The sequence below is a fragment of the Aedes aegypti genome, chromosome 1 (genome assembly GCF_002204515.2).
Source record: "Aedes aegypti strain LVP_AGWG chromosome 1, AaegL5.0 Primary Assembly, whole genome shotgun sequence".
NCBI lineage: Eukaryota > Metazoa > Arthropoda > Insecta > Diptera > Culicidae > Aedes > Aedes aegypti.
This window is the reverse complement of record NC_035107.1, coordinates 88,461,815-88,533,903: the sequence shown is the minus strand read 5'-3', so window position 1 is coordinate 88,533,903 and position 72,089 is coordinate 88,461,815. Positions and strand designations below refer to the sequence as shown.

The window sequence follows — 72,089 nt, the reverse complement described above, 5'->3', positions numbered from 1 at the left end:
AGAAGGCATGCAGTAATACAACTCAAAATCCTCAACATTTTACTGAAAATTCTCCAAATTGCATTTAACCAACCAACAAATCTGCTAGGATTCTTCCAAGTTCACTTAGATCCTCTTGGAAGTTTGGAAGTTTGGAATTTGGAAATGGTTAGGAATACACAGTATTTAACTCATAATTATTAGAGATTCGTAGAAAACATTTAGGATCTCGATAGGAATCATATATGAACGCTTTTATCATCGCTAGATTTCTCTGTGAACCCTCTACGAATGCTCAAAAGCAGCGTTGCGTAAATCTGAAATTCTTATTTCTCATTTGTTAAGCTTGAGTTGTAGCTCACAAAACTCAACAGCCAAACAATCATTAATGAGTTTTTGCTAGTATCAGTCAAAACACTTGTTTAAAGCTTCCACGAATATTATAATATTTTGTCGAAATAAAAACCACTTAGAGTTCAGCAGGATTCCCGAGGTATTTTCATATTATTCCTACAGGACTCATGAAGCATTCCCACAGAATTCCAATAGAAATCCAAAAGGATGCCCACAGGTATTCCCACAGTATTTCTTCACAATTCCCATAGAATGCTGAAGGGCTTCGCAAAAAGATCTCAGAGAATTCTGACATGGACATGACTCTTATAAGGTTCTCACATGATTCCCGAAATATTTCCTCGAGATTCTCTCTGGAGAAAGATCCTGAATTGTTCCCAGTGTGTTTTCGAACTATTTGCTCACTATGTCTACAACATTTGCAAAGTATTTCAAAATAACTTTTACAAGATTCCGACAGTGAATGCCCAAGATTCACAAGAATCCTATGAATCCCACTTGACCATTCTCACAGAAATTCCAGTATCCACACAGGAATACCACCATCCACACTGGAATACCAGAATTCTCACTGAAATTCCAGGATCCACACTTGAATCCCACAATTCCCACTGACATCCCAATATCTACACTGAAATCCTGGAATCCACACCGGAAATTCTAGGATCCACACAAGAATCCCAGGATTCTCCCACTCATTATTTTGGGTTTTGTGCAACGTAAGAACTATATCACAATCACACGACGCGACGCGAGACAGGACACAACACTTATGGTTGTTACAAACGTTAAAAGGACATATAAATTACCTTTTTTAACGACCGGTTTCGGGCTTGATGCTGCCCATCATCAGGACGATGTCCAACGCTATTGGTTGGACATCGTCCTGATGATGGGCAGCATCAAGCCCGAAACCGGTCGTTAAAAAAGGTAATTTATATGTCCTTTTAACGTTTGTAAGAACCATATGTGTTGTGTCCTGTCTCGCGTCGCGTCGTGTGATTGTTAATCCCAGGATTCATCTTGAAAACCAGAGACTTATTTTCCAATCCCAGGATCCACGCTAAAATCGCAAGATCCACATTGGAATTCCAAAGTCCTTACTTGAATCTCAAGAGTCTGACTGATATCTCAGGTTCCACAATGGAATTCCACGACCCACGTTACAATCCCAGCATCCAAATTGGAATATCAGGATTCACACTGGAATCCCAATATCCACACTGCAATAATAGGGTCCATACTGAAACTCTAGGATCCAGACTGAATCACCTGGATCGCCATTGGACTCCCAGTATTTACACTGGAATCCCAGAATCCGTACTAGATTCCCAGAATCCATACTGAAATCCCAGGCTTCCTAATGGAATTCAAAAATCTACACTAGAATCCCAGAATCCACCCTGTAATTTCAGGATCCATACTGGGATCCCAGGATCCACTCTGGAATCAGAGTATCCACACAGGAATCAGAGTATTCACCCTGTAATTCCAGGATCGGCTCTTAAATACCAGAATTCACACTGGAAACCCAGGATCCCCACAAAAATACTAAAATCCACACTTCAATCTCAGGATTGACACTTACACTCAAGGATTCACATTGGAATCCCAACTGGAATCTCAGGATCTATACTAGAGCCCCAGGATCCACAATGTAATCCCAGTATCAAAGTGCAATGCAAGGACCTACACTGGAAACTTACGATACATACTGGAATCCAAGGATCCACACTGGAAACTCAAAATACCCATTGGTATCCCAACATCCACACTGAAATCCTAGGATCCACGCTGTAATCCCTGGGAATCCAAAAACCTGTGTTCCGATCCCAGGATCCACACTGAAATCGCAAGATCCAGACTGGAATTCCAAGATCTGCTCTGGAATCCCAAGGTCCGCAGTGAAGTCCCAGGATGCACAATAAATTTACAGGATCCGCATAAGAATCCCTGTATCCAAACATCTATCTGAGTGAAATATCTATTTTTGATGAATTGTGTAGTAAAAGCCTACTTCAGTTAAATGTTAAAAAATGTAATTTAATTACTTTTAGCAGAAAGCGAAACACAGAAGAAACAACTGTAGTTTTAGGAAATCAAATCGTTGAAAAATGCGATAGGGTCAGAGATTTAGGCGTAATTTTAGACTCAATTACATTAAGCAACAAATATGCTCGGTTTTATCAAACGCTTTGGTTTTAACTTTAATGATCCATACACTATCAAAACTTTGTACGTCGCTTACGTGAGGTCTATATTAGAGTATTGTAGTATTGTATGGTCTCCTTTTATGAAGACGCATGAAGAACGTTTTGAATCAGTTCAAAAACAATCTCTGTTATGTGCTCTTCGTAAATTGGGCTGGACATCCTTCCCTCTTCCATCTTATGAATCAAGATGCATGCTCATTGATATTCAGACATTGAAAAAGCGCCGCGAATTCGCTATGGTTTCATTCGTGAACGATATTGTTTCGCGTCGAATTGATTCTCCTAACCTATTAAACAGTTTAAATTTTTATACTCCTTCCCGGCAATTGAGGAATCGTAACTTGTTTTTTATTTATCACCGTCGTACTAATTATGCAAAATTTTCTCCTCTAAACCGAATGATGAGTTTAAATAATCAACATTGCAAAACAATAGACTTAACAATGTCGCGTAGTAACCTAAGAATATACTTTAACTCTGTAAGATATAGCAGTATATAGATTTAAGTGTTAACATGTAGTCTACTTTGATTGACGATAATAATAAATAAATAAACTGCAATCCTAGGACCCACACTGGAAACCCAGAATCCATATTGGAATTCAAGAATCCACACTGGAATTCCAGGATTCACATAATAATCTCACGAACGCTATTTCTGAACCAGAAGGTTATAAAATCAAATGTGCCTTCCAAATATGAAAATACAGATCCAATACTGATCTCTAGCGAGGAAATTTCCGATGTACATTCAATTTCTATAACTGTCTGGTTCCTTCCTTAGTCGAGTGATTAGAGTCCGCCGCTACAAAGCAAAGCCATGCTGAAGGTGTCTGGGTTCGATTCCCGGTCAGTCCAGGATCTTTTTGTAATGGAAATTTCCTTGACTTCCCATGGGCATAAAGTATCACCGTACCTGCCACACGATATACGAATGCGAAAATGGCAACATTGGCAAAGAAAGCTATCAGTTAATAACTGTGAAAGTGCTCACAAGAACACTAAGCTGAGAAGCAGGCTCTGTCCCGGTGTGGACGTTAGTGCCAAGAAGAAGAAGAAGAACTGTCTGGTTCAGACATAGCGTGCCATCTTAAAATCCACACTGGAACACCAGGATCCACATTGGAACCCTAGAATTCATACTGGAAACCTAGAATCCACTAAGGTATTTCAGAATCCACATTGGCTTCCATATTGAAATTCTAAGATCCGCACTGCAATCCCAGAATCCACACTGGAATGCCTGGATCTACACTGAAATACCACCATCTAGACAGGGATCCCAGGTTCCACACTGGAATCCCAGCATCCACTATGGAATCCCAACATCTAGACTAATCCCAGGGTCAGTACTGAAATCCCAGGATCCATACTAGAATAAATGGAATTACATTGGAACACGAGAATCTATTCCTGTTTCGCCCAGGATGCGACGGCCAGGACATCCACACGGGAATTTGAGAATCCACACTGGAAATCTCTGAATTCCTGTGATTCACATTACAATCGCAAGATCTATACTGGCATCCCACGATCTACACGCGGATCTTAAGATTCACACTGGAATACCAGGAATGAGTCCCAATATTCGCACTGGAATCCAGGGATCCACACGGGCATACCAAGATTCAAACCCTACGATCCAAATCACAGTATTACCTGAGTTACCTCAGGGATGTCAAAAATCTTTGTTTGCGGATGACTCAGTTCTCACCACCAAAGAAAGAAGCCTGCGTATGATTCTACTACAGATGAAAGATTGCAAAAAGTTTTATAAATTTTTTCTTCATACTTGCATAAATAAAAGATTTCTCCTCATGCTTCCAAACCCAACTTATAATATTCGCACATAAACCAAAAGCTCTTTATGTGAAACTTTCAAGTTGTCGTTTTGAAAAGGATTCCAAAAAATTGAACACATGAAGTTAGGTGTGAACTAGATAAAAAAAATGCCTTTCAAAAATCATGTTCAGAGAATTCTAGCCAAATATATAAAATTCTTGTTTTCAAACTCAAAACAAGACCTAACACAAAAATTGTATAATATATATTATATATTATATAGTTATATGAGAAGAAAATTGGTTTTGTCCAAGCTCTCAAAATAAAGCATAGCATATTAAAAGCTATAAGTAATCAATTAGTATACCATTTGAAAAATCAATCAATGTGTAAAAATGCATGAATTACTTTAATAGTGCAAAAACAACAGATCCATTACTCACAGTTTTTCACTCAACATCCAACTCCACTGGCCTTTGCCGTTATGATGATAAAACAGGTGAAACGCAAAAAGAAAGCTTTTTCTTCTGAACGTTGATGCTGCTGCTGCGGCGATAATGATAAAATTATAAAACCGATAATGTGTCGATAATTTATGAGATAAAATGATTGGAAACTAGTGTCGATATTGATTCACGGCTAAACATTAGCTCGAGGAGGCAAAAATTACAACATGCAGTCAGTTGTGCATCAGCCATCTGTGGATCATTAGCTGGACAACCGGCGCGCAAATGTTATTTTGATAGAGGCGAACTAGACTGCGTTGGAAATTATGTACTTGTAGCTGAGTTTATACTGACATGCTGGGCGATTGTGTAAGAGACTAGTATTTAAATTACAACTGATTTAATTGATGCTGAAGTTATGTTAATGCGAAAATAATTGCCTGTGTTTTTATACCAAATAGCAAAATGATTATTGATGGAAAGAAAGTGAAACTTTTGTGATTCTTCTAATCCGTTCTAAACATTCCTACGTACATCGTGAATGTCTCTTCTTTTCATTCGGAATACTTACTTACTTATTTTGCTTTACATCAATTATCTTGATAAAGCCTCGCCAACAATATTTCGCCAATTCACTCGGTTCATGGCCGCTTCTCTCCATCCTCGACTGTGCACCTGGTCAATCCACCTAGCTCGCTGCGCCCCACGCCTTCTTGTTCCGACCGGATACGTAGCGAACACCATCTTAACAGGGTTGTTGTCCGGCATTCTTGCCACATTCCCTGCCCAGCGTATCCTTCCAGCTTTAGCTACCTCCACGATACTGGGTTCACCGTTGAGTTGAGCGAGCTAGTGGTTCATCCTTCGCCGCCACACGCCGTTTTCCTGTATGCCGTCGAAGATCGTCCATAGCACTCGGCGTTCGAAAACCCCAAGAGCTTGCAAGTCCTCCTCGAGCATAGTCCACGCCTCATGCCCATAGAGGACTACCGGTCTTATGAGCGTTTTGTACATCGTACATTTGGTGCGGGGGTGAATCTTTCTTGACCGCAGTTTCTTCTGTAGCCCATAGTAGGCACGACTTCCGCTGATGATGCGCCTTCGTATTTCCCGACTAACATTGTTGTCAGCCGTCAACAAGGATCCGAGGTAGACGAATTCGTCCACCACCTCGAAGGTATCTCCGTCTTGTCGCGCTCAGTTCCGCCAACCAGCATGAAATTGTTTTCGACGCATCCACCATTAGCCCGACTCTTGTTGCTTCGCGTTTAAGGCGGGTGAAAAAATCTGCCACCGTTTCAAATTTTCTCCCAATAATATCCATGTCGTCCGCGAAGCAAACAAATTGTCCGGATCTCGTGAAAATCGTGCCTCGACTGTTAAGTCCGGCTCTCCGCATGACACCTTCAAGCGCAATATTGAACAACAGGCACTGTAGTGTTCGCCCGAGATCTTCACGCAGTTTTGCACACCGTCCATCGTTGCTCAAATCAATCTTGTGAGCTTCCCGGGAAAGCTGTTCTCGTCCATGATTTTCCATAGCTCTACGCGATCGATACTATCGTAAGCCGCCTTGAAATCGATGAACAAAGGGTGCGTAGGGACATGGTACTCACGGCATTTCTGGAGGATTTTCCGCACGGAAAAGATCTGGTGCGGATGTGGAAAGTAGAACTGGATAATCCGGCTGCCGAAGGCCTTTTGTGACCTGCTCTGTTATTGGACGTGGGGTATGCATCACTTCCGAACAGTTGAAATCGCCGACGAGCTTGTCAAGCAAAATCTTCGCACAAAGTCAAACATTTCCTGGTTCTGCAAAGTCAGGATTAAGTAAGTACATTGATTGTGTCGTGAAACAATGCGAGAACTCACGAGAATTTCACCAAGAATGTCATCGACAGGGTTCCGAAGAATTTAAACTTTTTCAAAACAAAACATTTTTATAATTTCACTAGAAAAGATCACCGATCGCCATGAGACACGTTGACTAAGGTGAATAAAGTGACAGTTAGATTTGTGTAACGCCCTGTGCATACGAACTCTTGCATAATAGTCATGATTTCATGATATCATGAAACATAAAATTTTATGAAATCATTACTTTTTGTTCATGAATTCGGCAATGGATTTTTTCCGTGCACTGTGTAGTGAACACGTAATGACAAGACAGAAAACAAGAGTAAAATCATCGCTTCTATAGGCCTATAGGGGAAGTGGTTCACCTAGAGTGAATTTATGTCAGAGAAAAAGTAGATTTTGTATGAGAATTGACTGAAAAAATGAATGACAAGTTCATCCACTTCTCCTGGCCTATTCTACCTTTCATCTTTAAAAAATGTTGATTTTGTGAGAAAGGGCAGAAGTAAGTACAACTTTTTTTGGGTGGCAACGATAAGAGTTGTTTACTAACCACATTACGGTTTCTCCCAAGAGAAGCTGTACTGTGTACCGTAAAATGGGGTGAAGTTGATCACTTTTGAACGATTCTGTTCTGTAACGTCAAGTAGGATGCATGTATTATCATCCAAAAGTTTTTAAAACCTGTACTAGTTGAATGTGTATCGAATTATACAAACGAAATTTTGACGAAATGTTATCGTGATAAAAAACATTTTTTAGAAATCAAAAAGTGGAGATTTGATTCCGGGGTGAAGTTGATCAATTATTGTGATAGGTTTCCTAAAATAAAGAGATATGCTATTAACTGAATTTGGGGTCACTGAATCTGAATTAATAATCAAAAATCTTACAACTTGTTGATAAATCGGTCAATTTTAGATTTAAAAGTCGTGAATTTCAGAATACACCACAATAAACGCCCGAAGGTATGCAATTTTCTTTGAAATTAGCAACTCACTCGCAAAAAATACATATTTTTCTCGGAAAATGAGACATCGAAGAAATTGTGCAAATTGGAATCGAATTATAGCTTTCTTGCCAGTTTTTACATATTGGTACGTGAATGATCAACTTCTCCCCATTGATCAACTACACCCCGAATTACGGTAACCATATATAACACCCCCCATCGCACATTTGCAAAGTGATAAGCAGCTTGGTAACTTAATTTTAGCCGGCTCGTTCTCTGTTGCACTCACCGCTACAAATGAATGTGTGCGCTTGCATGTAGCTCCGAGTAGCAGTGATTAACTATATTCCCCAATCCACCACATCTCGACAACGGCCGACTTTCTTCGCGAATTTCCACACTTGACCGTGAGTGCAATCGAAAACGATTCTGCCAAGAATTCCACCTAGAGGTAGGAGTTTACTTTTCTTTACATGATGATGTTGTGAAAAGTTATGGGATTAACTTAAAAATGAGTTTGCGATTCTTATCTTTCTTCTCGTTATTTAATCCTGAGTTAAGAATGGTACCAAACATTGGAGTAAAAATGATCAGTAGGGTGTATTTTATCCATGTGGCAAGCGAGTATCCATATAAAAGATTGAAAAATGATGGATTGCATTCAAGATTACGGAAACCCATTTTGAAAACTGAAACTGGACTGCTGTGTCACAAAGCTTGATTGAAACTAGCAAACAAAGCCTCATCACTGCTTGATGGATTAGTCCGACTATTTGTATGCCACCATTCACTGCTCTGTTTGCTAGCTACTGTTTGAGGATTAGCCATAGAGTGCAATTGGTTCCTTGATGTCTTGTTTGATTCCCAATAGAATGCTACTTATTCACTGATAACGCCGAACTTGAGACAACACACCGGTTCATTCATAGTTTAGCCGGATTAGCTAACTAGTTGACGGAAGGGTAAGGCCGAGGTGGTCCCGGTTAAAAATGTATTCAATATAGAACATGACATTTTGTAAAGAAATTACGCTTGAGTTGTTAAAGAGAAAGTTTCATTTTTAAAATCATCAGTAAGATTATGATATGGAAGAAAAATTGAGCAAAGAAAGACGAATGGCAGAACACAATCGTAAATTAAAGTCACAAAAAGGGCGTAACTCAAAATTTTATGGATTTCATTATAAAACTACATGATATATTCCATTTCCATCCATACCAAAAATATGGTAAAAGTTTAGAATCTCATCCCATAAAACTTTTTGCTCGGGATACTCACCCATGTGCTATAGCGCTCTGTTCAAGAACCATCATTTTTGCACCACAAAGACTTGACTACCTACTTACTGTGAGACGTCGTCAACATCGTCGTTTCCCAAATCTTCAATCAACTGCGGGGACGTTCGGAGACACTCGAGTTGGGGGATGGTGAATTGTTTAATCGAGACGCAAGTGCACACATCATCGCGAGAGTAATTATGTGGAGCAGGGTTTCCCAATCGGTGGTCAGTGGACCCCTAAGGTGCCGTGACAACTCCTCAGGCTCAGTTCTAGCCCAGCAAAATAAACATGGGATACAGTGTTGCTAAATGTGTTTATATTAAATTCTAAAACTATTGAACAATCTTTTGTCAAATGAGTAATTTAAGGTGAAGATGAATCGAACCCAAACTTCAAATTTTCAAGAGCACGGATCTGGAGAACCAAACATCCGTTTGAGCTGTAAACCTAATCGATTGATCACCACCAGCTAGTGACTAATCGATTAAGATTTCAGCTTAAACGGAAGTTTGGTTCTCCAGATCCATGCTCTTGAAAATTTGAAGTTTTGCTTCGATTTATCTTCACCTTAAGAATCCGTCGTGATTATCAGACATTTCCCGTCACAAACACTTGTTATATTCTTTTATTAGTATCATTTCAAACATTACATTCATTTCTTATATCTAGATGTTCTGCGTTACGCAACACTGTCATCCTGATTTGGTAAAACTAAATTAAGCATTTATGAACATTTTGTTGACAACACATTACAATTACATTACATTTGCCGAAGCATTTCAGAATTTTTACAGGAGACTTGATTTTACCTGTTTATAAGAGAAACAAAACGCTTCCAATTTATTTTATTTGCCTAAAATGCCCTCAATATGATTTTTGAAACTTAATTTTTATCTAACATGAGCCCTGGGTACTTAAATTTATCTGACTATTTTGTTGGAACTCCTGTAATCGTGACAATATGAGCTTTTGGTTAATGTGGAAATATAATAAGTTGAAGTTTGGAAACATTAGGAGAAGTCTTCAATTTTTGAAAGTATGAAGGAAAAATATTCAAACTTTTTTGCAATCTGGCCTGTGTCATCCACACACTAAGATCTTTGATATTCCTGGGGTAACTCAGATAAGTCAGATGTGAAAATTTTACATTATATTGGTCCCAAAATGCTGCCTAGAAGAACACCAGCTGCTACAGGAAGTCTTTCAGATTTGGAGTTCGGATAATTAACCTGAAGTGTACGATTAGACAGATAACTTTGGATTATTCTAAAATGAGCATGAGCATTTGATAGTAGTTAAAATTTTGCCTATCTCAATCATTTTGCCTATCCCCTGTATATATCAAGTCTTACGATACGAGCTCATGTGGAACAGTTTGAACAACAATAATCACTTGGCCGGAAGTATGCGATTCCGGAGAGCCAATCCAAATCAAATGTGAATTTCCATACTGTGTCAAAATAAAACATATTTATTCGATAAAAGATGACCATCAGAAACTTGTCTGGTCATTTTGAAAACAGGTGACCATTTAAAGTCCAGTTTCGGAACCCCGCTTTTGATTCCAAAAGATCAATTTTCGTCATAAGAAAACAGCTATAATGCGAATTAACAAATAACAATGTTTCAGGAAATGAAAACTTCTAGAGGTAAAGTTGGGACCTTTTTTGGTTTTTTCGGTAGCCCTGATATTCGGGTTTGGAGTTTAAATTCATGTTTTTAACAATATATGAATTGACACATAAATGATGGCTTCAAGAAAGTTTTCATCATGAGAAATATAAAATCCAACTATTTCGTAAAGGTAAAAATATCGGGTGCAAAATATGAGTATTTTGGATTTACTCGGTTATTGTACTGGATCTACTCAAACCTGAGTTGTTTCAACGCAAACCGTAGTTGACTCAATAACCCAAATTTGACTAAATTTCCAAGGTCTTCGTTAGGTACTTTTCCTTCAAAGGCATTAGAAAAATTTACTTAAATTTGGTTTGATTCAACGTAAAATTGAGTTTATTCAACCCAAGCTTGAGAATAATGCATTCACCCTAATTTAGCTTATTGGGCCAAACTACCCCCATTGGGTAGGTGCAGCTCTCTCTATTTTTGACAACATTGGTGGGGAAGAGAGAGAATACCGAGAGATTTTGGGTTGAGAGAATATTCGATATACTTAATTTTGGGTAAAACCAACTCAAAAATTAGGTAAAATGTTTTTTTCCGTGTGGCATTACGTTTGGTAGAATTTGAATTCAACAGCTGTTTTGGTGTTACAAAATAGGGGGGGGGGGGTGTTTTGCCCCACAAGTTGATTGAGGTTTAGGTCCTTCGATGCGTTTTTTAAGGACGAATTTAACATACACGGAGACGGAATTCAACTCAATTTTGGGTTGTTTCAACGCAATTCCGTAGATGAGTCCAATAACTCAATTTTGGCTAAATTTCCAAGGTAGTTTGGCTTTAATTCCATTAGAAAAATATACTCAAGTTCGGGTTGATTTAACGCAAAATTGAGTTCTTTCGACCCAAACATAAGAAAAGTTGCATTTACCCAAATTTGGCTTATTGGGCCAAAGTACCCCCATTGGGTAGATGCAGCTCTCTCTATTTTTGACAACATTCGTGTGGGAGAAAGAGAAAACCGAGAGATTTTGGGTTGAAACTATAATCGATATACTTAGTTTTGGATAAAGTAAACTCAAAAATTAGGTAAAAATATTTCTCCGTGTATGTTTTGCACGTGGGATGATTCAAATATTACGTATCAGGTATCAGAAGGCCGGCTCCAGAGGCACGTTCCCCGCCATTTGGGAGATTTGTGCCATCGCCATATTTGAGCCTATTTCATCATCTACCCGATGGGAGAGGAAAGGGAAGGGAAAGATGGGAGGAAATAGGAGTGGGGTCCCTCCCTGGAAGAGGGAAAATCGCATAAGCGAATTGAGAGCATGTAGCTCCATACCACAATGGGTTCGAACAGCGCCCTAAAAAGGACACTGCAAAACGCATGAGCGTAAAGAGAGCCTATAGCTTATTACCACAGCGGGTTAAGAATAACAGAATGTCCTGAAGATTCAGGTTTCTGAAATCAGTTTCACTTAATAAGTGTTAACCAAGTAATTGGAATCGCAATTACGCGAAGATTGGGTTATATATCAGGTGATAATGCGAGCTAATTCATAAGCCAATTCATTCCCAGCAATGGAAGAATAGCAAGGACCCATATAAGTTTTACAGAGTTCACTGAATTCAGTTCCTCAAATTGAGTTCGACGTGCGATAACAAGCTTAGACCTTGAGTTGGCCGAAGCAAGAGCTTTAAAAGCAGCCTGACTATCTTACATATTCCTTTACAAATAGCCAGACGTCAACTCGTCCCGCGAAGAGAGTTGTGAGGAACAAAGTGATAAGCAATTGTGGGATTCACTTGAAGCAAGGACAAGTGTGTCCTAATTCACCGGAAGTGGAAACATTCAAATCACTAGGATTTCCAATGGACGGAGAGAATTCATAGAATTTGGTCACAACCAATTCCCAGTTTGTGGAGTATAACAAATGCAAAGTCTGCGAATTTACATTCATATGTTCATATAGAGATGTAGCGATGATCAGATAATGATTCATCATCTGATACATGCCAATTCGTCAACTCGTGACTGATTCTGTTCAAGCAGAGCATTATGTCTAACACTTCTTCTCTAGCAGATACCATGAAGGTTGGGCGATTCCCTGAAATAAGTAATCCAAGATTTGAACTACTTAAGCATTCCATCAGACTGGAGCTTCTCAAATTGATATTTGAGCTGCTCCAGATGATGTGATGAGTATCAACATCACTGCCCACAATCAGCAGAAGACCTTTTCATAGGCAGTGAACAACAACTCGTTTGAAATCATCCATTGGGGATGGTTCATCATGTGGTAAATACACCACAAAACGAAAGACGTATTTCCTATTGAGGTCACCAACAGAAATATCAATTTTGACAGCACATACATCTCTGGTTGTTAACTCAGAAATGAGTGTAGCAACGATTGCTTTATTAACGAGCACGCAGACACGAGGCATGGAACGCGAGTTTGCCATTCCATGTTTTTGAAAATAGCAAAAACTGGGTCCAAAAGGTTACCTAGAAAAAAGTTCACGAAAGTAAGTTTTTTGAACTTGCGCCACATGAACTGTACCATTTGCATGAGTCTACAAAGATTGATCGTTGCTGATATTCTATGTTGAAGATTGGTTTAACTAAGCTATCCTAACCGTAGCCACTACCCAAACTAGGCAGGATTAAGCTTTTCGCAATCTCAGAACGAAAAAGACCAGCAGCGAAAAAACCAGATCGGTATCTCTTAAAAGTCGCCAAAGGTGAAAAGCACAGACTACACTGTGTAATACGCATAATGCGAAACCATAGAGGTGAAAATTTAAACTAAATTACAACGTATTAATAATCCCACCCTTATTTAGCCTTAGGCTTGAGACTGAAGAAGGGCAGCCGATTATCTCGGAGAAACACAAGGTCACCTGCACCATTGCTCCGGGTAGCACAGGAAGGGCATAATACTGTAGAGAGCGCCCTGGTACTCCACAGGCCCCGTTTGCGGTTAGGTTTTATTTAGACCCCCCCCAAACCATTCATTCTTAGGCACGGTAAGCTTAAAGCCACATGAATTAGGGGTCACCTGTTAGGTGGACTTTTACCACCGGAACAGGCAGTCCGTAGTGTTAATTCTTAGCCAATTGAAACAACCGCTACCGACACTACACGGCTCTCTAGGCTGATCGGGAAAAGGAAGTTAACATTGATGATTAACTCCTGACGTGCCCAAACAGCCCATGAAATTGAGTTCTTTCGACCCAAACATAAGAAAAGTTGCATTTACCCAAATTTGGCTTATTGGGCCAAAGTACCCCCATTGGGTAGATGCAGCTCTCTCTATTTTTGACAACATTCGTGTGGGAGAAAGAGAAAACCGAGAGATTTTGGGTTGAAACTATAATCGATATACTTAGTTTTGGATAAAGTAAACTCAAAAATTAGGTAAAAATATTTCTCTGTGTATGTTTTGCACGTGGGATGATTCAAATATTACGTATCAGGTATCAGAAGGCCGGCTCCAGAGGCACGTTCCCCGCCATTTGGGAGATTTGTGCCATCGCCATATTTGAGCCTATTTCATCATCTACCCGATGGGAAAATTAAACTCAAAAATTAGGTAAAAATATTTCTCCGTGTATGTTTTGCACGTGGGATGATTCAAATATTACGTAACGCAAATATTAACAATTTAAGACCCCCTCCCTCTCCCACGTAACAGCTTTTGTATGGAATGTATAAAATTTTTGTATGGACCGTAACACCACGGAAGACCCCCTCCCTCCCCCTGTTGCGTTACGTAATATTTGAACCGTCCCTAATACAAACTACGACAGTGCACAAGTGAACCCTGTAGGAGTTGGAATCCTATAACAAATTTTACCAAAGAAGACAGCAATTGATAAGTTGTCGACTAAAAGTAATCAAGCTTAACAAAATACAATTATTTACGGGATTGACTAGAAGACCCAAATATTTCAACCTTCAAGGATCCGTCATCGTCATCATCAAAACTTCAACAGCAAATTTTCTGTTCAAAACTGAAATTTACTCGTCCAAAATGTGTTCACTGTGTTTAAGGCCCAAGTCAGTGGAGGATCTGGAATCAACCGACAATTTGAAATTTATTGAATGAACATCTTTACCGAAATGAACTAATCATTAACACATGCGCAAGAGAATATTTCTCTATCGGAAAAAGTATTGTTATCCCCCACATGAGAAAATGCGATAATATTATGAATGTTTATCCACGATATTTAAAAATCTACCAGTACCACTTAGCTTTAAAAATAATAAACTTTTCGTTATTTAGAATCCCTCTATATAGCAATCCAAGTCACCATGCATGATATGGTTTATCATATAAAGAATGCACATATAGGATAATGCCACTTCATAATTGCATTACAAGGATTCAAATATCCCGTCAAAAATATTCAGTAATTAATTCTATTGCAAATTGCCAACGAGTACAAAAATGATGCACGACCACCACAGTTCAATACCAACTTCCAGAGACAGAGAGATCTCGCTGTCTTCCGGGTATGAACTCCCACTATGAGCAATATTATCACAAGGGAATAGATGTCAACAAAAAATAAAAATATGTTTGCTCTGTGTTTAAATAGTAAAGAGAACATTACAAATGTAACTCGATGTTCTGTGATATGTCTACTAGCGAAATTGTCCTTCATTTATTAATTTGTTTATTTATTATAACTAGTTCTATCACACAATATCAAAAATAGAGGTGTTAATAAACGTTGCAACACGAATTTAAACAAAGATAGCTAACTTTCACAAATTTTTATCGTCATTAAAATATGATGGAAATGTCCATTTTATGTTGGTGGTAAAACACACGAGCAAAACAAACAGTTTTGAAAATTTTTATCACAGTCCTGAAAATACATCTATAAATGATTATAACCCCTGAAAACAGATCAAAAGTTTTCGGATTGGACATCATATCATTACGATATTCACATAATTGCAAAACCTCAACACCTCCGTGCCTAAAATTACATCAGTTCTAATTTTTTAACGTGGTTTACTAAAATCTTGGTTTTTCTCGAAGTTTTCACTTTATTTTATATCCGTATTCTTTTAATTTATATCCGTATAAGAACACTCTAATTCATGCGCTTAATCTCCCGTGCTTGATAAATTCATTGAAATTTGTTTTTCATGCGTAACAAGGTCGGTGTTCATTTTACCACCCTGTTCATTTTTTCACCTCTTCCCCTATGACACATGGTAACCAAACATACAACTTCATGCTAAGTCACACAAGTGACTTAGCAATCTAAAAGTAACCTAGTTTGTTATGTGTTTCTTTGCAACCACAAATTCAACTTCAATGTAAATTATTCATTTTGACAGCTCTAGGCTAAGTTACATGCGAAACAAAATGCAACGCCCATGTAATGTAAACAAAACGTAAGTTAAAATGTAATAGCCTAGTAACCAAAAGTGAAAATCGTCTACAAGACATGCTACAAATTATCTTAAATGCAACGGCAATGTAATTTGTTTTATTTTTCTAAAATATTGTATATGCTACCAGTTCTACTTGGGATATTACCATTCCCAGCACTGGTAAAAACTAATGGTCCTTTATAAGAGAGATTCGCGGAAGCTGACATTTCTGTCAAAATGTGAGCCAATCAAGCAGCGAGAGCTGTCAAAGTGTGAGCCAAACGAACATGCATTATATTTGTTTCGTACTTTTCTTGAGGAGTAATGTAATCCGCCTAAAATTATTACGGTAATACAGGTATGTTCCGTATTTATCAATACGATCGGCGATTTTCAGTTGACAGAAACCGAACCGTGACAAAAAAGGGAACAATTTTCTTAGACAAAATATTTTACAAATCTGTATATAAAATGGCACTTTCAACAGGAGAGTACACTTTCGTCAAATACATGCATAATATTGACGTTTGAAGGCTGTGAGGAATCTTTCAATTGTTCATTCGTGTAAATTCGTAATAGAATTTGATTAAGTCCCAAATCAATAAGTATGATTTTGTGATTAATCCTTAATAGTTATAATCTTACTTTTGATCAGAATGTCAATAGATGTGCTATGCAATATTAAAACTATAATCACATAAATGCACTATGCACTATGAGATTAGTCATATTTGTATAAATGACGAACGCGGAAGTGTGTAAGGTGATCTTTATTTGTTGTAAAGAAAAATTCAACAATTTCCTTTTTTCTCTGATCCTTTCTCTTCTTCTTCAAAGCTTTACATCCCAACTGGGAAGGCTTTCTACACAGTTAAGTGTTATTTTAAACACTTAACCGAGCAACTGAGAGCTTTCTTTTCCACATGTACATTTGTTTGCATTTGTCGAGAAAACTTTGTACTCAACAACAAGCATCCTTGCCAAACCATTGGACCTTTTTGGTTGGAAAATGTTTTATTAATAGTTTCAATAAAATTAGATGCATGAATTAGCCGATGCCAGTTTGCACAAGACTCTTTATAAATCTCTTGATTTCCAAGTGAAGAGATGAGCGTCTATTTGAAGATCAGGATTCCAACAAATTAGGAATAAGAACGTGCGTGGTGTGGTAACGTCAAGATCAACAGATTCTTAAATGTTCAATCATTTCAGCCCCCTTTCTCGATGTAAACTTATTGAATTGTTATTCAGAAATTTTCAATAGATTGCAATGTTCTGCTGATTCTTGTCCTCTCCTCCTTGCTCAATCATTTATGGAACTTGAGCAAAAGCAAAGTGCTTGGAAAAGAGTACTGTAATCTGTCAAACTTGGGTAACGAATTTAGTACATACAAAATCGTCCCATACAAAATGTCAATTCCGTTCACTCTCGTTTTTCCAACTATCTCGGTGAACATCCTGGAGCTTTTATACACACAAACACTTCGGACCCCTTGACGAACAAAATGGAGAAAGAATCATCCAAATCCGTTGCCCCGTTCTTGAACTATTTCGTGACATACAAACACTATTCCATTTTTATTTATATAGATATGTACTTAATTCAACTGAGGGGTCGTCCATAAACAACGTGGTCATTTATGGAGGGAGGGGAGAGACAACCACAGTCAATACAAAATTAAAAATTGTGTATAGAAAAAATGACCACGTGGTTTATGGACGATCCCTATTTGCAATCTCCAGCAGTCGCTAGGACGTGGCCGGGACAACTCTCGACTGTTGAAGGATGTGTCAAAGTTGTCTAGTAGTTCTAGTCAAGCTTGAACACTCTGTTTGAATAGAAGGAGGCCGATTAGGAGGCAACCCTCATTGAATGGTATAGGACTTGACACCTACGAAACATGTGTTCAACACTAACATAATGTCGAAAATTCAACTCTGAGATATTACAAAAAATTTGGTTTGATTCAAAATAAGTCTCTAGACTATATTCTAAGCATTCAAAAAAATAAAAATTTTCAATATTTTTGTGTTGATAAAAACGGAATAATTTGTCGAAGAAATCGGAACGTGACAAAAACGGAGCATGACAAAATCGGAACTTGACAAAAACGGAACATACCTATAGTTGTTTTGCATAGAGCAAAAATATGAAATATTTCCCTTTTTTTAAGTTTTTGTCAATGCAATATTTAGTTGTTGATGTTTTCTACTGTTCATTAGTTTGTAGCTCAAAGATTTATAACGAAACAAAATACACTTTTTAGCAATGAGGAAGTCATGTCCGTGTTACAATATTATTCTCGACGCCGAGCAAGCTCAGCAATGTTGGTCTGTTGCCAAATAATTCCATTTTACTTCCGCGTATCTCTCATATAAAGGATCACTAGTAAAAACCTATATTCAGAATTCTGAAAACAACTCCTATAGAATCCTTATTATGTTTCTTACATAACCTCTAGGTATTTGTGGTATTTCTACATTTTTTAAGAAATTCTTCGTTTTATCTAGTCAAAAATTCACTTTTGTTTGAAACAATTCTTATAGTTTTTTTCAAGATTAATAATTTTACAAAAATTTATGCAGATTTCTGTTACATATCACGTGAATCTTCAATGTCTAATGCCTGAGTGTGCCATTCAAATCCAATCCATTATACTATTTCATAATGAAACGTTTTGAGGAAATCTAGATGAGAGCAAGCTAAAAATTTCCTATAGAAAAAAAAATCCTTCATTTTTGGCAATTTTTTGAGCAACAACAAATTTGAACCTTAACAGCGACTTAACTTTTTAAAGAATTGCTCTGAACTAACGACAAAAGTTTTTAATGGTTTCTTCTCTTGTCTAGCCATTTGTACAATCATTTTCTTATAATTCCAGCCAAGAATATTCTTAATTACCTCATAATATAATATAATGTATAATTCAAATATATTATAATCAGCCACTTCTTTTAAAAAAAATTAGACACATTCAAGAATAACCAATTATCTAACGTTTCTTAATGTTAGTTAATGTATGTATGTAGGTAGCCACCATCACAGCTTGAGTCTTGCTCTGCATGCGGTTCCACTTAACAGTAAAGTAATGTTTCTTAGTGTTAGATAATATGCAAAATATGGTAATGATACTTTTTGATGATTTTGATGACTAATTCTTATAGATGGTCGATAGAATTTTGAACAGAAATTCTTTATGATAGTTTTTTCGTTAAGTGTGTACGATAAAAAAAACACGCCAAGGGCACCATGATCCAATGCTACGGCTCTGTTCGCAGATTTCTCGGCGATTTTGTTAATAAATTCTCCTTATGTTCCCTAAATGTAATTTTCACTTGTTGTATTTTCATGTGGAGTTTTTAGGAGGCAGTCGAAATATATATATCCAAATCTGATCAAATTTCTGATAAAAACTACATGGAAAATCTGATGAGTTCTAATATTTGTCAATTTAATTGCTTATTTATTATTATCCGCTCTCTCACTTAGCCGAAGGTATTTGAATAAGGCTTATTTGGGATACTTGAGGATCTTTGAAATCTTGTAAGAAACGTAACGATTTTCAAAAAAATCTTCAACGAACTCTTCTTCAGACATGGTAATTCGAAGAGCCAAGCCAATCATACCTGTTTAATCTGTTGAATCTAATAGCTTTCTAGATTTCTAGCGGATGGAACCATTGCAATCAATTCTGTAATGGTCTCATCTCTGTATTGAGATTTGAGATAATCAGACGCAATGCACTGTACTGCATTGGTTGTGATAAAAACAAATCTTTCGTTTCCAAAAATTTTGATTTCGAAAACAAACATTTATAAAGTATTGCGGAATATTTCGAAGAGGTTCGCAGCTTCAAAAAGGTTGGGAACCACTGATGCAGCCTATAGAATCCAAGAGCAAGCGGGTGTTCCCATTCGGATGTCTCCGCCGGTGCAGTACCTCGACATCAGTTCTACGGAAGATTTGCAGCTAGGACGACGTCCACGGTAACTGACTGAGTCCCGACTCAGACGCTGCCGACAGTGTAAGCAAACGCGGCGCGTGTTCAACTTTTGCGGTGAACTCGGTTACGAGGTGAATCATAATATTGTTTTTCGGAGATTGCATCCCTGTCTAACGGGAGGGATACAGACAAAGGGACGATCGATCGATCGACCGATCGATTGGTTGGTTCATCGACTTCGCAGAGCAGCGTGAGAGGGTGCGCGATCCTCGTATAAAGCAAACGGGATGGAAGATCAACGCCCTAGTAGTGAACTTCAGGATGCCGTGGCAAGTAAATATCGGAATATACCGGAAGTGGTGTTGGCGTGGTGGATACGCAGCATACGATAACAACGGTTCGGTTGCATTGTTTTTGTTTACTGAGTTATTCTGTTTGTAGAAAACATCTGTTCATATTAATGGCAAGCAACTTATCTCAATGCTAATCTCGGCTGTATATTCTTAAGATATTGAGAGGCGAACTCGTCAAGGGTGAAAATCCACTATGGACCTATGCACGAGTTCACTATTTTGACGTTTTAGCGGTGCCGGGTTATTTATGTGACCATGGAAACTAGTGAATTCGGCACCGCTCAAACGTCAAATGAGTAAACTCGTGCATCGCTTAATGGACGAATGCACAACGCTAATTGGTTCTTTTCAAAATAATAGATAAAACGTACCAATTTTCTTAAAAAAAAACTCAGTTATAGGAAATTTTGAGGGGCCATCCTTAGCCGAGTGGTTAGAGTCCGCGGCTACGAAACAAAGCCATGCTGAACGTGCTGGGTTCGATTCCCTGTCGGTCCACGATCTTTTCGAAATTAAAATTTCCTTGACTTTCATGAGCATAGAGTACCTGCCACACAATATACGAATGCGAAAATGACAACTTTGGCAAAGAAAGCTGAGAAGCAGGCTCTATCCCAGTGTGGACGTAATGCCAAAAAGAAGAAGAAGAAGAAGAAGATCAGTGTATAGGGTAACCAATATATTTTGGACCTCTATATATTTTGGACCCCCTGGGCCATTTTCCTGCAAATTTTCCAGTTTAAATCGAAAGACCAATATAATCCGCATGCCATTTGGAAAGAAAGGACCATTCCGCACTTGCATCAAGCGTTTGTGCATGGAAAATTTGTTTATTTTATCTGAAATTAATTCAATTTAATCGGTTCATCCATGTAACCGTTACAACACGTTACACACAAAAATTGAAGACGTCAGAAATTTTTCAAATGTAAACAAAAACTTTTTTCTAATTTCTGAACTAAAAGCGTAGAATTTCCTCGCTTTTCCATTGTCAATCGATTGATTAGACTATGGGCAAGCATATTATACAACCAGTGCCGTGGACTTTGTCGCAAAACGATAAAAAATTGCCAGGGGTCCAAAATATATACTTTGAGGGTCCAAAATGTATTGGTGTGTCCAAAATAATGAAAAACAGTGCATCATAATTCAATTATTTTCGACGCCTTTTGGATCCTACATGCCCGTATGGGCATTTTTATCTCGTAGCGGAAGTTTTTCTCTACATTTTGATATGTTATTTGACTTGGTTACGCTGTGCAATTAATTAATTGGGACAAAAATGTAAAATAACTTCCTTAGGGGGTCGAAAATACGACCGTTACCCTACGTACTGGTGATCTTCTATTTTTAAGCGCGGGCCACTTCAGAATGCTGATCAATGTGAGGAAGGGGGAGCATTTGATGTTCCATTTAAAACTGGCCCACAGTAGACCGGGCATACCCCTGCATCTACGCCAGTTCCTACGGGAAGGTATAGGGGTAAGGTAATTTTATGGCAGAGTGGCTTGATTTTTGGTTAGTATGTGTTATAATGATGGAAGAATGGAAGCGTAGGGAAACGGTTTCTTGTCTGTCTCTGAATTTAGCTGTTGCCATAAACGAGCAGTTTAAGTGTGATAGATTAAGAGTGGAAGGTAGAAGCAAGTGAAAGATAGAACTACAAAGTTCCAGGAAAAAGACGGGCCTGGGATTGACCTCATGGCCTTCTGCTTATGAAGCAAAAGCGGTAGCCATTAGACCACCAACTCCGTCGTTTGACTGTAGCAAGCCTTAGTTGTATAACATAAACTTTTCACCATCTCGTCCTCAGAAACTCCTAATTCCGAGAGTCAAACCATCGAAATTCATCACATTCAACTGCGGCATTATGCCAGTAATGAGAACAGCGGCTGCAGCAATGGCAAACCCCACTCATACAGCTACAATGAAGCGTTGGAGTTGATCGGCGATGGGAAGTTCCAAACCTTTCTGCTGTTCGTCTGCGGGTTCTGTTTGATGAGTGTCATCAACGAAACCCTAAATATGGGCTTCATCATCTCGGCAGCTGAATGTGACCTGCAGTTGACCTTCTCCGATAAAGGGATGCTCAACGGAGCGGCGTTCTGCGGAGTGGTGATCAGTTCCCACTTCTGGGGATTTCTCTCCGATACCTGGGGTCGAAGGAAGGTTATTCTGCTGGCAACCAGTGTTAGTTTAGCGCTCTCGATTCTATCCAGCTTTTCGGTGCACGTGTGGATGTTGATCATCACGCGGTTTCTGGTGGGAGTATTGTAAGTATTTACAATTGTCAGTGGGTCTGTAAATCGACATCTTCTAATATGTGTTCAATTTCAGCATTTCTGGCAACGCGGCCACCACCTACGCCTACTTGGCTGAGTTTCACACCGACAAAACTCGGGCCAAGGTCATTTCCTGGGCAGCCATGTTTATGGCCTTCGGAATGATCTATCTACCCTTCATAGCCTACTTCATCATTCCACTAGATGCTCATTTCGAGTTCTACAGCGACTCTCTTGGGATGCGTTATGGATTGTGGAGGTTCTATCTGTTGTTGACTTCACTGACGAGTGTCCTCATCATCTGCGGGATACTCTGTCTACCGGAAAGCGGCAAATTTCTGCTGACTTCCGGCGAACAGGAAAAGGTGCTAGAGGTACTAAGTCAAATGTACCGGTGGAACAAAGGTGTCCCAGATTATGTGAGCCCTATAATGAATTGCTTTAAAAACTGATAAAATAACATTTGATTTTCTCAGATGTTTCCAATCAAATCGATCTCGCTGGACGCGATCGACAGTGCCTTCGTGGAACAGCGGAAGCGTGAGATCAACCAAGGGCTACGCTACGTGTGGGAGCAGACGGTGCCACTTTTCCGACCGCCCCTAGTTGGCAACACTGTTCGGGCGTCCTTCCTCATGTTCGGCCTATTCATGGCCTCTTCGGGTTTGTTCATGTGGATGCCAGATATTCTCAACACGTACGTCAACTTCAAGGATGCCAAACTTACAATCTGCGATGTGGTCGAGATCATTCACAACAACAAGACTCACATAAGGTTTGTAAAAAATTTGAGGAGAAGTTTCAGATATACATTTTAAATATTATTTTCCCATTGATTTCAGTTCTCCACCAACTGTTGCCAGTTGTGTTGTTAGCATTGACGCGTCCATCTTTATGATCACAACAATAATGGGAATCTTGTTCCTTGCTTGCTATATTTTGAACGGAGCCGTCATTAACCTGGTCGGGAAGAAATTGCTACTGAGTAAGTATCACGTTTTTCGTCTCTCATTTTAAGCTGCAAAATCCTTGGGGTATTCCAACTAGCGCTACGGATAATTAATCAAGATAAGAACACCTTCCGTCTGTTTACATGTAATCCCCGCACGATAGCATGCTTGTCAAGACAGCAAAGAGCACAATATTTGTTCGGGACTCTGGGGTAGCTTTTATTATGACGATAAGATGTCGTCGTAAATATTTAAAACTGGATTCAGACCGGGTGGTGCCACCGGAGTTATCAAAATAATTCAATTGGACTGACAATAAACAAGTCATTGGCATATTCCAAATTCAGAAACAACATTAAACGATTCAGATGGAATTGCACCGAAACAAAAAGAGATAGGAAAGTAAGCGATATCAAAGAACGAACTCTAGAGAAGTCTGAACGTGATCATTTGTTCATGCTAGCCAATGAAATAATTATTTCTTCTTACTTTTAATAATGACTTATCGCCGGGAATAAGTTTCAACATTTACTGAACATTAGATATTACATATAGTTTAAAATTGTGTTAAATCGACAAATTACATATAGAGAGCCGGAACCTATTCTTGGCACTTTTGATTCACTTCGGCAGTGGGTTTTTTTGAAAGCTGCTGAGCTCATACTTGGCCACAATATGCGTCCTATTGAAGTGTTTTTTATTGCAAAGTTTCAGCCAAACCCCCCATGCGAGAAAAACCCCCCATGTCAAAGTAATTCATGTAAGTGCCCAAGTAGCTCTGCACCCTACAATGGATACGTAGTGAAAGCAAAATTTTATGCTAATATAAATGCACGCTTCCTATATTATTCTTCAAGGTCCATCATCATTAGATGTCAAAACTCGAAAGCAAGTTAAGCTTAACTTCCTCGATATCATGTTAATTCCGTTTTATTTCTTTTCACTACTCCCAATAAAACAAATATAATCTATTTTGTGATTAAAACTCATTTATCACTTGAAAATATAATCATGCTAGACTGTTTAAAGCGAAATAAAAATAAAATTAAAAAAACATTTTGGACTTAAAAAATTCAATGTTAGAAAAACTTTTTTCCCTAAAATATGCCCAATTTGCAATGTATGGACGACTTTTAGTAAATTTAATTACGAAACTTTTTGCTTAAGGATGATCAAAATCTGAAATTTCCGTTTTTTTTTTTAAATCGACTTTAAAGATTTGAAACATGTTTTTCCAGTGTAGATTTATTTTTTATTTTTTCAATATTTTTTTAAAACTTCAGGAAATTTCACGACAGTCCCCCATACAACACTTTTTTGTAGGTCTTACCGTTTTCGAGCTATACGGGTTTATAAAAAAAGTAAAAAAAAAACTTTGACCCTTTCCAAATGGGCATTTTTTTAAATTATCGGACAGGTTTGGGCCGGAGGTTCTTCGATTTGCATGAAATTTTCACCAGAGGTAGAGCTCGTGGATACATGACCAAAAGTGAAATTCAAAAAAATTTTAGTGGCCTATTTTCCCGGAAAACTCTAGATGAATTTTCACGATTTCTCTATATACCTCAAACTTTGAAAATTCATATCTCCTGAACTATGCATCGTAGAACAAAAGTTTTTTAATGAAATCGAAAGGAAATTTTCTCAGCAATCTATTAAAAATATAAAAAGAAAAACATTTCTCGGAAAATTTTTCACCATGGAGAAAATTGTCGGAAAAAATGCGAAAAAACTATCGTCTGTATCATGAAAAATTTTCAAAAAAATATGTTTTGTTTCATCAATCCATACTCTAACTTTCGTCCATAGACGCCAAAGTGGTATCTTTTACCGTTTAGGCGACAGAACTGAAAAACCGATGACCACCCGCACGTTTCCCATAGAAAATGTGTTCTATTGTGGGCCTCATAACCGTGCGCTAACGGCGGCAGTAATTTACGGGCATTGTAAGTGTAACACAGTAAACCATCCTTTCCTTTCCAGTCAGAAGAAGCTTTTCGTCAATCGGACCATTCTCCATTGGTCAGTTGGGTGTTTTGTATGAAGGGTATACAAAACACCCAACTGACCAGCAACGTTATTTGGTATTAAAGCTAACAGCCTCTATGAAAGCCGCACGGGAAGTTCTTGTTACAATCAATCATTATGGTAACGTTTGAAGGATCAAATCTCAAGATCCACTTTCTTTGAAATCTTATGAATATATTGTTAATCTGTTGTTTCGGCCAGGACGTCTTTCCTACATTGTGTCTTTTACGATACAACGGACGGCAAATCAAGCGAACGACTTCACTTTAACAGATTTATTACCACTGAGAGGCAGCATGCCTACTCGGTGGAGAAACGAAAGAAACTACATTCTTACAAATTCAATGGGTGCGCCTTATATAGGCGCACGATACGGCCAGACAAAACATACAATAATTATTCATTACGCGCGTACGCTTCTCAATACAGTTTGGCGCGCTGTTGGGTTGGCGCCAACTGTAGAGGCTGCAAGCTGACTGGCAGTGGAATATTCCACAGAAGCCATCAATGGAACCATAGATAGCGTCCCTGAGTGTTATACAGTTGATTGATATTATATACATGCAAATACTATTCTATATTTTTCCAAGGAACAATCAGAATTTATATCAAATTAAAAATTTATTCGTGCGCTTTTAGTTAATTATCTAATTATTTGATAAATTGAACAAAATTTGGAAAAAGCAAGAAAATTACAAATAGCACTTTATATATATATAATTTTTTTTTAAGGCACTCCGTGCTCGTGGCCACTACTGTGCCGGAATCAGTTTTATCTGTATCTTCCTTACCGATACAGTTCTATTTTTAACTAATCTATATTTACATCTGCTTTTACTCTCTTCTGCTCTTTTGCTCTCACACCGAGCAGGTAGGAGAGTGCTCTGCTGTGTTCTTGAGTCGTTTTGAGGCTAGCTGCCTGCGAAGTGGGTCAATTTGTCTCAGTCACCATCTGATACTGATGGAGGATGGATGTACTCCCCTATGCACGGTCCTCCGTGCGGCGTCTTCTGGTGGCTGGACGGGTTATTTTTTTTTTTTTTTTTTTTTTTTTTTGAGGGGCTGGGAATTGAATCCATGACCTTCCGCTTATGAAGCGAAAGCGTAACCTCAAGGCTACGGACCCCCCAGATAGCACTTTATGTATGCATAAATATCCTTTTTGCTTGGCAACTATATGATACTGAGGGTCAAGCATGGGAAACACTCACTCAGTTATTATGTTTCCCTCACTCGCTTCCACGCACAGTCGGGAGCGAGAAAGCCGTTTTTTAACCAAGCCAAACGTTTCAATTTCCAGTGCCCATTCTGCTTCTCCGGCGAGCACTAAGCGAAACAAAAAATGGCATCTGATCAGCCGAATGCAATGGACCAATGCATGAGTTCATCATTTGACGTTTTAGCGGTGCCGTGTTATATATGCTACCATAGCAACCAGTGAATTCGGCACCGCTCAAACGTCAAATTAGTGAACTCGTGCATCGGTCCATACCAAAATTCGGACAAAGGACTAACATTTGAAAAGGGCCCAAGAGGTCTTGAGCCTTTTTTCAGAAACGTTGCTGCAGAGTTGCTCGATGTCACTATCAATGCCTAAAATTTGCTGATTTGTACAGGCCGACTGCGATACAAATCGGATCATTCCATATCACATCAACATCATGCTGTCTAATCCATCACCAGTGCATTGATGGCGATAGACTATGGATATCACTGATACGTTAAGTTTAGCTTTAAATTAAGCAGATAAAATGACAATTTATCCGTACGATATTTTTGACAGTGTTGCAGATAGATTGAAACTATGTGTTGGTCACTGAAAAACATTAATAGCATGGATAATGACCACCATCAGAAAGATTGGTGTTAGCTCTTCCTGATAGTGGTATTGGTGAGCGTGATCGAGTTGAATGGATCATTAAAATAACCAAAACGGCCGCTATGGCAAGCATAGATAGCGCCACCGTAGCCTTGTGTGTTTGACAGAACAGCAATGCTGTCACAATGTTACATCCCATATACAGTGGCGCCTTTGTTGTGATGCGGTGAGCACTGGCAAAAATTACCTTCAATGATCAATTGGGTTCAACAGCGGCTTGCAAAGCCAATGTTTACCAATGAAATGTTTGTCCAGGAATGATTGCTTACATTCTGATTTCGTTCGAATGGCATTCGGGTTTGAGTGCTAATGTGCGTTCACTGACTGGCAGTCCACACCACGGAATGATTCAGTGAGTAGGAATCCTCTCAGTCAGTTCAATGTATTCGGCGAATGGATGCTAAGTGCATTAACTCGTGCCTCGCAGATACAAGTGTATTGGTATTCACTTCTCTTCGCGTTCCTTCCGATTGTCGCTTTTACACAATCGGTTTCGACGCTTTCATGCTACACTTCGCCTAGGACGGTTCAGCTATCACTGAATGTTCGATAGCAGTAGCTTTTTTGCTATTTTTCATCGGTGGCGTTCGGGTGAGTGAGTGAATTTTCCCATGCTTGCTGAGGGTCAGTTCCCATAACCTATATTATTAAATGTTAGGATCGTTTTCAATTAAAGACTGTTGGTCTCAATAGTAATGGTTACGAATAAAGGACATACAAAACACCCAACAGACCAAAGGAGAGTGCTCCGATTGACGAAAAGCTTCTTCTGACTGGAAAAGAAAGGATAGTTTACTGCGTTACACTTACAATGCGTGTAAATTACTGCCGCCGTTGGCGCACGGTTATGAGGCCCACAATAGAACACATTTTTCTATGGGAAGCGTGCGGGTGGTCATCGGTTTTTTAGTTCTGTCGCCTAAACGATAAAAGATACCACTTTGGCGTCTATGGACGAAAGTTAGAGTATGGATTGATGAAACAAAACATATTTTTTTGAAAATTTTTCATGATACAGACGATAGTTTTTTCGCATTTTTTCCGACAATTTTCTCCATGGTGAAAAATTTTCCGAGAAATGTTTTTCTTTTTGTATTTTTAATAGATTGCTGAGAAAATTTCCTTTCGATTTCACTAAAAAACGTCCATAGACGCCAAAGTGGTCATATTTCTGAAGATTTCCAACCAATCTTAATGCGTCCGGTGGCATTCAACTTCCTATTAGTTCTAGTTTCTAGGAAAATTGCAAACATCTATCTAACTTTACACCGCACAAAAATACAAGCGACAGAAAAAATGACATTTGGACATGACCTCAGAAAATCTGGAACATCTCCGGTGTCCAGTGGCCAATATGCATGGCCCAGAAAGTTCCTAAAACTGGACCAAATTTGCCGTCGACTGCTTCCAGATGCATCCAATTTCATTCATATTTCATAAAGTTATAAGCATTTGAATTTGAGCAAAATTTTGCCTATCTCAATCATTTTGCCTATCCCCTGTACCTCAAACTTTGAAAATTCATATCTCCTGAACTATGCATCGTAGAACAAAAGTTGGCCACATCCCCCGGGGCACCTGGAACCTACTATAAAGTGGTTATGGCAGCCGGTGATGCTGGAAATGCTTTGGAAAGCATAACCTTTGAAAATAATGAAGTTTGATGCCCATATTGATATGGTTCCGGATATGTTCCTAATTGACCACTTCCCCCAGGGCACCTGGAACGTTCTATAGAGTGGTCTGTGCATCTAATGGTTCTGAATACGCTGCAGGAAACATCATTTTTAAGGTTGGTGTCCGCTTGGATATAGCTCCGGATAATATTTACATGATTGGAAATACAAACATGACTGACCATGCTTTCCGGAACCAGTTTTACGGAAACGGTCATATTTCTGAAGATTTCCAACCAATCTTAATGCGTCCGGTGGCATTCAACTTCCTATTAGTTCTAGTTTCTAGGAAAATTGCAAACATCTATCTAACTTTACACCGCACAAAAATACAAGCGACAGAAAAAATGACATATGGACATGACCTCAGAAAATCCGGAACATCTCCGGTGTCCAGTGGCCAATATGCATGACCAAGGAAGTTTCTAAAACTGGACCAAATTTGCCGTCGACTGCTTCCAGATGCATCCAATTTCATCCATTTTTCATAAAGTTATTAGCATTTGAATTTGGGCAAAATTTTGCCTATCTCAATCATTTTGCCTATCCCCTGTATATAGAGAAATCGTGAAAATTCATCTAGAGTTTTCCGGGAAAATAGGCCACTATAAATTTTTGAATTTCACTTTTAGTCATGTATCCACGAGCTCTACCTCTGGTGAAAATTTCATGCAAATCGGAGAACCTCCGGCCCAAATTGTCCGATAATAAAAAAAAAATCCCCAAATGTTAGTCTAGATCGATTTTGAAAAATGAAGTATGTAAAGTATCTTAGTTTTACATAGTCTTCATACCCAGAATGTTTCATTGAATTCTGAAGGGGTGCTGCCAATCCCTTTAGCGGACTAGTCTTCAACACTAAGTTCTGCTCCGCTATCTGATTTTCCCGACCATTTTCCACCTCAATCAAGCTTCCGTCTCACTAGTTTTCACTTTTATGGTGTCATAGCCAATCAGTACAAAATAATCAATTCAGATGGTCCACCGTGAAAGCCATCCAAATATAAAAATTGGAGTGAAAATAAGTCTCATAAAATTTGTATGCAGCACAACAATCAACTCCGTAGTTTTTCCCAGTTCTTCCGGCAGCTTAGTGTTGTATACCCGATGATGGGTCATTATTGGCGTTTGCACTTTCATTCACACCAAACCCGGCTCAGCTCAACCTTAACAAGGCCACCGAGGCTAAGCGCTATACAGCATACACTACTGCCTGTATCTGTAACATTGATCATTCGACGTTAATTCCATTATCGGTGCGCCTCTTCTCACCTGCGCGTTTGGTTCGAAAAATTTCCCCCGCACGCAGTGAAAATCTTCAGCTTCGACTCCGTTCAATTTTCCATAACGTTTACCGCGGTGCTCTCCAGACCGTAATTATCCGAATAAAAAAATCTTCATCAAATCTTTGCTTACCAGTTGTATTGTATGACTAAGCTGCATGTATTAGCAAACTTTTAAGAAAATCGTAAATACGTAAGTCAACAGTTCCAAGGAAATCAGATAGATTTAAACGATGCTTCATTTTTCGGGATTATCAGAAGCAATGTAGCACCAAGATCAACATTTGATTGAAAGTTGGTTTATTCAGTTATTATTTTCTTTTTTACTTATTCAAACAGACTCGAGTCAAAAAAGTATACAAACTTACTTTAACGATTCTACGTGTTTCGCAGACGAAATTCTACACGTTTCACTTTGCACCAACACGATTTTTCAATTTTAGAACGTTTAAATTCCGAATTAAAAACGATGAAAGTGAGATTTTCGCCTTTCGTAACCTAACCACTACTTTCACCGTTCCGCTGTATGGAGAGGCAAAGTGCTCTTAACCACGAATCAAAACAAAACACTACTTGAGTCGATTTTACACTGGTGCAAAAACGTCGCAAGTAACTGAATAAACGGCTTATCATTTTGTCATAATTTTTATGTGGGAAATAATAGGAACTTCCTAGTTTTTTACGACTTGCTAATTGTATGCAAAATTTTAGCAATGTACATAGCGAAAAAATGTTAAAAAGATGGTTCATTTTAAAATAGTTTTAAAAGATAGGTTGTGATTGTTCTGTATTAATTATCTCAAAACCGTATAAAAGTTACTTACGTCGATTAAAAAAAGTAATCAAGATTTTATATAACCACCGAAAAAGCTGAAAATTGCACAAAACACTATTGTAATGGTTGGGATGGTAAGGAAGATATGGGTAATTGGAATTTCAAACATTTTAGTCGCCCTAGTGTGCACATATTTAATGAGATTTTACATGATAATAACGGTCTGGGAAGCCACCTTGTTTACCTCTTCTTCTTCTCTTATCATCCTGCAACAGATATTTGGTACGTGGTGTGCGGCGTGTGCGGAGTCGCCGCTCTGTGGACTTCCGATTTCTACCTGACGCTGTTGGTGATCGTGATTTTCCTCGCCGTTGGCTGCTGCGGATCGGTGCTCAGCGCCATATCGGTTGATCTATTTCCAACTAATTATCGGTGAGTATTGACGACGACGAAGACGAAAACGACGACGACGGTAGTGCACACTGCGTCGAACTGGGTGCACGTCATTCAGTCTTCAAACAGATCATCATCATCGTCATCATCATCATCATCCATGGGGGTAGCAAAAAGGGGGATGGGAAACTCGGCGGTGTCGTTGTCCTCCCTACAAAAAGGAAAAATCAATTGATTTTTAGGAAGGTTGAAATTATGCTTTGAGGACAGATAGACGTAGCGGTAAATGTGCAGCTATTCAGCAAGACCAAGCTGAGGGTCATGGGTTTGAATTCCACCGGTCAAGGATCTTTTGGGTAAGAAATTTTCTCGACTTCCTAGGGCATAAAGTATATTCGTATCTGCCACACGATATACGCATGCAAAAATGGTCAATTAGTAAACAACGCACTCATTTAATAACTGTGAGAAGCTGGCTCTGTCACAGTGTAGTAATGACTAATTAGTTTTAGAAAGTTTGTGTCATTATAAACTAACTCTATTACACTATCCAGAATGGCTCTGGCGTATTTGCCATTCTAGCCCCAATTGAATGCGATCAATTGGTATACGGAACGAAACAGTGACATAGGGTCAATTTTCAATATATATGAAACGAATATTCCATACAAACTTCAAATTGAATGCGCCAGCTGGTGGAGCCACCAATCGTGTTGAAGTTTTGAGAGACCTTTTCTCTTACCCAAAGGCATATATCTAGGGGGTGCCCTGTTGAAATTTACAACTTTTTTGTTTAAGGACCAGTCTATTATGCAATCTAGCCCAATATGAAGTCCCAAACAACCAGAATCCGCATAAGCTGCCGTCATTTTTTACCGCAAGAAAAAAATTCAAATCGCGATAACTTTGTTGTTTCTCGGTATTTTTGTACAATTTTTTCACAGGTTCCCAAAAAATTCTTCTTGTTTAAGAACCCGTGTCGATATTGATGATTGGTTATCTTGTTTTGAAGATATTCCATTGTTCCTTGGGGGACCGACATTTTCCATATAAAATGTCTTAGGCGACTTCTTAAAGATTTCTGAAAATTACGATATGAGGTTTTTGAAGATTTTTATTTGGCCAGCGTGGTACCAGCTACATAAATGCTCATTACTCAAAGACGGCTGCACCAAATTACTTAAATTTTTCACAACATACTCTCATTAATGTATTGTTCCGAAGTGTGAATATCCGAATACGAATTCCATCGGTCCCCCAAGAAATTTCGGAATATCTCTGGATCCAATGACCAATGTTCAATGTTGACACAGATTCTTAAACAAGAAGAGTTATTTGAGAACTTGTGAAAAAATGGTGCAAAATACCATAAAACAAAAAAGTTACCGCGATTTGACTTTTTTTCTAACGGTAAAAAATAAAGCTGCCGGTAGAGGGGTTAAATATTTGATAACGTTTATTTATTACGTAAGGATGGAATTTATTATTACTATTTCTACCTCTTTTTCTTTATGGGAGTTTCGCGGCATTTGTGACTTTTGTGTGTACTAGATACAAGAAGATTATCTTAAGGTGAAACATCTCGGAATCCAAAGATGGTTGTTTCAATGGCCGGCATGTGCCCCTACTCACGTTTTCATAGGCACTAATTTGGAGAAACGTTTCTGATCTTTTTATTTTAATCTTTCTGCTAGTGCACAAAGCCTTCCTTCGCGAGATTTGTGCCTTTGAAGTTTCAGTGCAATCTTAGAAGTTGATTCCAAACTGTTTCACCTTAAATTTGCATTGAAGCCCAGGGTTGCCATTATGCCAGATTTATCTGGCACTACAAGACTTTTAATCGAGGAAAAGACAAAAAGTCAAACCAGTCATTTTACAAGACTTTTTCAAATTCAGCCAGACTTCACAGACCGACGGGTAGCCATACTTACTTTAATTACGCAGGATTTAGATTTTTTTCTTATGACTGGTAAACTCCCTTTTCAAAACAATAGTTTGATGAGAGCCTGTTGTTTAGAAATGAGGCAAATTGGTGCAATCGTTTTTGAGTAATGAGTATTCATGTGTTTGGTTCCACTCTGGCCGTAAAGAGATGTTGAATACTTCGAAAAACATCATTTTGTAATTTTAAGTTTACTTGAAGATAAGTCAACCGATCTTTATGGTTTTTTTGAGAGAATCTTCTTGAAATCTGACATTGTTTTGCCTTTTTTTGATAAATTGAGTAAAAACAAAATGGTGGCCAAAGGAGTTCCCCCAAAAAAATTCATTATATTTCTAAAACCAAGTGACCAATGATTCAATAGCGATACAGATTTCAAAAACAAAAGAGTTTTTCAGAACTGCTAAACTATTGAAAAACAAAAAAAAATCATCTTGAATAAAACTTTGTTTTGTGGTAGAAAAATGATGATGGCAGTAAAGGGGTTATCCTAGTGACTTTGATTTAAATCATATTTACCCTAGACTCTTCTGTTCATTGAAAAATGATGCTGATGTGAATTTAGATTTTTTTTCTATGTTGTATATTTTTTTTGTTACCGTTTAAATTCGAGTCTAGTAGTATCAGGTATCAGAAGGCCGGCTCCAAAGGCACGTTCCCCACCAGTTGGGAGATTTGTGCCATCGCCATATTTGAGCCTATTTCATCATCTACCCGATGGGAGAGGAAAGGGAAGGGAAAGATGGGAGGAAATAGGAGTGGGGTCCCTTGAAGAGGGAAGATCGCATAAGCGAAATGAGAGCATGTAGCTCCAAACCACAATGGGTTCGAACAGCGCCCTAAAAAGGGCACTGCAAAACGCATGAGCGTAAAGAGAGCCTATAGCTCATTACCACAGCGGGTTAAGAATAACAGGATGTCCTGAAGATTCAGGCTTCTGTATTCAGTTTCACTTAATAAGTGTTTACCAAGTAATTGGAATCGCATTTGCGCAAAAACTGGACAGTTACATATCAGGTGATACGAAGTTCCATAATCGGAGTCACAACTATCACACACAAATGAGTCAGCACGCTGAATATTTGCCATGTGATAGTTGAGTCGGCAGTGGCCTGTCAACGCTCTGACCAAAAGACTGCAATTCTGCTTTGACAGATTTGTTAAATACTTCGCCACCTTTGGAGATGACTCAGTAATATACAATTTTGTTTGACGACACGACTCCAAACTATTCCAATATTGCTTGTGCTGAGTTGCCGCCCAAGAGTTTATCTGAAGCTTCACCCAGCACTTCGAAATTGGAATAGCCGGCTCAGGGCCAATGAAGTCATGCGATGCTCCATCGCGAGCTAGCTCATCAGCCAATTCATTTCCGGCGATGGAAGAATGGCCAGGTACCCATACAAGGTTTACAGAGTTGACTGAATTCAGTTCCTCAATTTGAGTTCGACATGCGATAACAAGCTTCGACCTTGAGTTGGCCGAAGCGAGAGCTTTTATAGCAGCCTGACTATCTGAACAGAAGTATATGACTTTACCCATTACGCGCTGTTGAAGTGCTGATTGCACTCCACACATAAGAGCAAATATTTCCGCCTGAAAAACGGTGCAGTTTCTACCAAGTGAGTAAAACTGATTCAGCCTTAGCTCACGAGAATATACTCCTGCACCAGCTCTACCTTCAAGAAGGGAGCCGTCAGTGTAACATACTATATTGTTTGATATACTTCTTTCCAAATAGCCAGACGTCCACTCTTCCCGTGAAGGGAATTGTGTGGTAAATGTCCTGTAAGGAAAGTTACAAGCAATTGTGAGATCACTTGGAGCAAGGACAATTTTGTCCCAATTCACCAAAAGTGGAAACAACGAAGTGTGTGTAGATCTACGATTCACTGGATTTTTCTCCAGTAGATCCAGTACCCATAAACGGTAAGAGCAAGAAAGTGCTTCTTGTTTAAGATATATGTGTAGTGGCGCAACGTCGAAAAGGGCCTCGAGCGCTGCTGTGGGAGTTGTAGAGAACGCACCAGACATCGCCATCAAGCACATCCTTTGGAGATGGCCCAATTTTGATTGGATTGTTCTCACTTCGCCCTTTTGCCACCACACAAGACATCCATATGCCAATATTGGTCGAACAACTGTTGTGTAAATCCATTTGATATATTTGGGTTTGAGGCCCCAAGTTTTACCAAAGGTTCGCCGGCATTGACCGAAGGCCATACAAGCTTTTTTGACTCTGAAATCAATGTGAGCTGTCCATAAAAGTTTGGAATCTAGAATGACTCCGACATACTTTACTTGATCAGTCACATTAATCTCAGTGCCAAATAGACGTAAAGGTCGAATTCCATCGCGGTTTCGTCTTTCCGTAAAAAGAACAATAGATGTTTTATTCGGGTTAACCGAAAGGCCATATTGGCGACACCAACTCTCGACTACCTGAAGAGCACTTTGCATCAGGTCGAATAGGGTGCTTATGCACATACCAACTATCAGAGCTAGATAGTCGTCGGCAAATCCATAAGTTGGAAAACCGCAATTATTGAGTTGCCTCAATAGCGTATCTGCTACGATATTCCACAAAAGTGGTGACAAGACTCCCCCTTGGGGGCATCCGCAAACACTCAATTTTCGAATCGCTGCTTGACGCAATGTCGAGAAGAGATGTCGGTTTTTGAGCATTTGATGAATCCAATTGGTAATCATTGTAGGTAGCCCATGGTTTCGTGCGGCTTCCAATATGGCATCGAAAGACACGTTATCAAAGGCACCCTCAATATCCAAGAAAACACCCAAGCACGATTGCTTCTGAGCGAATGCTTTCTCGATATCGTATACAACTTTGTGTAAAAGAGTCACAGTGGACTTTCCAGATTGGTAAGCATGTTGATTCACATGAAGAGGCATGTTTGCCAAATAAACATCACGGATGTGATGATCGATAATGCGTTCCAGACATTTCAGAAGAAAAGAGGTCAGACTGGTTGGTCTAAAACTCTTCGCTTCCTCATACGACGCACGTCCTCCTTTTGGGATAAACTTTACAGTAATATCACGCCAGGATTTGGGAATGTACCCGGTAGCAAAACTGCTTACAAGTAGCTTTTTCAAAACATGTTTGATAGACTCAAATCCCTTTTGGAGCAGAACAGGATAAATCCCATCCGCTCCTGGAGATTTGAAAGGAGCAAAACTATTAAGTGCCCATTGAATCGATTCAGTAGTTACGATACTGCGAGCCGAGGCCAGAGACTCGTAACTACATAAAAGACATTTGGTTCATCCGTAGATGCTATGTCCACACATCCGGGGAAGTGTGTATTGAATAAACATTCTAAAACTTCTTCATCGGAAGAAGTAAGGTCACCATTAGGTAAGCGAATTTCGTTCACTTGGAAATCCTTAGATTTTGCAAGAATTTTCTTCAACCGACTGACTTCACTCAAACTGGAAACATTTGTACAAAGGTTTTTCCAGCCGGATCGTTCAGCAGAACGAAGAGCCTTCTTGTAAGCCTTGCGAGCTGACTTGAACGACTCTGATCCAGCTGAACGGCGTCTGTTCCAACTCCTTCTACATTGTTTCCTGAGTCTAGTCAGATCGGAATTCCCTCTTGTAGTCTTTAAAGACCGCAGAGGACATGCTTCTTCAAAAGCTTCCATAATGTAGGATGTTGTAGTATCAACGGCATCATCCAGATCACTTGGATTTTCAATGGACGGAGAATATCCATGAAATTTGGTCGCAACCAATTCAATGTAGAGTTCCCAGTTTGTTGACCGGGGATTCCTAAAACGCAAAGTCTGCGCAGTTACATTTGAATGTTCAAAGAAGATGTAAAAGTAGCAAAAACTGGGTCCACAAGGTTACCTAGATAGAAGTTCCCTCTACGAAAGTAGGGTTCTTGAACTAGCGCCACTTGGGCTGCACCATTTTTCATGAGTCTGCAAAGATTGATCGTTGCTGTTCTTTTATGCTGAAGATTGATCTGAGCTAACCTAACCGTAGCCACTACCCAAACTAGGCAGGATTAAGCTTTTTGCAATCTCAGCACGAAAAAGACCAGCAACGAAAAAACCAGATCGGTATCTATTTAAAGTCGCCAAAGGCGAAAGAGCACAGAATACACTGTGTAAAACGCATAATGCGAATCCATATAGGTGATAATTTAAATTAAATGTCAACATATTCATAATTCCACCCTTATTTAGCCTCAAGATAAAGACTGAAGAAGGGCACCCGATTATCTCGGAGAAACACAAGGTCACCTGCACCATTGCTCCGGGTAGCACAGGAAGGACTCAATACTGTGGAGGGCGCCCTGGTACCCCACAGGCTCCGTTTGCGGTTAGGTTTTATTTAGACCCCCCTAACCATTCATTCTTAGGCACGGTACGCATCACACCATAAATTAGGGGTCACCTATGAGGTGGACTTTTACCACCGGAACAGGCAGTCCGTAGTGTTAATTCTTAGCCAGTTGAAACAACCGCTACCGACACTACGCGGCTATCTAGGCTGCTCGGGAAAAGGAGGTTAATATTGATGATTAACTCCAGACGTGCCCAAGCAGCCCCAGTCTTTCGAGTCTAGTAGTATACCTGCACAATGGTGTCTGCCAGACTTTGCAAGACTTTTTATTTTGAACTCGCCAGACATTTTCAAAAATCTAGTAGCAACCCTGAAGTTAGGGCAAACCGACCAGAAAATGGGTACCAAAACGCGAAGTACCATAAATGATGTGAAGAAGAGCCGAAATGTATGCAGGATGACAGCCGTGTCAGCCCTCTCCTCGTGTAGATGTGCTTGTGAAACTCAGTGGAAAACAATTGCACTCTGTCTCGATATACACCCAAAATCTGAGTATATATTTTTTAAACTGGATGATATTTCCATATGCACTTTGATGAGTCTGGAAAGCGTGTGTTTCTCGATGAAAAACAAATATAAACAATGTATGACGAGCGTATGCGAGTGTTCGTGTGTTCAAATGCACTATAGAAGTTGAAAGTTAATAAAGGACCATATGTGTGAACAACACAATTGAAATGGCTAATTGATGTTTACTTCAATTTATCCATATAATCGTACATCAAACTCATTGATTGGATAGATAAAATGATGTAGGGAGACTGGGGGTAGTTTGCCCATTTTAGGAAAAACAGCGATGTGAAAAACATTATTTTTAATATGTTTCGGATTGATACTTACAAAACACAGATGAGCTGCTATCAATTAGATGTTTATTGATAGATGTCCGGAACTTAAAAGAGAGCTATACAAGATTGACCTGCGCTTTTATAGAGCTTGTACCGGAAGTTCATTCTTCCTCCATGTCTCTGTTCATTATTCTTATCTAGATATCTATTCAATATACTTTATTATATGTATAACGCTTTCAAGATAGTTTCTATTATAATAGGGTACGCTAATACTCTTCAATTTAATGCTCTTTTTAATGATGGTCGGATAAACAAACAAGTTTTCTATCAAATAGTAGAAACAGCTATCCATTTTAGCTTTTCTGGAGTTTATAAATTAATATTTAAAAAATGCTTGCTCAACGCCCCGCTTGAGTTCGTGCCGTAAACGTACGCTTATATCATGCTTGTTTATATGCTGCATACATCCGGGCGTTTGATGTTATTGTTCAATAATAGTAAACATGCTGATGTACATTTGTAAGGTTCCAATTTGTGCGTAACTTCAACGTGGCATTACGTTTGATAGAATTGACGAGTTGATTGAAGTTTAGGTCCTTCGATAAGGTTTTTTAGGATAAATGTAACATATTGTTTGCATGTAATACAAACTATGACAGTGCACAAGTTGGCTCTAGGCGATAGTTTCAGAAATTTTGTTATTAATCGACCCAAAAGATGACCTTTAATTGCACAAAATTGCAACAAAAACTGTGAAAAACGAAAAAAAAAACACTTGAAAATAAATTAAGAGAAGCATGTTCAGCCATTTTTTATGATCTAGGGTGAAAAAAAGCATTCTAGAACACATCGTTCGTCCAAATCGAGGGTGGCGCGTTTTGCCCCCTATGCACAGTGCTTCCAAGGGCCTATATTCGTGATCGAAAATGTTTTGCACCAGAAAAGTTGGTTTTAGAGGTATGGTGTCTTCAGAGAAGTTGTTCGGGATGTTGAAGCCCTTCTTGAGAAATAATTATTTTTGTGATGAATCCACCTAGCAGTGAGATAGATTTTCACTTTTTTGAAAAAGTCGAGATACAACAATGGTGTCTTCGGCAAAGTTGTAGATAATTTCACTACATGAAATTTGCTGAAGACACTTTAGCTCTATCTATTGAATTTTAAGAGATATGGGTCATTTTTTGTGAACGACCCCTTAAAAATAGTTTTTTCGTTATATCTCTTTCTGGGTATTTTTGAGATTTTTCACATGTTCTACAAAGTTGTTTTAATTGATAAAATATGCATTTCTTCAGAAGACATAAAAAATTTATCTCTTATATTTTCGGAGTTATATGATATTTTATGTTGAAAAATCGGCTATTTCACCTTCCTCTAACATTTACAGGGGCAAATTGGGGCAAGCTATTAAGTTACTCTTTTATATGCAAGCTAAAAATATTGCCCCAATTTGCCCCTGTAAATGTTAGAGGAAGGTGAAATAGTCAATTTTTCAACATAAAATATCATATAACTCCGAAAATATAGAGATACATTTTTTGTGTCTTCTGAAGAAATGCATGTTTTATCAATTAAAACAACTTTGTAGAACATGTGAAAAATCTCAAAAATACCCAGAAAGAGATATAACGAAAAAACTAGTTTTAAGGGGTCGTTCACAAAAAATGACCCATATCTCTTAAAATTCAATAGATAGAGCAAAAGTGTCTTCAGCAAATTTTCATGTAGTGAAGTTATCTACACCTTTGCCGAAGACACCATTGCTGTATCTCCACTTTTGCAAAAAAGTGAAAATCTATCTCACTGCTAGGTGGATTCATCACAAAAATAATTATTTCTCAACAAGGGCTTCAACATCCCGAACAACTTCTCTGAAGACACCATACCTCTAAAACCAACTTTTCTGGTGCAAAACATTTTCGATCACGAATTTAGGCCCTTGGAAGCACTGTGCTATGGACAAATTACTCCCAGTTCCCCTATGTGTTTGAAGATGACTAAAGGATGAAACCCTCCCCCAGTCAGCTTTTGGATTTCAATCGTAAATAAGTACAGAAAATATTTAAACAAAATTGTTGAAAGATTCAAGAATGTAGCTGGTAACACAAATATGTATAAACCAATCCAATTGCCTGCGTAGTAGTGCAATGTTGACAATTTTTTTCGTTGAAGACCTAGACGTTAGACCACAATTTGTCATTTCACACATATAACTCTCTGTAAATTTTCAACTTCTATTAATTTCTCTCGCTAAAGACGTTGGCCTGTGTTATACAAGTAACGTGAAGTGAAATATATTTCGTGATCTTGCCCTAAAAGCCATTGGTAACCGAGCGTGTATGTGATACAATCCTCTGGGCGATGTTTGATACGAAAATTATGATGCACTTCATTGGTTGAGAGATGTTGAAGTAAAATATAGTGATTATTCATCATACAGCACGAGAATGTGTTACGAAAAGAGAATCAGTTTTTTTTTCAATAATGCAAAGAGAGCAACGACGAAGAGAAAAAAAAAATCTGTCAAAAGCACTATCTCTAATGGAAAAACTCCGTCAATAGGCTCATTATCTTACAAGTTGTTAAAAAAAAAAACAACTTTATAACAATATTTAGATATATGCATGCATATCACTTCCACTTTTGTACGTATAAGGCCCTACGTGTAAAACTTTGCACATTTAAGCATAACGCAAAAGGTGATTGAACTACACGTACATCATGGTTGTCTGGGGTGTCTAGTTTCTTAAGCGATAACTCAAAACAACAGCATTTTTTATTATTATAATCGTTATTTTTTTTGGGTAGAGAAATTTTTGATAAAATGCCCGCAGCTATGACATTACTAATCTCTACCGTACTGCTTCGAGTTACCGTACCTACACTCACATTTTTGGCGGTATTTTTGTACTAAATGTGGATTTTCTTCGCTTAAGACATAATCCAGATCCATGGCAATAATCTTTTAAGATTATGACGTTTTCTACGCTCTCCAGTTATCAAAGTTGACGAAGTAACCAGTTTTGGGTGGCCGGTGTCTGGGATTCAAAGTGGTAGACAACATTAACTTCGGGATAATGGCTCAATCGGGCCCTTCGTAGTAAAAAATCATGCATGATGTAGAAAAAGTCCATGCACATGGATCAATATTAACCCGCTATCGTAGCCTATGAGAAGGTAGCGCTGTATAAGAACGGGTAGCCACTCTGAGCACGCACATCCCTGAATGAACATCTGCACATGACGATAGATAGATAGAAGGGAAAGCAAGAGTCGGCATAGGCTAGAGTAGTATGAAGAGCGAAGAGAGAGAGAGTAAAGTGAGCGGATGAATATTAATGTTATGTTGTTGAAGACGAGGGTAGAATAAATTCAGGCGAAATTTATGGTAAAGTTTATGTTGTTAATTCGGTTGTAGTATTTTTGTATTTTAATTTAGTTTACTTTACTGGGGTGGTTCCCCAAAAAAAATAACACTGATGCTCCCTATGCTTCCTCTGATAAGATCGATGATTAGTCAGGTCGGCCAGTGAAAGGAACTTAGCGAGTTTAGTTTGCGATATCGAATCGTTCATATGTTTCACGAAACCCCAAATCCTTTTCTTCCCTTTAATTGTTCTTCCCAAAGTTGGACGTCATCCGACTCGTAATTATCTTCGGTCGGGAGTAATTAGACCCATTCCCTGGGGGGCCCTTAACTTGTAGGTGGTCTCCGAAAGTAGTGGCGCATAAGCCACCTTACTTTAAACCCCGAAGCGCGCAGACTGGCGTGTTACACTGCTGCCAAAAATCTCACCAGGAATCATTCAAATGGATCTGGCACGGATTTTATACAAAATTGGAAATTGATCTTTTAAGGATCGACCAAGTTATGTTTAAATTCATTCAATCAGGAAGAATTTGAAGAACAAAATCAAGTAATTTGATATGAAATAGCTTCACATATGTTACAAAAATTCCTCTTGAAATTTGTCTTTCAATTCCTCTAAATCTTTTCTTGAGATGCTTCAATTCCTTCGATGATCACAATAATCCAGGGTTTATTCCGAAAATCTTTCCTGGTAGCATCTCTAATTTCTTCAGTAATGCAACATGGTATTTTCTTGAGAATGCCTTCCGGAATTTCCCCAGAAGTTCTTTCATTTCATCCTCCATTTCTGTGGAATCTGAAATCATAAAGAACTTCTCTTAATATATCTCCACGAATTATTCTATAGAATCATGTTAGAACTTTTTTTAAACCTATTTCATTAAATGTTCCAAGAAATATAATAAATAATATTTTGGAAAAATCATAGAGAATATTCAAACAATTTGACGTAAAAAAACGCCTCCGGGAATTTCCCTGCATATTTTTATCCAACATGAATAAATCCATTAAGTACGTCAAAGAATCCTCACTTTTCTTAAAAAATTATTGAAATTCAGAAAATATCTCCAAGAATATTTTTAGAAATTATTTCATAATTCTTACAAATCATTCTGTGCAGCTCTGTAATGCGCTGCTTAGGATTTTTTTTTAAATTCGACGGGAAATGCTACTATGAACATCTTTAAACATTACTATGGGTAGGTATTTTTCAAGAAAATATTTCAAAGATTTTCCTAGTAATTTGTCTTATTTTTTTGTTTTCTGGTACTAACCTAGTAATTTCTCCAGGAATGCGTTTAGGGCTTTGTCAAGGAAGTCTGAAAGATGGCTTAAATAATTGGAATTTGTATGTGAATTTGCCCTATATTTTTACGGAGCATTACTTCTTAGACTAGTCTATTAGTTGCTCCATGTCAGCCATTCCATGAAAAATCGATCTAGTGGGTCACTGAATTTCGTGAAAATTTGATATTTTGTTCCTTATCCAAAATGAGGATACACGTGTTTTTGAATTTTTTGATAAAGGTGACCATTTCCGAAATAGGGTGACCAGAAAAATCGCGATTTTGCTTAATTTTTATTTAAAAAAAATCATAACTTTTGAACCGTTCGACCGATTTTCATTCTTTTTGGACAAAATGAAAACTAAAGATTTTAACTTTTTGGGAAAATATAAAGTTTTACTAAAATTGTTTTTTTTTTTACATGAAAAAAAATCATTCATTTCTGTTTTTTTTTGTGTTTTGAGTGCCTCGGGACCAAAGGGGCTGTTGCTGTTCTTATTTTTTCTTGAAAGTTCTGAAAATTTTACGTTTACTGTCAAATTTTCAGCGATGTATGTTTTTTAGTTTTAGAGATATATTTTTTTGAAAATAATAAATCAGTCATTTTTCATCAGCACACACTGTAGGTTCTCAGCGCATTAGATTTTTTATTTTTAAAATTATCATAACTTTTGATCAGCTTGACCGATTTCCAATCAGGTACGATGTTACATTATGCCCAGGAAAGTCAAGGAAATTTCCATCACGAAAAGATCCTGGACCGATCGGGAATCAAACCCAGGCTCCTTCAGCATGGCTTTGCTTTGTAGCCGCGGACTCTCACCACTCGGATAAGAAAGGCCCCCAAACCCACTACTGAAAATTCGGGTGCAGAAGCCAAAGGAAAATTCTCAAAATACTATTTCTTACCTTCTCCACATGTCTGGAATATTCTTAGAAAAACTCTTTGGATGAGTTCCAGGAAAGATTTCTGGACCATTTCTAAAAGGAATTCCTGGATGATTTTTCTAGGCATTCTTAGGAAAAATTATGTAAAAATTTCTGTATAAAATTTTGGAGGATATTTTTTTAATTGTGCTTAAAATAATTCAAAAAAAAATCTTAAATAAATTTGTTTAAAAAGTTGTGACCTGAAAGATTTTTTTTATATTTTTAGGTAATTGTCACCCAGACAACCATAATTTCCGCAAACGATCAACTTTTGCGTTATCTGATACTTGGTCAGTATAAGATACAACTGTCGCCTGTCACGGCCCCCCTTCCTCTGAAGGAAATCCTTGCTATGCCCATGTCATCATCATCGTCATCGTGCACCGGTGCACCGTTCGTCAATCCATTCGAGCGATAGAAGTGACGATCAAAGAATCGCATTGATTTTTACTCATTGGAGTCGACAGCGGGAAAACACACTTTTAAAAACGAACGATATCGGATTTTTTACGGGAGAAAGCGAGGCGCCTTCCTCCAATCCCGGCCGTATCGCTTACCTTTTACCGTCCATTAGCGAGCAAACAGTTCGATGGTAGAGGGTACACTCTGAGAAAAATCTAAACTAAGCATATTAAATGCCACACTAAATCTCTATTCGCCTGGTTGACCCCAAGCTTCGTCTACCTACCGACAAAACGGACCTAGTATAAGTTGAATATATATGAGGCTCAGTATAAGTCTTGAACATAAACAAAAAAAGTGAGGTTAAAATATCTGGCTGATAATCATATTATTTGGAAGCAACATGAAATTGGCTTAACATTTCTTTATTTATATATGAAAATATGTTGACACATAAGTAATTAAGATGATAAATTAGAAATCACAGAGAATAAGCTTATTTCTAGAACTATCTGATGGGTGCAACGAGCTTTTACTATGATCCGCAGTGGAGGGGGAGCTGCTCCGTAGATGTACAACTTTGTTGCCACGAACACTTCCGACGTTAAACATTGCACGGCACGGCTTCCCGGGATGAATGTATCCGCAACACAGAGAGGAAGAGTCAAACCAAATTCTTCATATTTGTCAAGCGCTGATGAAAAACCTCGTGGGGAATTGAGTACAGAATAACAGAATTGCTGCCGACTATCCGTAGCGTTGAAATCGACCTGACGCGGGTGTTTTCTTCATGGAATTTGTTTTTTCTGGACCTCGTCCGTAAATAAGATTTGAAGTTGGCACTCTAATGCAGGAAATATCCGTCTTGCTTGCTGTCCACCGGAAATGAATGCGCTCCCCTGATCCAAGCTTGGCGTTGATAACCGTTCGGTTCAATTGCTCCTCTATTTTCTATCTCCGTATTGAACTGCAGCCGTGAATGAGTTTTCTGAAAACTTTAATGATTAATTCCTTTAAATATAATGGAATTTAAGAATATTTACCTGAGAACACAGAAGAAAAACGAGAAAAACTAGCCGACGATCATTAGCAACAAAACTGAAGTTTTTTCACTCTCGTGTTACCTCGCATTAATCGGGCTTAGTTTAGAATACTAATATGAAATTGTATACTTCGTAAACATGACCAAGTATACCTTTACATAATATCAAAAATGAGTGAATTTTAAACATTTCACGATTTATATTATTTCTGAGTGTACATCAGACACACCACACCACGGCACGGAAGGGGTCCGAAATGCACCGCACCTGTATAGACAAAATGCGGAAAATTAGTGCCCCATTGCGCGCGCCGGAGGCAGATAAGTGAATTGGGAGCCGAAAAATTAGAAATCATGAGCAGATTGATTGAGAAATTTTCTACGGAAACCCGGCAAACGTTTTCAATTAGGCAGTGTGAGGTGTAAGCGATTCCAAGCAGCGTTTTCGCCGATTTTTTGCGAAAATTTTGATTCAAATTTTGTTTCGGGTTAATCACTTCCCATGAGATATGAAGTGAACCTCGGCTTTGGAGGTCAGATGTGAAAATTGATTTTTAAAAACGTACACTCAGAAATAATATAAATCGTGAAATGTTTAAAATTCACTCATTTTTGATATTATGTAAAGGTATACTTGGTCATGTTTACGAAGTATACAATTTCATATTAGTATTCTAAACTAAGCCCGATTAATGCGAGGTAACACGAGAGTGAAAAAACTTCAGTTTTGTTGCTAATGATCGTCGGCTAGTTTTTCTCGTTTTTCTTCTGTGTTCTCAGGTAAATATTCTTAAATTCCATTATATTTAAAGGAATTAATCATTAAAGTTTTCAGAAAACTCATTCACGGCTGCAGTTCAATACGGAGATAGAAAATAGAGGAGCAATTGAACCGAACGGTTATCAACGCCAAGCTTGGATCAGGGGAGCGCATTCATTTCCGGTGGACAGCAAGCAAGACGGATATTTCCTGCATTAGAGTGCCAACTTCAAATCTTATTTACGGACGAGGTCCAGAAAAAACAAATTCCATGAAGAAAACACCCGCGTCAGGTCGATTTCAACGCTACGGATAGTCGGCAGCAATTCTGTTATTCTGTACTCAATTCCCCACGAGGTTTTTCATCAGCGCTTGACAAATATGAAGAATTTGGTTTGACTCTTCCTCTCTGTGTTGCGGATACATTCATCCCGGGAAGCCGTGCCGTGCAATGTTTAACGTCGGAAGTGTTCGTGGCAACAAAGTTGTACATCTACGGAGCAGCTCCCCCTCCACTGCGGATCATAGTAAAAGCTCGTTGCACCCATCAGATAGTTCTAGAAATAAGCTTATTCTCTGTGATTCCTAATTTATCATCTTAATTACTTATGTGTCAACATATTTTCATATATAAATAAAGAAATGTTAAGCCAATTTCATGTTGCTTCCAAATAATATGATTATCAGCCAGATATTTTAACCTCACTTTTTTTGTTTATGTTCAAGACTTATACTGAGCCTCATATATATTCAACTTATACTAGGTCCGTTTTGTCGGTAGGTAGACGAAGCTTGGGGTCAACCAGGCGAATAGAGATTTAGTGTGGCATTTAATATGCTTAGTTTAGATTTTTCTCAGAGTGTACATCGTTATATGCAATCTGCTTGGGAAATCAATTACATGAGCTCCAATCAACAGCAAATCGTTTATGGCATATCTTTACCCAAAGTATAAGATAATACAGGCATGCCATTTTTCACTAGTTTAAGTTGGCCAATGAATCTGAAGTCATTTGGTTTGTACACTGTAGAAATATATAGTGATACATTTTTAAATCGATGTACGAAGATACTCTATACTCTGGTAACCATTTCGGTTCAACCAAATTAGAATAAAAAATAATATATCGGCATCGGACATCGGCATCATTCAACAAATCATAATTCCTGTCTATTTGTTTATAAGTAAAACGACAATTTTTCGCTGACAAATAATAAATTTTGACAGCAATCGCAATTTTGGGACCAGTTCAAATCGGGCTCCAATAAATCCTTTAGGAAAAACTCTTGAAGAAGTCAAGATTTCCTCTCGAAATATCTCTAAAGACTCTTCCAGAGATTTCTCAGAGTATTCTTTCGAAGATTCCTCTAGGTGTTTTAGGGAATTTACTAGACAATTCTCCAAGATAATCTCCACTGTAATTCATAAAATGATTTCTCCAGGGGTTCCACTGGGGCTTTTACCAATGATTCCTCCGGGACGAACTTTTGTTCGTCATGAGACATTTTAGACCTATTCTGATATGGCTTCAGGAATACCTTCAGCAATTTATCCAGGGATTTGATATGGGATTTTTCAAAAGATTCTTGAAGGAACATGTTTACAGGGATTCCTTTAAAGATTTCGCAAGGAGTTCCTGCAGGAATATCTCCAGTGACTCCTCCAGTACAATCTTTACTGGGATTTTTACATCAAGTAATCCACGGATTCCTCCAGGATCAGTTTCAGGAATTCTGTCAGGATTACTTCGGAATTTTTCTTCTGGTATTTCTTCAGAGATTCTTCTAGAAAATCTTCCAAAGGTTTCTCCAAGGATTCATTCAGAAAATCTCTACAAAGATTCTTGTAGAGATATCTTCAATGCTTTTCCAGGAATTCTTCCAGGAGTTACACTATAGGACAATCTCCTCAAGGATTACTCAAGATATTTCTCTAGTGATTTTTTCAGAATTTTCTCCAAGAATTGTCATACGGACACATACAAAGATATCCTCAAGTAGTCCTCTCGAAATTTGTCCAGGAATCATTCCGAAGATTTCTTTCGGGATTCCTACACAGATCACTCCAAGGATTCAACCAAGCATTCCTCCAGGGATTCCATGAGGAATTCTGTAACCGTTCGTCGAATCGCAGTGGCTTACGCGCCACTCTCATATGGAGAGACCACTGGTCGTGTTTTGTTAAGTTGCCCGACTAAGCTTATAAAGTATGAGCGCAATCTACTAGGGAAAATGATCGAATGGTTCCGAGGTATACAATGCAAAAACTGGCTGTCGAAATTCAAAGTGAATGAATCTGAAGTGAACGCACCGAAGCAGTAAAGTGAACGTAGAACAAAAACGTGAGCGAACTAAGATCGACGACACATGACTTAAGATAATCCTGGGTGGACGAACTAACCTCAGGGATAAGTAGCGAATGAACTAATAAACGCAAAACGTAATTTAGATTGAATTCATTTATGTATTGTATTCATTTTTTCGGGTAATTCATTTATGCGGTGTAAGTGTGAGTGACATGGCCATGGTTAACGACATACCTGATCAGGACTAACATAAGCTGGCAGCTGAACGAACCGGCAGGGGTGTAGCGACGTCGCGTGATGTTCAGCACTGGGGTACTGGCTGCAGCGGGTGTCCGAACCACGAGTTTCAGAGTTCAGAGTCTCCTCTCGTAGAAGGCCAACGTGCCTCCAATTGGTCTTCGCCTTCGGGACTACGCGACCACCGTGACGTAATGTAACCTTCTCCGGATTCACGGCAGGTCGGAGGGCCTCTATCCCGTTTGGCTACCGTAATGGCGGGCCTGCACGGTCCAGATGTCCACCTCGTGGAGTAGTAATGGCCGAAAAAGGCCGTATAGCTTTTTAGCCCGTACAAAAAGCGTCAATAGGACGCTGCTGTCCAGTGAATCTACGATTAGGATTATAATGGAATAAATGAATACGGTCCTAAAGCCCTGTACCAATTTTAATGCCAATCGCTTAAGTTTGGGCTAAAAACACATGTTTACTCAATTTTTTAATGTTTTTCGTATGTTTAAATCCAAAAAAAAACATTTTTTTAGATTTAGTCCCATTCCTTGGCTTAAACTCAAATTTTGGGTGTATTTTGCTTTCCGTGTCCCTTCCAAAATGTCAGATAGGAACAACCCCGGTGGTCAAACTGAAAGCCCTGTGGTGTTTTTGTCGATTAAGAGAACGTCAAACATGATCACAAGTGTCAAGGTTCATTTATGGTCCCAATTTTTAAAATAAAGTTTAAATATGATATAGCCGTTATTTGAGCGGGAAAAGTTGCTAAAATAGTTGCAGTAACATGCTCTTTCGTGTTATTAAATAAAAACAAGAATTCATTAAACATTTTAGGACCTAATTCAAAGAAAAGAATTACCTTTTGTACGATAAGTAATTGCTCGAGAGCAGAGCCTTTGTTCTGCGTGAAAAAATAATCTAAGAAACTATTGTTCGTCAAAAGAAAAGAAAAGTTAAATTAAATTAATGTTCACTTTACTGCGCTTAAATTTACTTTCAGTTTTTTTTTTTAATTCACTTTGCACTTCTGACTAACCTTCAAATTAAATAAAAACGTAAATTATTCACCGAACTTACTTCCACTCTTCAGCCAAGACGATTTAAAAGTGAGTAAAGATTTGAGAAAATGCAATCTTCATGCTTTAGAATGCTTAGTCATATATTCTGACAGTTAACACTTACACGTACATTTAAACAATATTAAACGAGATTATTGAATTCGTGGGCCATCTACATTTAAGCTACTTTACTACTGAGCTTTTATCCTAAAAAGCTTGTAAAATATAAAATATTCGGCTGATATGTAAATGGTAGAGATGGTCGGGTTTCACATTTTTCAAACCCGAACCCGACCCGTACCCGACTTATTTTATTTCTTCAAACCCGGACCCGACCCGAACCCGAGACAATAATTGAAAGCCAAACCCGAACCCGACTCGAACCCGAAAAATTTTCGCTGTGTAAAACCGAACCCGACTCGAAACCCGAAAAAAATTGTAAGGAAAACCCGAATGAAACCCGAGTTTGAAAAGATGGTGAAATCATCGTTTCTGATGCATTGGGAAGCTTTTAGGTTGTTACTCTGTTCACAATTCTCACAAAACCCGACCTAAACCCGACTCGAACCCGACTTTTTTCAAGCCCGAACCCGACCCGTACCCGATAATTTTGTAGCCTTCAAACCCGACCCGGACCCGAACCCGAAAAATTTCAAATTTTTAAACCCGAACCCGACCCGAACCAGTCGGGTTCGAGCAATTGAGAGCAGCAATAGCCCCTTTGATCCCGAGGCCTTCAAAACACGAAAAAACGGAAACTATTGAGTTTTTTCATGTAAAAACACATTTTTTGTGAAATTTTATATTTTTCCCGAAAATTCAAAATTTTAAGCCTTCACTTCGTCCAAAAAGATTGAAAATCGGTCAAACGGTTCAAAAGTTATAATTTTTTTAAAAATAAAAATTTTGCAAAATCACGATTTTTCTGGTCACCCTATTTTGGAAATGGTCACCCTAATCAAAAAATCTAAAATTACGTGTATCCTTATTTCGGATAAGGAACAAAATAGCAAATTTGCACGGAATTCGGAGACCCACTAGATCGGTTTTTCATGGAATGGCTGTAAGGTACCGCGGGGCAAGTGGGTAAATGGGGTAAGTGAAAACAATTGATATATTTTACTGAATATGTGAATTTACGTTTTAAACTCATGCGTAAACCTTTGAAGCCATTGAAAACATTACGATAGGTAAGGGATTTCTGAGCTTTTTTAGTCATTATTGCATAATTTTGCGAAAAATTGTTAACCTGTCAACTGTTACTCCGTAACAAGTTGGCGGCGTACAATCTTATTTTAATATTTTCAGTGGAAAAAAGTTGCGGAAAATTATTTCCTGTACCACTTCTTGGTTGTCCTCTGTGACAGTTTCAAACCGCAATAAAAAAAGTTTTAGAATTAATTCGACGTAGACCTAAAAACAACTAAATTTAAACACCGTCAATTTTCTTATCAGGTGGGGCAAGTGAAAAGTTTATCATTAGAGATTGAATTTGTGTTTTCTCTTTAAGTAGCCTTAAGTAAACATGATTATCATAGAAAAACATGACGTGCTGATAATTCAAGAAACACTATACTCAAGCGTTAAAAGCTATTAAAAATCATGGAACTTCTCTAAAAGATGTTGCCAAACATTACAATATTAACACAGACAAACAGACGTAATACTTAGAACAAATCTCGATCCAAATCATAGTCATGAGGACGTGTACGCCCAATGCTAGAATTAGTGTATTTGGCCGACGGGCCAACAGATAGCGGTAGTGTGTAAACGTCAAACGCGAACAAAAACGATGCGAGCGCTGCGGGTGGCGGATTGGCCACCTACCATATTTTTGAATCGACCGTTAAAAAGGTGATCGATGGACAATGATGAGAGTGTGACGTCTTATGTCTACTTCGAGCATCCAATTAAAAGGAAGACGTTGACTGAAAAGTTGCAATATTAGAGAACACACGGAAATCTCGTGGAATGTCTATGTAAAGCTAGTTCAAAACATAAAAATGGAGTATAGATCTATCCACATAAAAAAGATTCGAAGTACGTTATTGAAGGATTCCGTTTGATTTCTCCCGAAGAGTTATCCGACGTCATATTCGACTTTCTCAAAAACAAATAACGAGCAGTGGAAATTCTACAGAGCAGAAATGCAATTGCTGTCCTATAATGTAAGAACTAACATTGGAAATTAACTGAACAGAAGAAAATTCAAGTGAAAAGAATAACATTTTCTTTGTTTACATGTTACTTATGTTATTGTTCATTGGGAAGCCTTAATGAATGTTAAAGCTAATAGAAATCGTGAATATAACTGTTTGTTTTTGAATTTATTGTTTAAAATGGTAAACTTTTGACTTGCCCCACTTTTGGGGAAAGTGAAAAGTAAGGAGACATTTTTTAAAATCTTTTTCTGTATTTTTTTCTTCAATTTTTCATAAAAATCAATTTCAGCATGCCGCTTATATTTGGTGGAAGTCAAGCTAAAAAATATACACGACCTCATTTGTTTCAATTTAAAGTCTCTAGAATTTGAAGAATCTCAACTATGCGAATTCCATTACCCACTTGCCCCACGGTATCTTATATATATATTTTATGACATAGGGGATTGCTGGTTTGGTTAGCAGACTACCTATGTATCAGGCGTAAGGAAAGGCGTGATGAAAGCGTTAGGAAACGGTTTATTTCTGTCCGACTCGGGTTCTAGCAAATTCTATGAACGGTGATAGATCAACTGTGATATATTAAGAGTGGTAGATAGAAGCAAGTGAAAGATACAACTACAAAGTACGAGGTAAGGGACGGGCCTGGGATTGAGCCCATAAACTTCTGCTTATGAAGCAGAAGCGGTAGCCATTTGACCACCAACCCCGTCATTACCTGTTTAGAAAATCTAGTAGAGAACAAAAAATCTTCCTGGAGGAATCTCTGGCAAATCTGCTAGATGAATCCCGAAAGAAATAACTGTAGGGATTACGGTAGATATTATCTTAGAGAAATTTCTAGTAAAATCCCTGGATGAATCTTGGAAATAATTCCTGGATAAATCTCTGGAAGAGTCCCTTGAGATATTTCGACAGGAATTGTTGAGGGAATCTCTGGATGTATATTTGTTTGAATATTTTGAATTGAAATGCTCGTTCTTTAAATGGTAAAGAGGACGGGCTGTTTAATTTTCTAACAGCTAATAAGGCGGCATCCACAAATTACGTAACGTTCGAGGGGGAGGGGGAAGTAGGCTCAAGCGTTACGGCTCACATAAAAATTTTAAAATTTTCATGTAAAAAGTTTTACAGAGGGGGGGCGGTGTCAAAAATTTTCAATTTCAGCATTACGTAATAGATAGACGCTGCCTAAGGCAGGTCCCATTTATTACGTAACGCTAAAATTTAACCCCCGTTCGAAACGCTTTTTGAGGAAATATAAAAGTTTTGTATTGTTGAGCCCTCTCCATAGAGCGTTACGTTATTTTTGGACGGTGCCTAACATACATATAGCAGTTGCTACTGAAACTTGTTTGAAACCAGGATCCAAACTCAAAAAAGATCCTTCTTGTTAATCGTAATGAGCAACTGGATGCAGCATATGATGGTGGTGCAGTCATCATTCATAGCTTTCGTCATCTCAAACCAAAATTTTTGAAACTTTGGGTTTTTCTGTCGAAACACAGCGGGATAAATATACTTTCATAGCTGCCTATTTGCCCTTTCAATGCACTGGGCAGCAAGTCAATTTTCTTGCTAAATGACTTGCGGAAATTTACTCACAATAAATCAATTTTTTTGTCATCGCTCATGGATTAATTTGCAAAGTAATTCCAACGGCAGAATTTTATTAATGAGTGCTCTTCAGGATATTTCTAAATTGAATATCCTGATAGCCCTACTTGTTTTTCCTTTTCTAGAAACCCTTCTGCGATTGATTTGGTCACTCTAGTCACCAAAGTACCAATTAATGGGGTCTACTATACTACTTAGGGACACACAAAGTACCAGCAATCATACGTAACACTCACGCTAATGCTTTTCTTTACGCTTGCCAAAATTAAAGTTAAAACTTTGTGTGATGAAACCCGAAACCATCTCATTGATTGATACTTTTTACGTACCTAATCAACAAATGCACCTTATACATTACTTCCGCACAGAAAAAAAAAACGGTTTTCCCTTACTTGTTACCAATGTTAGGAAGGGTAATCGCCTCCCAATATATAGTACCGTAAAACGGGGTTTCTTTGGTAATGCGGTTATTTATGATAGTATGAGACCCAAAGCATACGAAGCGAAATAACATAATTTATGTAAATCAGTTAAGCAAATCGAATGCAGAAGTAAAAATTCAGAGTTGCTTCCATTGGAACCCAGAGCATTTGAGGCTTTATACTCAAATATTTAAAATTGAAGATTTTTAAGCCATTTTGAAACTCTTACAAACAATATGTACTAGGACAACATTTGATGAAGTTTTTATGAGTTCATCACTTATCCTTTTCAGCCTAGTCATAGTAGAAATTATAAAAGTTACCCCGTTTGACGGTACCGAAAACCGACCAAAGCGTAACGCTTTCTCGCGCTTTTCTCCGTGCACCTGTAACGAGAAGAAAACTATCGCTCTTCCCTTTCAACATCGCATCGCATCCAACCATTAGCCATAACAATTATGAAATTAATCATTTATGCGATTTTCACCCTACATAATTACCCCCATCGCTGCTTGGCTGCTGCTTTGGCGATTACACATCGGAACCGAACCGACCGGACATGATCTTGGAACGCATCGAAAAATGCAAACATCCGAATTAATGCACCGCGATTGCGTGCGCCGTGAACAAAACACGCATACTCAATCATCGCCGCCGAAATCCAACGGTTTTATTCGTCCGTTCCAATCTGAAATCTGTGGTGAAATGCATCGGACCATTGCGCCGCGCGTGGTTTACTGCACCTGTTGTATGCTGCTGTTTCTGCTGCTGGAAATAGGGCAATGGCGCTCTGTCTGATACTGATGACCGGCCGGCTTGGAGCGATGGTTGGCAGCAACGTGGTCGGCGTCCTGCTCACCTACAATTGCGAACTGATCTTCATTGTGATGGGGGGACTGCTGATAGGTGAGTTTTGAACTAACGCCGTTCATTTTTTCAGAACAGGATGTAATAGCTTTTCAATATGTGTTGCTAATTGAGGCACAAGATGTTTTTTTTTTTTCAAATTTACCATGATTACAGTTAGGTAAAAATTTATTGCATTATCTCTTCATCTTCTTCTTAAATAGTAACTCCTTCTTCTTCTACTCCTCTATTATTTATTTTTATTTATTATTTATTTATTTGGTGTTACATCAATTAGCTTGATAAAACCTCGCCAACAACGTTTCGCCAATTCACTCCATACTCGACTGCGACCCACGCTCTCCAGGTCCTGGTGCACCTGGTTAATCCATCTAGCTCGCTGCGCCCCACGCCTTCTTGTTCCGACCAGATTCGAGGCGAACACCATCTTTACAGGGTTGTTGTCCGGCATTCTTGCAACATGCCCTGCCCAGCGTATCCTTCTAGCTTTGGCCATCTTCTGGATACTAGGTTCTCCGTTGGTTGGGCGAGCTCGTGGTTCATCCTTCGCCGCCACACACCGTTCTCATGCACACCGCCGAAGATCGTCCTAAGCACCCGACGATCGAAAACTCCAAGTGCTTGCAGGTCCTCCTCGAGCATCGTCCATGTTTCATGCCCGTAGAGAACTACCGGCCTTATGAGCGTTTTGTACATGGTACATTTGGTGCGGGCGTGAATCTTTTTTGACCGCAGCTTCTTCTGGAGGCCATAGTAGGCCTAACTTCCACTGATGATGCGCCTCCGTATTTCACGGCTAACGTTATTGTCAGCCGTCAGCAAGGATCCAAGGTAGACGAACTCGTCGACCACCTCGAAAGTATCCCCATCTATCGTAACACCAGCTAGCATGTACTTTTTTTTTTTCCTTCTAAGCAATGGGGGGATAAACTGCTCAACAGACTCCGGACCGAGGTCCGGGAGTGTGGGGTTGGGGACCATTTACTACGTACAAGCAGTAAACAGGACTACACCCCCGACCCACTAAACCATTTCCATTGCTGCCAAACCCTTCGTCTCTCCGGGACCACCAAGAAGGCATTGCTTCGCAGAGAGGCTATTGCACATCGCATCCTCCAGGTTAGCTGCGTAGCCATGCAGCAACGAACATTGATGACACGCTTAGGGGGGTCCACCAAGGTAGCATGCTGGCGCATTGCCAGCTTCCCGGGTGGTTCTCACCTCCCGTTGTCCGCTGAAAGCGGGCAGGGTCGACCACTAAGCCCGCGCCCAGCTGCACCGCAGGTATCAAGAACTGATACTGCGGGCTTCGCAATTTGACCTACTGAAGGCTCAGGCCCTATCAGCTAGCACCAGCTGGGATTGCTGACGAAGGGGCCTCCACCTGCCCCGAGCAACCAGAGGCTCGTATCCACCCAGTAGGCCAGCGCCACGACAGCAGCGCTACCAGGATGTTCTCCCCGCGGCCACTTAATCGCTGTAAGGGTCGATTTCGACCGTAGGGCACCGGTATGACCTACGTAGCCGACTGCGAACCCTTGGACCACCTGTTGATTAGCGTCTGCACTAGTCACCTTCTTTGGAGTTCCGAGACGATGTGGGTGATAGCCGATGAAACGGCATTCCAGTCAAACTCGTCTGCACACATCCTCTGGACCAAATTGTCCGGAGTCGTGTCCCGACCGCATGTGGCAAACATGCGGTCACGCATTGTGCGGAAACGCGGGCACACGAACAAAACGTGTTCCGCCGTTCCTCTAAACCTGCACAAACTGGGCATTCGGGAGAACCCGCATGACCGAAACGGTGTAGATACTGTCTAAAGCATCCATGACCCGAAAGGACCTGTGTTAGGTGGAATGTTAGTTCCCCATAGCGCCTATTGACCCAGATATCTAACCTCGGAATCAACCTGTGAGTCCACACTCCCTTGGTGGAACTGTCCCACGCACGCTGCCATTTGACCATGGAGGCCAGTCTGGCAGTCCTGCGTATGCCTCTTGTGCCGCGCCTTTCGAAACACTCTATGTCTTCCATGATAAGTATACCAATAGGCATCATACTCATCACCGGTGCATCGTGTGACACGGTACGGTACGCGCTCGCAACCCTCAGGCTCATTAGCCTATAAGTACTCTCTAGCTATCGGTAGCTATCGGTACTCAAAGCCGTGCCCCAAGCCGGGCCACCATACCTCAGTATGGACGAGGCGACACTGGCCAGAAGCTTACGCTTACTGGCGTACACCGCAGAGCTATTGGACATCATCCGGGACAGTGCCACAATAGCTGTGGAGGCTCTCTTGCAGGCATAATCGACATGGCTACCGAAGGTAAGCTTGTCGTCGATCATCACCCCCAAGTGTTTGACGGAGCGCTTCGAAGTGATTGTGCAGTCGCCTACACTGATCACCGCTTGCTGCACCGACTTTCGGTTGTTGACAACAACAGCCTCAGTTTTGTGGTGAGCCAATTCCAGTTTCCTGGAGCTCATCAACTCCTCCACAATTGCGATCGAGTGGGCTGTAGTCAATTCCACTTCTTCGATCGATTCACCGTAGACCTCCAGCGTAATATCGTCGGCAAAGCCAACGATGACCACACCCGCCGGGAATTTTAATCTCAACACCTCGTCGTACATGACATTCCATAACACCAGGCCCAGGATGGAACCTTGCGGGACTCCTGAGGTTATGTGAAAGCACTTCCGACCCACCTCTGTGTCATAGACTAATACCCGATTCTGGAAGTAACTTCCGAGAATCTTGTACAGGTACTCGGGTATCCCCAGACGCAGGAGCGCATCAGCAATAGCCACCCAGCTGGCACTATTAAATGCGTTCCTTACATCCAGAGTCACTACTGCGCAGTAGCGAATACCCCTCCTGGAATGCTATCTCAGCGGTTTTCTTAACCATCAGAATAGCGTCTACGGTGGACCTCCCTTTCCGGAAGCCGAACTGGTTGCCTGAGAGACCATTTACACCCTCGGTGTACCTCGACAGTCTGTTGAGGATGATCTTCTCGAGCACTTTCCCCACCGTGTCAATCAAGCATATTGATCTATACGCCGACGGGTCACCGGGTGGTTTCCCCGCCTTTGGCAATAGTACCAGGCTCTGCCTCTTCCACGCATCTGGAAATACTCCCTCGTCCAGGCATATCTGCATAGCAGATCTGAACATACCGGGAGCCTCCAAGATTGCGACTTTGAGGGCCAGGTTTGGAACTCCGTCCGGACCTGGTGCCTTCCCCATGCTTAGTGATTTTGCAATCCCTACAAGTTCCTCATCGGTTACTCTATCCTCATCGCCAGCCCCAATCCCCGGCTGTCCTACAAAAGGAGGCCATGGGCTAGGGTTGTGGCGCGGAAAGAGCCCCTCGATGATCCCCTCCAGCATCTGTGGAGATTGCTCCGTAGGAGCAATTGCACCTCTTGTCTTCGCCATAACGATCCTGTAGGCATCACCCCACGGGTTCGCGTTGGCACTCTGACAGAGTCCCTCGAAGCAGGCCTTTTTGCTTGCCCTTATCTCGGATTTTAGCGCGACTTTGGCAGCGGTGAACACCGCCCGTCGTTCTTCACGCTCCTGCTCGGTACGTGCTCGCTGCATCCGTCTCCTGGCCCGTAGGCAGGCACGGCGCAGGTTCGCAATAGCTTGAGTCCACCAGTACGTCGGTGGTCTCCCATTCCTAGGGTGGACTTTTCTAGGCATGGTCGCATCGCATGCACGCGTAAACACCGCTACCAGTTCGTCCCCGCTTAGGCCGAGTAGGTTACGCTCACGGCGGAGCGCCTCCCTAAGTACTTCATCATTGAAGTACGATGTTTTCCACCTACGAGGGCTTGGCCTTGACCTAGCCGCTTCCTCAACCCGCTGCCTGCTGTTGTTGTAGTCGATACTGTAGCGAACCGCCAGGTGGTCGCTGTGAGTGTAGGCATTGTCTACCCTCCAGTTCGAACTACTCGTTAGGCCAGGACTACAAAAAGTAACGTCGATAATCGACTCCGCTCCGTTTCGGCTGAAGGTACTTTTGGTACCAACATTAGCCAGATCGACATCTAGCACGGCCAGTGCCTCTAGCAGGATTTGACCTCGCTGGTTCGTGATGCGGCTTCCCCATTCCACGGCCCAGGCATTGAAGTCACCCGCTATTACTACTGGCCTTCGCCCTGTCAACACGGTCGTCATGCAGTCCAGCATCTGCGTGAACCGCTCGGTCGACCAACTCGGAGGCGCATAGCAGCTACAGAAGAGGACCCCGTTTACCTTGGCGATCACGAAGCCCTCGTAGGTAGTAGACACCAACTGCTGGACATGGTATTTACCCGTTGTCCATATCGCCGCCATTTTTCCGGATCCATCCACGACCCAGCTGCCGTTGCCGGCAGGTACTCGGTATGGGTCCGATATGATGGCGATGTCCGTCCCCCACTCAGCAACTGACTGATACAGCAGTTGCTGAGCTGCGTCACAGTGGTTCAGGTTCAGCTGCGTTACCTGCACTGTGACTTTTTGTTTATGGCTCGTTTGAAGGTCGGGCACCTTGAGCCTCCCGTTGGGTGATTGTTGTTCACGGACTTGCCGGAACAAATCAAGCACTTGGGAGGGTTCTTGCAGCCTAGTGCCTTATGACCTTCCTCACCACAACGCCTGCACAACTTGGTCCTATCAGGGCCTTTACAGCCCCAGGACTTGTGTCCAGGTTCCCTACACCTAAAGCAGATCACCGGTTGCTCATGTATGTTCAGTGAGCATACTGACCAACCAACCTTGATCTTGCCTACCTTAGCGGACTTATTTGCGTCCGCCACAGGTAGGTGTACTAAGGCCACCTGAGTACCTGCCGGACCTTTCCGTAGCTGAACGGCGGTGGTGGGCACCTGAACTTCAGAGTCACTGACTGCGTCAGAGCCCTCACTTCAACACCAGCGCCAAGGACCTCTTCCGCCAAACTTTTGTAGGCGGCGCCCTTGCGCTCCTTGTCGCGCTTAAGCTCGACAAAGATCATTTCACCTGTACGAGTGCGTAGGACACTGCGTACGTCGGCTCCTAGATCCGCAAGCTTCGCGTCACTGCGCATCGCCTTCAGGACTTCCGAGTACTTGGACTCTTCCGTCTTGATGATGATCGCATCACCCTTTTCGCGCTTGGCACCTACCCTCCTACCTTTCTTAGGTCTGGTATCCCTGCGCTCCTGAACCTGCTGAAGAACCTCCTGCTTCTTCTTCTTCTTCCTGTTCACTTCGGTTGTCCAGGGGGCGTCCCCCCCTGATCCGCCCTAACCTGTGGTGATTGAGGGCCTCTCAAAGGTCGCAACCCCCTGTTCCCATCACTCCGTGAGGGGCCGGCCTTTTCGGGCCCACCCTTCTCGGCTTTCCGGGACGCCTGGCTGGGGTCCGATTTTCCGGCACTTCTGCCGGTTTTCGGGGTCAATATCCGCCTGGCCTTGCGAGTGCCGCCGGGTAGCTCCTCCCCTGACGGCTGCCTCGCGCGCTTCTGCGATTGCTTGTTGTAAGCATTCGCTTCCGCGCTTTTGGGGCTACCCGCGAAGACGAAGGGCTCCGTCTGGGTAGACTTCGGCACCTTCAATTCCACGGGCTCTGCCGCAGCCACAGTCACCATGGGTTCAGCATGGTTCTGCTTGGCCGCCAACATTGACTTACGAAGTCTAAACAGGGCCTGCTTGAGGTCCTTGCTGATGTTAGACTTCGAGGACGCAAAGTCAATTATGGAGTCGAGCTGCTGTGCAGCCACTTCCATCGCAGAGAGCCCATCTCTACTTTTATTGATGGCCCTCATCAACCACGCTCCATCCATAACCTCACCCGATGCGTTAGCCGGGGATGAAATATGGTTTCCTGCACTGGCACTACGTGCACTGCTGCCTCCTCCTGCTTCTACTCTCCTCAACGGAGATCTAGCTAGCCCACTTCTTGCGAAGGGGTTCGCTTCCCTACTACTGCTACTACCTGCACTACTACTATTGTTTAGATTAGAAATTGTACTCATTATTGAATCCCACGAGTAGCACGGGAAAAGAGGTCCACCACGCCAGAACCCTGCATTAACGCGGTAAGGGACAAAGTACTGTGAGGGGTGCCCAGGTGCCCCACAGGCTCCGTTAATGGCCGAACATCTTTTTCACCCCTTCGACCATTCATTCCTCAGCACGGTTTTTCGCTTGACCCTTTGAATTGGGGTTACCCCGTTTGGTGGACTCTTACCACCGGAACAGGTCATCCGTTGTTCTATTCTATAAGCCGGAAACTACACAGCATATACTTTGTCTTGGTCGCATTCACCACCAGTCCAACTTTAGCTGCCTCGCGTTTCAGGCGGGTGTACAGGTCTGCCACCTTTTCAAATGTTCGGCCGACGATGTTCATATCATCCGCGAAGCAAACAAATTGACTGGATCTCGTAAAAATCGTACCCCGGCTGTTAAGCCCGGCTCTCCGCATAACACCTTCTAGCGCAATATTGGACAACAGGCACAAAAGTCCATCACCTTATCGTAGTCCCCGGTGGGATCCAAACAAACTGGAGTGTTCGCCAGAAACCTTCACAAAATTTTGCACACCTTCCACCGTCGCTCTTATCAGTCTCGTGAGCTTCCCGGGAAAGCTGTTCTCGTCCATGATTTTCCATAGCTCCACGCGGTTGATACTATCGTATGCCGCCTCAAAACCGATTAAAAGGTGATGAGTTGGGACCTGGTATTCACGACATTTTTGGAGGATTTGCCGTACAATAAAGATCTGGTCCGTTGCCGATCGACCGTCAACGAAGCCGGCTTGATAACTTCTCACGAATTCGCTTACTATAGGTGATAGACGACGGAAGAGAATCTGGAATAACACTTTGTAGGCCGCATTTAGAATGGTGATCGCTCGAAAGTTCTCACAATCTAACTTGTCGCCTTTCTTGTAGATGGGGCATATTATCCCTTCCTTTCACTCCTCCGGTAGCTGTTCTGTTTCGTACAACTTGCATGCAGCCTTATGGCGCATGTACGTATATCGCCTCCACTTTTGTACTCTTATGCACTATCATATACGAGTTTGTGTTCACTGGGCAGCTCCGATACCATCCTTACCAGCAGCTTTATTGTTCTTGAGTTGGTAAATGGCATCCTTAACCGCCCTCAAAGTGGGGGCTGGTTGGTTTCTATCTTCCGCAGTACTGACGAAGGCATTTCCTCCGTTGTCCCGTCCTTCATTGCCTGTGCTCTCAGCGCCATTCAGGTGCTCGTCGAAGTGCTGTTTCCACCTTTCGATCACCTCACGCTCGTCCGTCAGAATTTTTCCATCCTTATCCCTGCACATCTCGGCTCGCGGCACGAAGCCGTTGCGGGATGCGTTGAGCTTCTGATAGAACTTACGCGTTTCTTGAGACCGGCACAGCTGTTCCATCTCCTCGCACTCCGTCTCCTCCAGGCGGCGTTTTTTCTCCCGAAAGAGGCGGGTCTGCTGTTGCCGTTTCCGTTTATAGCGTTCAACGTTCTGCTGGATCCCTTGCTGCAGCATGACCGCTGCATTCTTCTCCTCCAAAACCTCCTGGCACTCCTCGTCGAACCAATCGTTCCGTCGACTCCATCCCACGTACCCGAAGTTGCTCTCAGCGGCATCGTTGATGGCTGCTTTCACTGTTCTCTGACCACTCTGCTTTTACTGTTCTTCAGCAGTTCTCAAGAGGGGCTTCGTCCAGCTCACCCTCTTCCGGTAATGCAGCCTCGAGGTGCTGCGCGTATTCCGCTGCAACATCCGGTTGCTTGAGCTGCTCTAGGTCATACCGGGGCGGCCGTCGGTACCGTACGTTGTTAACGACAGAGAGTTTTGGGCGCATTTACTTAACTTATTGAGCTCTTATTCGCCAGCTTGGGCATCAGCAGAGCGAATTCAAATCAGACAGTTCTTTTTTTTGTCTGCTCTATCGATTAAATCTATTTGTGGATTTTCCAGAGAGAGTCCAGAGAGAAGTTCATTATTCCTTGCCGTTGGTCGATTGTCATGTTATCCATGTACATTAGAGCATGTTCGCTCAGAAGAGGGTCAGTTGTCAGTCCGCTTTCAGACGGCCATGGTGTTGGACGGGTGGAGCTCGTGTGGTTTTCAAGCGGACTGACGAAGAGTTTTATGTTGGGGGGCTGGGAACCAAACCCATGACGATCAGTTTATGAGGTGAACATGTACGCCTCGTTGCCCCCTGAGCAAGTATTTGCCCAAACATTTTTAAAGGATTTCACTCAAATCCGTCTAGATGTGACTTCGCGAATTCAATTTTCAAATATACATACCGTATCGTACATATTTCCAAAAATGCCTCCTCATACTTTTTCAAAAATTAATCTAAGTATAGTTTAAAAAAAATCCACATCGTTTTTGTATGGGAGTTTTTAAAGGTTTCCTAACACAAAAACTTCATCATGACTTCACTAATCTAACAATCATATACCACACCGATATCAGGTTATCTCAGGCCTCCAACTGCACAATAGGACAAGCGCCAATTGATTCAGCAGTTTTGTTTGCAGAAATCCTTGTCCCATTGTTCAATCGAAGAATTGAACCATTTTGGACATTGGTTTGTTCATTGTACATAAAACGAGAAGACACTCTTATTCTTCCTAGTGTTAAGTTTTGCGCTATTGAATACAATTCCTACAATAAAAATAAACATAAACTTTTCAGAGACATTTATTAAAAATGTTCTAGGAACAATCATTTTGTATAAGCTAGAGATTATAAAATTGGATAGCGACCTGTAGCGATTAAATAACTTTTGCTGTATGTGACTTCCGTGATTTTAAATTGTGAAGGCAAAAAATGAGGTCACACTCAAGTAGTCACGCTAAAGTATTTTATACAGCACTATTAAAAAAGTATGCTTGTTATACACATCATCATGGTTCTGAAGGTGACGAATCGTACGTCGGCCAAAAGTTTAAGTGTTTGAAAGTTTAGGTGAAGATAAACCGAAGTCATGCACCTCGAATTTTCAAGAGCACAAATTGGAGAACAAAACATTCGTTTACGCTGAAAACTTGATCAATTAGTCAATCTCTGAAGGTGACCGATCGATAAAATTTTCAGCGTGCGAATACTCTGAATGGCATAAAATCGTTTAGCATAAAGTTATTTAACATAACGACCATTTGATATAATATGAAGAATATCATGTTTGGAAAAAAACGAGCCTAACTATGATGGTACTCCAGTTATGTCAAATGGCCACTCAGTGTTACATATCTCGCATAACCTATGATCTCGCCCTAAAAGCCATTGGTTACCGAGTGTGTAGCTTGTTGTTACCGAGCTAACGAATGGATTTACACGTTATTCAACAATGCTACGATGAAGAGAAGATCCTCCTCTATCTCCCAGTGGTGATAGTTTTCATCCTGAGTCATTCATTTGCTACGAAACAAGGAGTTACACACTCGGTTACCAATGGCTTTTAGGGCGAGATCACAAGTTTTGCGAGATATGATTATGCCAACTGACCATCTGTCAAATGACTTTCTGCCATATGGGCTCCTCCATTCAGCACAGTGCACTTTTAGGTTATCTAGATTTCTGCTATTAAAAATTTAACAAAATCCAAGACGAAACCAGACTTTTTGGCTAAGTTTTTTTTTAAGAACAATGGAAAATACCCTATTTTGTCCAACATCTATCTGTATAATTGAAGTGAGAAATGCTTGAAAAATAATCGGTTACACTACTGTATCTAACAATTACAAATACAAATATTGTATCGAATATAAAACCCCTATATAAACGTACATACCTATACGTACTTTTCTTAACGGCTTTTCCTCTATTCTTTCTCCCAATCCAGTTTGCGCTGCAATTGGAACGACCTTACCGGGAAAGTGACAGAGCACAATTCGAAAAATGCTGATGTCTACTGCCGCTGCTCTTCTTTCAACGAATCGTACCTTGTCACAATCATCTCGTCATCAGCAGCATACCTCTAAAGGCCTGCCCACCATCAATATGTTCAATCAATTTACTACGCACAAGAACCTGCGTCAACGCTGCTAAACGAGCGAAACTGAAAAAAAATCATCAATAGCATCGATAGACGTGCCTTTCTAGCTATAGCGGCTCAGTACCGCTGGCAGTTGAGCTAGAAAGCCTCAGCTAGCGTCCATCTCGCGGGCTATCGGTTATCAGCCAATAAAATTGCATAAATAATTAGCTCCGTGAAAGGTATAGAGCTGTCGATGAGAGCAAGAAAAAAAGATCGGCTAAGCATGAACCGGAAAGTGCAATCAACGACCGATCATCAAATAGCAAGTAGGTAGATCCTATAGAGACTTCATTTTACGAGCTCACACGCCGGCGATCGGCGGTTATCATCCATTAGCTATTAGGACGATCGATCGGAGTACCGCCAACTACGCAGGAGAGCTTCGATCGGGGAGGCCATAAATCAATTTTACGAGGCCTAGTTGAAAGTGAAGCTGTTCGATATGAGATTGTATTATGGAAAGAAGTGTAGTTATAAGAATAAATTCGATATTTTAACTAATACCAAAGTGAATGTTAGTCAGTACGTCACAAAATTAGAGTAAACATAGATAGAATAAATAAAATTTGAGATCAAACAAAGCTTCAGTAATATGTATTCCGAAATAATTTGAGAAATTTGTTTACGTTTTGAAGCCCTTGTTTAGTAATCATTCCACACAAGTGTCAAACCAATACGATATGAGCTTCGGAATGCTTGTGGGATTCTTTTTTGATAAAATGTTTAGGTCAGTGGTTTTGAACCTGTTTCATTCCGTGCACCTCTTTCGAAAAATCGACAGTCCTTATTCGCTCCTTGCAGAAGAAGAGATACAATTTGAAAGCCTTTATACTATATTTGATTTAGGGTCTTAAATTATATAGGGCTCTTTATGTTCCTACCAGGGGGTGAAGATAGCCATACCTGTAAACGCGCAGCTATTCAGCAAATCTAGCTGAGGGTCGAGGGTTCGATTCGCGCCGGTCAAGGATCTTTTCGTAAAGAAAATTTTCTCTATTTTCCAGGGCGTAGATTATCTGCGTACCTGTCACACAATATACACATGCAACACACATGCGGTTGGTTCAACGAGGAGTGTCGGACGGTTTTGGACGAGAAGAATGCAGCGCGGGCGATGATGCTGCAGCAAGGCACTCGTCAAAACGTGGAACGATACAAACAGAAGCGAAGACAGCAAACCCATCTATTCCGGGATAAAAAGCGCCGCCTGGAAGAGTTGGAGTGCGAAGAGATGGAGCAGCTCTATCGTTCTCAAGACACGCGTAAGTTCTACAAGAAAATAAATGCATCCCGCAAAGGCTTTGTGCCGCGAGCCGAAATGTGCCGGGATAAGGATGGAGGTATCTTGACGGACGAACGTGAGGTGATTGAAAGGTGGAAGCAGCACTACGATAAACACCTAAACGGCGCAGAGGAGGAAGATCAAGATAGCAGGAGGATTGGCTTCATCAGTACGGCGGATGATGGAGACGTGCCAACTCCCACAATAGGTGAAGTTAAGGATGCTATCAAACAGCTCAAGAACAACAAAGCAGCTGGAAAGGATGGTATTGGAGCGGAACTAATAAAAAAGGGCCCGGACAGGTGGCCACTTGTCTGCACCGATTGATAGCCAGGATCAGGGATACAGAACAGCTACTGGAGGAGTGGAAGGAGGGAATAATATACCCAATATACAAAAAGGGTGACAAGTTAGAATGTGAGAACTATCGAGCGATCACCATTCTTAACGCAGCCTTTAAAGTGCTTTCCCAGATCATCTTCCGCCGTCTATCGCCACTGGCAACCAGATTTGTGGGAAGCTATCAAGCCGGTTTTGTGGACGGGCGATCGACGACAGACTAAATCTTTATGTTGCGGCAGATCCTCCAAGTCCCTACGCACCACCTACTCATCGATTTCAAAGCGGCCTATGATACCATCGACCGCGAAGAGCTATGGAAGATTATGGACGAGAATGGTTTTCCCGGGAAATTGACTAGACTGATCAAAGCAACGATGGATAGTGTACAGTGCTGTGTGAAGATATCGGGTGCATTATCGGACCCGTTTGAAACACGCAAAGGACTTCGACAAGGCAATGGTCTTTCCTGACTCCTGTTCAATATTGTGCTAGAAGGTGTTATGAAACGGGCGGGCTTCAACATGCGGGGCACGATCTTCAATAAATCCAGCCAGTTCATCTGCTTTGTTGACGACGTGGACATTGTCGGAAGAACGTTCCAGGTGGTTTCTGAACAGTATACCAGGCTGAAACGTGAAGCAGATTGGTTTGGATTGAAGGTAAATACGTCGAAGACGAAATATCTGCTGGCTGGAGGAACCGAGCGCGATAGAGCTCGCATTGGCAGATGCGTGATGATCGACGGGGATGAGTTCGAGGTGGTGGACGAATTTGTCTACCTCAATGATATAACGTCGGATAACAACTGCAGCAGAGAAATTTGAAGACGTATCATTGCCGGAAGTCGTGCTTACTACGGACTCCACAAGACCTTGCGGTCTGGTAAACTTCACTTCCGTACTAAGTGTATCATGTACAAGACGCTGATAAGACCGGTAGTCCTCTACGTGCATGAGACGTGGACAATGCTCGAAGAGGACCTGCAAGCGCTAGGAGTTTTTGAACGACGTGTGCTTAGGACGATCTTCGGCGGAGTATGTGAGAACGGCGTATGGAGGAGAAGGATGAACCACGAACCCAGTATCCAGAAGGTCGCCAAAGCTGTCGTACCCGATGGGCGCGACACGTTGTGAGAATGCCGGACAACAATCCCGCAAAAATGGTGTTCACCTCAAATCCGGCCGGTACAAGACGAAGGGGAGCGCAACGAGCTACGTGTGGGGCGATCGAGAAGCTGGAGGTTAGCAGCCATGGACCGAGTTAATTGGCGTAACATTGCGGCGCAGGTCATGTCTTGAAGGACGTAGAGCCAGCAAAAGTAAAGTAAGTAACACATGCAAAAATGGTCGATCGTCAAATAAAGTTCACAGTTAATAACTGTGGAAGTGCTCATAAGAATACTAAGCTGAGGTCCAGGCTCTTTGTCAGTTGGGACGCAACGCCAGAAAGAAGAAGAATGTTCCTACCATTGCAATAGAATTTTGAACAAATCTTGCTCAAGAAATATAAAACTACAGTACATGTTTAGCGTTACATGTCGGGTTTTGTGACGACCATCTTGGAATCCAAAATATATCATTTTAACTTGCGAAGCATTACATTTGAAAACCAAGTACATAGATATTACAGATGACAAAACAGGTGAGCAGGCGTCAGATGTATAGAAAAGTTGAGAATTCAAAACAACAGCTGTCCACAATTATTGAGTCTTCACTTCTCTACATTACAATGAAAAGATAATAAACCAGTAGACCCTCTTTCATGTCCTTAAATTCAACGTAATCTCTGAAAATACATGAGTACACATGTCTGCCACATTTTGAAATGTTCGTACGACAACGTTTAAATCTTTCGCGAAGCCAACAAAATGACTGGATCTGTTTAAATGGCTGTTAAATCAGGCTCTTCGCATAACACCGTTCAGCGTAATACCAAACCGAAAGCATGACAGTTCATCACCTTATTGTAGTTCTCGGCGGAATTCAAACTACCTGGAATATTCGCCAGAAATCTTCACTCTGAACTACGAACTACTAGCCAACAAGGAGTCTTGTATTGGCAAATGGGCAAGCACAATCTCAAGAAGTTGTGTTAGCTCTATTGGCAGGCGCGTGCTACCGATAATTCATAGATTTTTGTTCAACTCTGGGGTCGCGCTGATGTTTTTTGCGAGCTTCTATTTTAGTCAGCCATTTAATTGGCACCGATTAGTTGTCTGCCTTTCTATTCAAGCTGCCCTTTGCCCGTAACGCGGGTAGATCACCTTTTCGAGGTGCGTTACGGGGTAAGATCTACCATATTGTACTCTTGTTGTATCTGTTATTGTAAATACTTATAAGTTAGGGTCGGAAGAGTATAAGAGAGTAACAAGGCACTAAGACCCACCTATTTGTCCTAGATAATGAGGAGGTCGAAGTGAAAAAATGGCTCAATCAGCATCTGAGGTTGGTTTCAACTCATGAGACAATTTTTTTCCGAGTTCGAGAGTTTATCTCTCGATATCTAGGAGGGAAACGATTCCGAATCAGTGGAGTAGCAGACCTCTTAACTTCTAAAATAAGCTTTTGGTTTCAAGGAATCTAAATGTTTCATGGGATGAAGCCTGTTCACAGTTTCAAAAAACCGACTTTGAACCTTATAAGTAGAAGCAATAATTTGATACGCTAGAGTACCGATGCATGGTCAAAATCAGTATCATTCAACCAGCTTAGTGGCCGAACCTGATTAAGGGGCGCGCTTTTGAGAGTTTAATGGTGACAAACTGTTTTCTCCAAAAGGTATAAATAGCGGTATCTTTTTCTAAAGAGGCTCTATGCAAAATGGTAAAGAATGATATTTGTATAAAAAACGACTACTTCATTATTTCTCAATAGTAATGGAGTAGAACGACATGCACTAAACAAAGGACACGGGTATACCACAAAAGATCAAAGAAAACTGGTCGCAGTGGTTCATCCCGAACAGAAACGGAAAAAAAAAATTCAAGCTGAACGTGTTTTTCGTCGCGACGAAGAGCTTGGTTGCTGGTATGTGAGCGTCGTTGGTTGCGCTGAGCTTTTTTTTTATTTTTCAACTCTGATAAGGAGCCCATGGTTTCGTGCAGCTTCCAATATGGCATCGAAAGAACGCTATCAAAGGCTCCCTCAATATCCAAGAAAACACCCATGCAGGGTTGCTTCTGAGCGAATGCTTTCTCGATACCGTACACAACTTTGTGTAAAAGAGTCACTGTGGACTTTCTAGATTGGTAAGCATGTTGATTCACATGAAGAGGCATGTTTGCCAAATAAACATCACGGATGTGATGATCGATAATGCGTTCCAGACATTTCAGAAGAAAAGAGGTCAGACTGATTGGTCTAAAACTCTTCGCTTCTTCATACGACGCACGTCCTCCTTTCGGGATAAACTTTACAGTACATGCTATCACGCCAGGATCTGGAAATATACCAAGTAGCAAAACTGCTTACAAGTAGCTTTTTTCAAAACATGTTTGATAAACTCAAATCCCTTTTGGAGCAGAACAGGATATAAATCCCATCCGCTCCTGGAGATTTGAAAGAAGCAAAACTATTAAGAGCCCATTGAATCGATTCAGTAGTTACGATACTGCGAGCCGAACCCAGAGACTCGTACTACATGAAAAGACATTTCGTTCATCCGTAGATGCTATGTTCACACATCCGGGGAAGTGTGTATTGAATACACATTCCAAAACTTCTTCATCAGAAGAAGTAAAAGTTCCCATTAGGTAAGCGGATTTCGTTCACTTGGAAATCCTTAAATTTTGCAAGGTTTTTTTTCAGCCGACTGACTTCACTCAAACTGGAAACATTTGTACAAATGTTGTTCCAGCCGGATCGTTCAGCAGAACGAGCCTTCTTGTAAGCCTTGCGAGCCAACTTGAACGACTCAGATCCAGCTAAACGGCGTCTGTTCCAACTCCTTCTACACTGTTTCCTGAGCCTAGTCAGATCGGAGTTCCACCATGGGGTCCCTCTTGTAGTTTTCACAGACCGCAGAGGACATGCTTCTTCAAAAGCTTTCATAATGTAGGATGTTGTAGTATCAACGGCATCATCTAAATCACATGGATTTTGAATGAACGGAGAATATCCATGAAATTTGGTCGCAACCAATTCAGTATAGAGTTCTCAGTTTGTTGATCGGGAATTCCTAAAACGCAGTTACATTTGAATGTACAAAGAAGATGTAGCGATGAACAGATAATGATTCCTCATCTGATACATGCCAGTTCGTCAACTCGTGACTGATTATATTCGAGCAGAGCATTATGTCTAGCACTTCTTCTCTAGTAGATACCATGAAGGTTGGGCGATTGCCTATCTTAAGTAATCCAATATCTGTACTACTTAAGTTTCCCATCAGACTGGAGTCCACAATCAGCGGAAGGCCTTTTGTTACGCAGTGTACGGCAACTCGTTTGAAAGCATTCGTTGGGGATGGTTCATCATGTGGTACATATGCCGAAAAATAGACGTATTTCCTGCTGAGGTCACCAGCAGAAACATCGATTGTGACAGCGCATACATCTCTGGTAGTTAACTCAGAAATGAGTGTAGCAACGATTGCTTTATTAACGAGCATGCATGCGCGGGGCATGGAGCGTGAGTTTGCCATTTCAAGTTTACTGAAAGTAGCAAAAACTGGGTCCACAAAGTTACCTAGATAGAAGTTCCCCTTATAAAAGTAAGGTTCGTGAACTAGCGCCACTTGGGCTGTACCATATTGCATGAGTCTGCAAAGATTGATCGTTGCTGTTCTTTTATGCCAAAGATTGATCTGAGCTAACCTAACCGTAGCCACTACCAAAACTAGGCAGGATTAAGCCTTTTGCAAGCTCAGCACGAAAAAAACAGATTGGTATCTATTGAAAGTCGCCAAAGGCGAAAAAGCACAGAATACACTGTGTAAAACGCATAATGTGAAACCGTATTGGTGATAATTTAAATTACCTTACAACTTTACAAATAAAGTTGTGTCGTCGAGTTCCATTTTTTCGCATCCAAAAGCCCCAATTGATGGCCACCCAATTGCTGGAAATTGATCGGCGCGTATGGGAGTCGGGTATCCTCATTACCCATAATGAGTCATTTCCCGACATCGGGTGCAGGCCGCGGGACCAGTCCCAGATGCGCATCAAAGTGCATTCTTCTCCAAAGCATCTTTAAGCCATATGTTTGCGTGTGCTCGTCTGCGTTTATCAGTAGTGGCTCACGTACCAGTTTTTAATTAATTTTATTAGGAAAAGTGTAACTGTTTCCAATCGATTATTGTGTCGGGAGCGGGCTGTTGCGTATGCCTTCTCGCATCTCGCATTCGAATACGGTCCTAACTGGTGGTGGAGGTTTCATTTTGCTCCCACTTCGCATCACTTTCTTCCGCTTGTTGCGAATGTTGCAAT

General features: G+C 40.5%; 1 protein-coding gene across 2 annotated transcripts; it reads left to right on the top strand.

The window, feature by feature from the left end:
* Positions 1-19,776: 19,776 nt before the first annotated feature.
* Positions 19,777-65,239, top strand: LOC5578880 (synaptic vesicle glycoprotein 2C). Of its 2 annotated transcripts, none has more exons than XM_021841819.1 (8): positions 19,777-20,222; positions 21,992-22,451; positions 22,516-22,879; positions 22,937-23,235; positions 23,303-23,445; positions 31,327-31,483; positions 54,913-55,040; positions 64,846-65,239. In XM_021841819.1, the coding sequence occupies exons 1-8, from the start codon at positions 20,147-20,149 to the stop codon at positions 64,881-64,883; spliced, it is 1,665 nt and encodes a 554-aa protein (XP_021697511.1). In that variant the 5' UTR covers positions 19,777-20,146; the 3' UTR covers positions 64,884-65,239. The 2 variants fall into 2 exon arrangements, with proteins under 2 accessions (XP_021697511.1, XP_001664089.2); XM_001664039.2 differs by having other exon boundaries at positions 19,779-20,158; positions 64,846-65,228.
* Positions 65,240-72,089: the final 6,850 nt, after the last annotated feature.

What these genes read in the sequence shown, in the direction of transcription:
- LOC5578880 (XM_021841819.1), top strand. Translation starts at nt 20,147, where the DNA reads ATGCCGTGGCAAGTAAATATCGGAATATACCGGAAGTGGTGTTGGCGT. An exon ending in CTATTTCCAACTAATTATCG is followed by an intron (nt 31,484 to 54,912) that starts GTGAGTATTGAC and finishes TGCTGGAAATAG; the next exon opens with GGCAATGGCGCTCTGTCTGA. An exon ending in GATGGGGGGACTGCTGATAG is followed by an intron (nt 55,041 to 64,845) that starts GTGAGTTTTGAA and finishes CTCCCAATCCAG; the next exon opens with TTTGCGCTGCAATTGGAACG.